Source organism: Pinus tabuliformis, chromosome 1_2 (assembly GCF_031772625.1).
Source record: "Pinus tabuliformis cultivar Carrire ecotype Pingquan chromosome 1_2, CPIR1, whole genome shotgun sequence".
Lineage (NCBI taxonomy): Eukaryota > Viridiplantae > Streptophyta > Pinopsida > Pinales > Pinaceae > Pinus > Pinus tabuliformis.
This window is the reverse complement of record NC_142298.1, coordinates 983,601,222-983,673,310: the sequence shown is the minus strand read 5'-3', so window position 1 is coordinate 983,673,310 and position 72,089 is coordinate 983,601,222. Positions and strand designations below refer to the sequence as shown.

General features: G+C 36.6%; 2 protein-coding genes across 2 annotated transcripts; both read right to left on the bottom strand.

Moving 5' to 3' along the window:
• Positions 1-34,779: 34,779 nt before the first annotated feature.
• On the bottom strand, positions 34,780-35,741 carry LOC149209318 (putative fatty acyl-CoA reductase 4). The gene is made up of 4 exons (XM_089398574.1): positions 35,666-35,741; positions 35,475-35,578; positions 35,184-35,389; positions 34,780-34,891 (listed from the first exon to the last, which is right to left on the bottom strand). Exons 1-4 carry the CDS (start codon positions 35,739-35,741, stop codon positions 34,780-34,782), a joined length of 498 nt encoding a protein of 165 aa, XP_089254700.1.
• Positions 35,742-70,157: 34,416 nt separating this feature from the next.
• On the bottom strand, positions 70,158-70,550 carry LOC149209317 (uncharacterized). The gene has a single exon (XM_089398573.1). The coding sequence runs from the start codon at positions 70,548-70,550 to the stop codon at positions 70,158-70,160; it is 393 nt and encodes a 130-aa protein (XP_089254699.1).
• Between the last annotated feature and the right edge of the window lie 1,539 nt (positions 70,551-72,089).

The window sequence follows — 72,089 nt, the reverse complement described above, 5'->3', positions numbered from 1 at the left end:
CAGATTCTAACAATAAAGGATGGATATTAATGGGCACCTTGTGCCTTCCATCCAGCCAGGGAAAGGCTCTGCCAAAGTACTTTCAATAATGGTCGGCCTGAGGATTACCACTGGAAGATCTCCCCTCAATTTCTCTATGAACATTTCTCCCATAGCTTTGGTAAATGAGTATGTATTTGGCCACCCAAACGTTCTTGCCCTGCTCAGATACCCATCATGAATGCATGAATCTAATAAGTTTTCTTTCACAATGAAATCGATGCAAATTAAATAGACGTCCGAAGGTTACTGACATTTCTAAACCCAATTCCTTGAGACGTTTCACTTTGGCGTCTTTTACGGAATTTGTGCTTGCAGTATGGGTAGTTGACGTGGCATGTAGTGTGAGCTGTGTTCTCTCTAGCAGACCAAATTCTGCTTCAATATCTAAGCTCAGAGGTGGACTGCTTTCGTCCTCAGGTCCTTTACCGTCCATTTAAGTGTTCTCCAGATTCACACGACTTTCTTTCATTCGTCCACTTTGACGCCCCACAACGAAAGCTTTGTGCACTCCATAGATGTTAGTCCAGTAACATTGATGAATGATATTAAGATATATCTTGTTCGTCAGAAATATTCAAGCCTGAGAGTTTTCTTTCTCATTCCAGGGTAAATAGGATTTTTGTCATTATAACAATATATTGCTCAGGTGTAAATGAATATTTAAATTTAAAAAGTTTTTTAACAATTTCGAATTTAGAATAAAAGATACTTCTAATTTTAACTAGATAAATAATATATAAAAAATTATTAATAATAAAATAATATTGAAAATTTAAATATATATATTAATATTATTTTTAATTTATATTAAATATTTTAATGTTAATATTTATTCTATATAAATATTTCAATATTTTTCTATAATGTAAAAAATAATAAAAATTAATTCAAAATAAAAAATTTATGATTATTTAATCATTTTTACCAAAGAGCTGGAGGTATTTGAAATCGTTAAAATTTAAAAATGATTTGGATGGTCAAAGCGAATATGCTACGAATATGCTTCGTCTTAAAATTTGGAGAGAATATGCTTCGGTGAATATGCTACGTCTTAGTAGCATATCTAAGGCGGCGACTCTCGCATGTTATTTTTTAAATTGAAATGGCTGGTAATGTGGCTCTTGACCCGATCCGCTCTGTATTTCTTTGGTCCGTCATTTTCGTCAAACTCAGTAAGCTATCGGAACTCATATTAAATCTATTCTATTCCACTTTTAAACTTATAATTGTAAGCCATTTGTGTGAAAATATTGCATTGCAGGGTTTTACATACAAACAACTCCCTCCAATTGGCATCCAATAGATTGATTTTAGATTTAAAAGGCCTTCCAGGTCAGAATAATGGATTTGATTTGCAATTTTCTTTTGCAAGTAGAGCTTCTTGTACACAGGGAGTTAATTTCGGTTTTAAAAAGTGAGCAGACTCCTCGCTTGACAGGATGGATTACAATTGTGTTGTATGTGAATCTTCCATTACCCTTCTCTTTGATGCTACGAGAAGGGTTTTTTAACTAGGAATCTTTACCGAGAAAGGTAAGAACGCAAACTTGAAGAAAAAAGGTGGCCTCTCCATTAACACGCAAGGAAGAAAGAAGTTGTGCGTTTATTTCACATTCCAGTGCGGGGCTACAAATGTTAACACACCATAATCTCCATAGCGAATCCATTGTAAACAGTTAAAAAAAAAACCCAAATAAATTTTGATGGAACGTAAAATCTCTTAAAGAGAAAGTCCGTCAATGACTGTACCATTACGAATAGTCGAAGAAGAGGGAAAGCGGAGTTCCAAGTTTGGTATGGAGGGAGCATTTTCTCGGCTGAGAAATACCTGGGTGAGAAGGGACTCCATCCAACCCTAAACCAAACCTTATCGCTTGTCAGCTGTCGGATCAAGTTTTGTATAGGTGTAGGGCTTCGATTAAATCTGTATTCATTAGTCAATAGCTGGCAATTTGCTGAAAAGCCAACACAGGTTATTATTCTTTTTTTTTTTTGAATCTAGGATAATCGGTAACTGGTGAGAGTTATCCTGAACAGACCCAGGATCAAATCTGACTGGCTGCCACTATAAACCTAGGCTACGTGCAACAACCTGCAAGCTGCACAATAGCAGGTAACTTATGCCTCAACAAGAGCCGAGACGTCCTCTATGGGGTTGCCTACTCTTCTAGCCAAGACACAACAGGTCAACATATACTCAATAGGATTTGAACCCTCATCTCGTGAGTATCACCTAGCGAAACTCACCGCTAAACCCCATATCACTCTATCATTGACGACATTTAATTCCTCTCGTAAGATAACCCACTTCAATGTAACCATAGGATAACATAGCTATCGCTCGATGGGAGGAAGTCTTCTCGACTAGAAAGATTATGAATAAATTTTAATAATTATTTAAATTATTTAATAATTATCTAATTATTTAAATGGTTTTATAATTATTTAAATTATTTAATGGTTTAAATTGTTTAATCATTATTTAATTGTTAATAGATCAATAATTAAATTAATTTTATTAATTTTTGGCACAAAAATAGTAACACTAGACAAAAAAAACCTTTGTTATAGTCTACCATAACGCTGACATTTTCACCTTAGCTAAACTGAGTAAAGAGTCTCACCCGAGGTATGTTGCGACATAGTTAGATGGGGATTGGAATGCAGTATTAGGAGGAATCACATTAGAGAGACAAGCGTCAAAGAACACTAAATGATACCACACAAAAGCGTGATCGCAACAAGTTATGCATGCTTGTAAAGGAAAGACTACTTAAATACACGCATATATAAAAAACATTAAACAACCACATTAACATTCAAATAATACACAATTGTTCCAATAAGCATTCTTCATCATTAGTCTATGCATCAACATTATCACATCAGGCTCAAGGGCTCTTTTCCAAAGTACACACTCTCAAGACATATTAGTACAAAAGCATATAAAATAACAGACACATAACAACTCTCCTAGCTCCACAACAACATTATAGTATTCTCTCCTTTTTGCCTTCTCACTCATCTTTCATTAGCTTTACGCGTCACCCTGGACTGCCAGTTCTTTCTCAGGCCCTCCGCCTTTTTCCTTGTTTGGTTGTTCCTATTACTCAGCTGTCATTGTTCATTTCCCACTCGGCTGTGGCTGCTCCTTCTTGTCGTTCCTCCGTAACTGCCAATCTTCAGTGAGTTACTTCATCTTTCATGGTTGTCTCTCCTGCATCTTTCCAACGACTTTCTACACCACTTCTCATCAGCCTTCTAGATTATCGCCAAAACTTCTTAGTTCCTTAAAAATGAAGGCCCCAACACGCCCCGGCCACAGTCCATTGACTTGTCCCTGAGTCAATCTTTCATTGGCGTTGCTGGTGGTGCTGGCTCATCTATTGCTAGTGCTTCCGCTGGTGCTTTCTGCATTGCTTCCCTATGGCTGGTTTCTTCAAACGAAGTCCCCAACTAAGGAATAGAGGCGATGGCCACATGTCTAAACTGATTGTATGCATTAAGAGCTTCTTGCCATGTACCTGTGAGTGTAGTTGCCTCGCGGAGGAACTGAGTTGTAGTATCAAACGTAGGTTGGGTCAATCATACCATCACCAAAGAATTCCACTGCGTGTTTATGTCATCATTGAGCTGCTACGGTGTTTCTAAATGTGTTTTTACCAGAGGTCTCGAAGTATTTGCTTGGTTTTCGCCAACTGATCTTCAATCTGTTGATTTTGGGCCTTGACAGTGTTTACCTCTTTTACGATCTTCTTTTGTTGGTTCTTTTCTTTGGTGCTCTTGGAATAATTGAATAGTTGGTTGACCTAGCTGTAGAGGGGGTAGACAGGGTGGTTCTCTTTTGCTAGGCAACCCGACCAGTCGTGAACCTATTGTAGGAGGGTGTGGGCTTCCTCTGCAACATTGATGATGGAGTCTTTGAGGGCGGCTACCTCTTCCATTTTCTGTTCAATCTCAGTTGCATACGTCGTGGTAGGGTCTCGCAATGCACTTTGTGTGACAACAAGGGTCTACTTGAGCTTGCGATTGGCATAAATTAAATCATGGCATGTTGCCTGGATGTGGTCGTAGCATTCAATCGGTGTGCAAGATGAGAAGTCCTCCAGGGTTATAGTCATGACATCAGAGACTAAAGGCCATATACCTTGAAATTTTTATGTGATCTATTCTAGCTAACCCTGAAGATGTTTCTTTTCCTGGCACAATTGATCACATTCTGCCGTAAGTGCAATAATTTGTTGTTGCTGATGTTCATGCTCGGTCGTCAAATCATTGTGCAACGCCTCTGCTTGAGATGCAGCTAGCTGAATGAAATTAAACAATTGGGCTGAGGACCAACCCTAGAGATCATCTTGCCCCATGGTGAAGGGTTCCAAAAATTGACTTTGCAAAGGCTGCCCACGGCGATGGATTTCTCTGAATGCTTATCGAGTGATGTATCCTGTTGTAAAGGTTCAGCTGATGGTAGACTGTTGTGGATGGAAACAAGGAGGGGTGGAATTAAAGGAAAAGGGTGAAACGACAATGATACTGGATGGACAATAGTGGTGAGAGGCTAGGTAATTATCGGTGAAGTGGCCATTAGTGGATTGAGTCCAACAATAAATACAACATGGATGTGGGGGTGACTTTTACACTGGTAACTGCCGTGATGGACTGGATAACAAAGTTGACCTCCATGTCCATTTCCATTCCTAGTAGTGTTCCATAAGGTATGGTAGCTGAAATGGTGGTGGATGTGGAAGTTGTGCACGACGATGAATTGTGCAAAATAGGTGTTGCAAGTGAGGTGGAGGGTGGAATTTCTTTAATAATGGGCGATCTTATTTGTGATTGGTGTTCTTCAAGAGTCAGATGGACAATTTGGCTGGTGGGGCTCATTTTCTACTTTTTAGACCCATCTGGAGGTTTTATAGATCTTAAACCACCGGGCTTTGGTATTGTTGGTTTACACTGGGAATGGGGCCCTACAACCGAAAGTGCAACAACCAGGGGAGTACTAATAACAAACTCGTGTTGCCTTGAACCTTGAAATCTAGCAAAAGTAGGGAACGAACCTATTGAGACTCCGATGTTGGCAATGGCTTCCTTCAGAGAGTGCATTTGTTTCTTGAGTTTCTTGATGATAGATTGCATCTCTTCTTCATCCAACCACTTCCTTGAATCCACAGGTGTCTCTCCAGGTAGTGGCTAGGGCACCATTCCGTCAAAGAAATATATGTGCTTTCCTTCGCGAACCTCCCTTGCAATGCCTGACCACGAGCTGACCTCTATATGGAGCACTTCTACAATGAACATAAATTTTTTAGGTCTCATATGGAATGTGTGAGAATGTACACAGTGCAGCCTCATCCTTGTATTGCCATAACTAATAACAAACCATATTTCTGATGAATAATCATCGAGCAATAGCTTCGGGATCCTTTCTACAACCTTGATGACTTTTAGCATTTTCTTGTACCATACTATGAAGGAAGCCTCATTGATTTCCTTGTTGCTTGTGTCCCTCGAGGTTTGTAAGGGTGTGTACTTGAGGGCCAGAGGCTAGTCTTCTATAATAGGCACTAACTCTTGACCCTCTGGTGGGAACCATTTCCACATAGCCAGAGCAACAAAAATGTATTCATAAATGAAGTGGGTCGCTCTCTTGTAGATGTCCTCACATACCTCAAATAGTTCTTGGACTAGGAAGCTACACGATTTGAGTCGTGCACCCTCTATACAGTACTCTACAATTGAAATCATATCGAGTGTGCACTCATTCTTGGAAAAATGGCACATGATCTTCCGTGCAATGATATATCATGTGAACTTGATATTTGGGGTGTTGATTGACTCTATGAGGGCACCCTTGCCTCCTCTAACAGTTGATACGGCATTTCCAGCTGCTGATAAGCCCATGAGCCTCTCGATGTCAATTGCATGCATTGGATGTTCTTTATAAAACTAGAGCGATCCTCCATGCATTCTGCTGATAACTAGCTTCGTGCAGTGCATGGCGGCCGTAATCGTTCTGATCACGGGAAAACTCCTCAAATTAAGTAATGTTTACTCTTGGATTCCTCTGAAATCATTTGTGACTTTGATGGATATGCTTCCATCATCCTTCGTCACTGGTTCAGTATAGACTTCGCGCTTGAGCATTGGAAATTAGAAAGAGTCCAAGAGGTCGTTATCAACCAACACTGCTTTATCATATTTTCCATAGATTGGTTTTGTCTTCATAATTCTTTCATCAAATTAAAATTTTGGGACAAATATCACAATGTTCCTCATCTTGGAACAACGTTGATAGACACAAGACACAGGGACCTTAGATCTCAACATTGGACAAAAGAAATTGGGAACAAACTGCAAACTTAGCAACTCTACCACCTTGGCTTCAGACTCTAAAGAATTCGACATTTCCATGCAGATTAAGTAGAAAATTTTGACACGACATTTCTGATGATACTTCATAAATAATTACTACAACAAATTTCCCTATGCGTTCTCAATCGTGAACATTTCCATTGGCTAAGCTGGACCTGACTCTGATAATGAAAAGCTGAAAATTATGGTATCATGATGGAAGATGCTTAGGAATTGATTATAGATACAATTGGAAAGATTTAATAGAAATTTTAGTTAACACTAGAAATTATTGCTTAATTATTATGGAAATGACAACTAACGCGTGTGACTCTCCCCTAATCGCAAGTAGTTGTGGTGTGGTGAAAAAACATCCACAACTAGAAGAAACCTACCAGGAGATTTATTCTGGACTAACTAGAACATAAATAATTGACTAACCAAAAGGACTGATGCAATTAATGACTAACCAAACTAACTTAATCTTACCTACTCCTACCTATGGTCTCCTTTTGGAGATGCAATCAATTTTGAGTAACAACTTTTGATCCCTGGAAGGGTTTCAGGCATGCACCATTCACCCATCCTGGTACAAATACACCATCCAGTTGTGCTAGATTAACAACTCTTGACTCCTTGACTTCCCCAACAATGAAAGGCCCCAACCAATGCATCTATAGCTTCCCTAGAAACTTCAAGAATTTTCTATCATATACCATAACTTGTCCTCTTATCATGAATGATTTCCTCTTAATGTGTCTGACATGCCGTGCATTTTTCCTCTTCTTTTCGACCATTTTATGGAAATTTTCCATGAACCTAGCCTCCTCCAGTTCTGAAAGTTCTTCCAACCTCTTCAGAATTGACTCTTCCTCCATAATACGATTGGCATATGCAATGAAAAGGTTGGGAATAGAAAATTCCACAGGTACCGCAGCCTCTCATCCATATACGAGTTGGAAATGCATATGATTATATAAGTGTTTAATAGTTGAGTGATATGCCCATAGAGTTGATGGCACTCACTCGTCCAAATTGTCCCTATTGGTTGAGAATATCTTGGTCAGACCTTTTTCCAAGATCTTTTTGAAAGCTTCCACTTTTCCATTTACTTCAGGCTGTTATGGGCTGCTCTTATGGTGTTGTATCATGATGTTTTGAAGTAATGAGGAAATTGTTTCATTTATGAAACGGGTTCCCTGATCACTAGTGAGACTCCAGTCGCACCAAAATATGGATGTGACATTCTCAAAAATGAATCTAGCGGAAGTATCCATAGTATAGTCCTTAACTAGTGCGGCTTTCGCCGATATTGTAAGGTACTCTATGGTGGTGATGATATATCTGGCATGGGAGTGCTGTGTCAATGGATTGATAGGTCATATAAAGTCAACTGGCCATTTATCAAATATCTCCAGTGTGTGTACTAGTTGTAATGGTATTTCATCTCAGTGTGATGGTCTCCCAACCTTTTGGTAAATGTCACAGCTTCTGGCATAATCCTTCGGATGCCTAAAAATCGTCGGCCACCATAGCCCTATGTGCAGTACTTTCCCTGTGGTAGCCTTTCTGCCAACATGGCCACCGGAAACCCCTGAATGACACTCCCATAATATATCTTATCTCTCGTGGTTGAGGACATATCTATGCAACACTTGATCAAGGTCCAATCTATATAGTTGTCTTGCAATCAATTGATAATCTCCAGCTTAGACCACCATATGCCTCCATTGTGTTGTTGTGTATTCTTCCTGACATTTACCTATAACTAGAAAGGATGTTATATCCTCCAAGTACTCTGGTACTACTTCAATCTGGAATAGATTGGGTTCTGGTAGTTGATCATCAAGGGATCCTCCATTGTCACCTGAATCTAGCTACAGGAGGCGTTCAAGCCCCACATTCAATCGGTCAGGCTTAAAAATTACTTCAAATGTGAATTATTGGAATAACAAAAGGTATCTGCAGATTCTACCTTCAAGTATGGGCTTGTTCACTAATTAAATCAAAGTAGAATGATCAATGGAAAACATAAACGAACCTCCAAGCACGTAACGTCAGAAATTTTGAAGAGAGCATACCATCACAAGAGCCTCACACTCAATTGTGGTATATTTTTTTTTGATGTAGATAAATTTATGCTAGCAAAATAAATGGGGTAATCGAGGTTCCCTTCCCTCGGCTGAGCCAGAACTACTCCCAATGCAATTCCTGAGGCATCAATGTGGACATGGAACTACTTGTTCCAGTCTGGGTAAACTAATATCAATACACTTGGTAGTTTTTATTTTATTATATTAAGTGCAACATCACTTTCTTTCGAGCACGTGAACCATTCCGCCTTCTTTAACAACATCTGCATTGGTGTAGTAATCAGGGAATAGTTGTGGATAAAACTCTTGTAGTAACCGCTATGTCCCAAGGTGGATCTGAGTTGTTTTACACTTATGGGTGGATCCATGTTCACGATTGTCGCAACCTTAGCAGTGTCTAAACACACTCCTTCCTTGCATACTATATGGCCCAAAAGCACACCAAAGGGGACTGCAAATATGCTCTTCTATAATTTAATGAGATTTTCAGCTATCTACATCCATTAAACATGATTCTAAGAAAACTGGGGTGTTTCCCTAGAAAACTATAAGATGTCTAATCATCCATATAAACTTCTAAGAACTTGTGGATATAATCGCTCAAGGCAGCAATCACAAGCCTTAAGAACACCATGGCCACATTCTTGAGTTCGAATGGAATAACATGATATGAATAGGATCCCCATTCCATGGTAAATGTGGTTTTCTTCTTATCCTCCTCCGTGATCCTGACTTGGTGATAACCAGAGAATCTGTCTGTAAAAGAATAGGTTTCATTGCCTTCCACATTTTCAAAAACTTCATCACTGAACGAAGTGGGAAACAGATCATGAACAAAAGAGTTGTTTAGAATGTGGTAGTCCACACAAATGCTTATCTATGTAGCATCCTTCTTATTCTGTATAATGATTAGAATTCCCAACTTTGCTTCATCAATTAGAATATAAGCCCTGCTGCTAACACCTTATCTATCTTTTTTTCACTTTCTTCTCAACTCTTGGGTTTGGTCAGTATGGTCAATGCTTTAATGGCTTTGAATATGGTTTAAGCATGACCTTCATCTCTCGTAAATCACCCTTAATTCCATTTAGTTCCACAACAAACGAGTGCAGCAAATAGTCATATTCTTCCAAGAGATAAAAGATCTCATTTGTAGTCTGCACATCCCAATAATCTCCAATCAAGGCCAACTTCGGATGTTCATTAGTATCAATTTTATGTTTTTGCAACTTCAAGAGGAGTAGGTGTTAAGAATCAATCACAAGTCCATCCTTGATGTCCCATTCCCCTTTAGTTTAATTGAATGCTAGATCTCATAATTCCTCTAGATCATCTTCATCTGGTCCTCTATCCACCTTTCCACAACCTATAGCCTCATGATATTTGGACTCATATATATGCTCTATAGTGCTTTGATAGATGCATCCCTCCATTAGCTAGACCATTTTAAGAAAAATTCGATTGACAACTTGCAATGCCTCAATCAGCCTTTCATCGTTGTCTGAGAAGGAAAATTTGTTGAAAAACCAATCGGCTAGGTGATCACAATCTCCATTTTGTCTCCTTATTTCTTCCTATATGTACCATTCCTTCGGAAGGGTGCCCAGGGTGTGTATAAAACCATGGACCCACAACTCCTTTGGAACTCCTCCCTTATTCCATATGTCCTTACATCCTTGCAAATGTTGTTGAGGGTTAGAGTCCCCCGTGTACTTCACAAAATCCCAAGGGTACTACTCTGTCTATCGACATCTGGCTCCCGTTGTTATTTTGATATTGTCTCATTCTCTAAGATGGTCATGGTGAAATACCCACCACATTATTAGTGTTGCTTGTAATGTGACATTAAGTAGAGCCACTTTGTGTTCTTTAAGAACAATTGCGTAAACTCTGTTGATAAAAGAAATAACTAAATCTATACCATTGAAAATAGGGAATTCTTGTACCCCAATGTCGATCTAGTTGATTTGACAGATTGTGGCACAAGGCCTAGTGTTGCTTTCATATCCACCCTACTGCCAATCATCCCAAGTATATTTAGATCTGTCCTTCGAACTTTGAACACTCTACTAGCTGATGGATGCTTCTACCATTGGGTTCATGTAATCCTCCTTTCTTCCTGCAGTTATTCTATACAGTTGATCCAACAATTCTCATTCTTCCCTATCGTTTGCTAGTTATGTGAACCTTGATCGATGATAAGGGTCTAGGGGTTGGATCACTCTAAGTCTTTCTACTTTAAAAGTCACCAATTCATTCTTTAAATCAATTATGGATTAGTTCTCAAAATCCCAATCTACCCCAAGCAATTTTTGGTAGGGGTCCTTGTCCCCCATGATGTCTATCACTTCAAATTCGGCATAGGTCTTCACCCTAGGTTTATATATTCCCATGTCTTCCAGCCATCCAATAGAAAGGATACAATATTAGTTTTCCATACGCAGCTAGATTGGTGAAAGCATCATCTTAGGCCTTCCCAGGGTTTCCCACGTCTTTCTTGGAAAAATGTTGACATCTGAGCCTAGATCCAACATGGTGTCCTTAATCTGGAAACCCATAATCTGAGCAACAATCCATAACTCCCTTCCCATTCTCTTTTTTTCCCCTACACCCTCTTAGAGTGTCTTCCAGGTAGGCTAGCAAAGATCATTTATACCTCAGCCACCCTATCTGTGATAGCAGCTTTAGGCTTTTCCGCAACTGTCCCTACATATGATCGTCGTTCACGATTTACAGAAATAATTTGAACCATTCTTCTATGGGTGAGGCGTTGGATTATGGTGGGTCCGGGCTCTTAGCTTTAAGGGATCCTAGCTACTCCTCCCGTGTCACTCCACCTATTGTCAATTTGTTGAAAGTCTATGCGGCTTCCTTTTAATACTGCTTCTATTGTTTGAGCTCATATGAGTGCTTTGGGGAAGTCAGTCATATAATCTTAGGTTGTTCTATGGCCCCTATGTTAGCTCCAGTATTTTTTCCTCCACATGTGACTATGTTGATATCTGAGAGGGGGGATGTCTCTGGAAACCTTGGTTCCACACAAATCAAATTTCTCCCCTCTCGCATTTACACTCTTACCATATTGCAATTGTTGGGTCCCTATAATACTAGTGATTACCCCATTACTATTGTAGTTATACCCCTTATTTATATTGTTGTGCCCCTATTACCCCCATATTGTTATTTCTGTGCCCCATAGAATCCCTCTATTGTTATTTTTGCGGCTTTATATTATTATTGTTAGGTCGGCTGGATTATATTGTGACTCCTTAGACTCCTATATATAGAAAGGAGGTTTTGTCATTTGTATCATCCAAGAATTGTTCATTTATGTAATGTAAAGGAGGTTTCCCCCTCGAAGAGGCTGAATTCTAAGGCGTTGATCTATCTTTCCTATCTTTTCTTGAGCTGGTTTCATAACATTTGGTATCAGAGCTTTGGATTCTAGGGTTTCGCTGCTCCAAACGGATCATCGTGGCATTTTCGTTATAACTTTTTTTCTATGACGTTTCAGAAGTCGCAAAAAAAACCCATTTGATAAAAAATCGCGCTGAACCTTGGGTCCGATTTTCAGAGCTTTTCGCGCGATATTTGCGGAGATATGATCTGAGGAAGTTGGTCTTTTTGCAGACTCCTGAATTACATTCAAAACAGGTGACCTGGGGAAAATCGTCATAACTTTCTCTATGGGGATCAGATTGAAATTTCGTAAGAAGGTACAGAAAGAGGACGGACTTTAGTTTGTTTTGTGGGTGTTTCAGATTCAAAGGTTGAAACAGTGACTCGTGGCACGTCGTACAAGTTCGCTCTACTGAACTAGTCTAAAAGCAAGTCACTGTGGGAGATTTCACATAACTCTTCCTTGGAGAATCCAATCTGGCTCAGACTTGTGGCATTGGAAAGAGGACGCAGAAGGCTACTACAGGTAGTAATTTCAGAACTGGATGATCCGAAATTACAGAGATACATCAGATTCAATATCAGGCTTCTATAAAGTGAAAAAAGGTGTGTAGTTTTTTTTTAAATTTTTGTGTAAGCTTGGTTTAACGAAATTCAAAGGGCATAGTAAAGCATTATTATTGGTAACTGATGCCCCGAGGAAAGAAAATGCAAACACCTAGTAAGGAAACTGAAAGCTCTGGCATGACTCATGAAGAAGAGGAAGAAATGCTACATGATATATCAAAATTACAAGAACAAGTGCAACAAATGTCACGCTCACAAAAGCTAACAGAAGCTAAGATAAGTGGCGTGGAATCTAAGATAAAGGGCATGGAAGCCAAGATGGATGATTCGAAGACAGATTTGAAGAGAGACATGACAGATTTGAAGATAGATTTGAAGACAGACATGGAAGAATTGAAGAAGTTTCTACAAGAAAGGGTCATTAATGGTGAAAAGGTAGTAAAGGAAACTCATGATGAGAACAAAAGAAATGTTAATCATGATTCCATAGACGCTAATGTTGGATTGAAGAATCACCATATTCCAAAAATCGATATGAGGAAGTTTGATGGCAAGGATCCCGCTACATGGATATTACAGATGGAGCAATTCTTCGATCTCAATAATGTGCAAAATGCACAAAAGGTACGTATGGCAACTGTATATTTGGAACCAAATCAGTTTGTATGGTATCAATGGCTTTGCTCTCGTAAACAATTTATCACTTGGGCAATTTTTACGGAAGAATTGATAGCACATTATGAAGATACAAAAAGCAACACTTTTTTTAGCCAATTGATAAGTCTCAAACAAAAGGGTTCAGTAATGGAGCACATTGAGGAGTTCCAAAAATTGAACATAAGGGTAAAAGATATTCCAGAGGAGCATAGGATTGATGTGTTCATAGGGTCTTTAAAGGATAATATCCAACATGATGTTAGCCTTTGGGAACCTGATTCATTAGAGAAGGCATTCAGGTTAGCAAGAAAAATGGAAAGCAAAATTATGGCAACCAGGAAGCATACCACTCACAACTATAAAGACGGAAGTGTTGTTGCTCCTAGTCTTCCACAACCTATAAGGTTGACACCACAACAATTGGAAGAAAAAAGAGCAAAAGGGCTTTGTTACAGTTGTGATAGCAAATACACTAAAGGTCATAAGTGTGCTGAGAAGAAATTATTCTACATAGATTGTGAAGAGGAAGAAGAAAAGGAGCAAGAAAGGTCAAAAGAAGAAGATATACTCCAGGAACAAAGCCTAGATGAAGAACAAATAAATCCGACCATATCTTGTAATGCATTGGCGGGAATTACCACTCCTCAAACCATCAAGATAGAAGGACAAATCAAGAAGAAAAAGGTAATAGTGTTGATTGATTCAGGAAGCACCCACAATTTTATTCATTGTAGGGTAGCAAAAGAATTGAATTGCTTCCTATATCCAGCACCAGAGTGTCAAGTGATGATTGCAAATGGAGGAACAATAAATTGCTCTGGAAAGTGCCATAATATCAAGCTATCCATGGGAGAATATGTATTGACTAGCCCAATGCTTTCCATTCCAATGGGAGGTGCGGATGTTGTACTAGGAGTCCAATGGCTACAATCCTTGGGTACAATAGCTTTTAATTTTCAAGAACTTTTCATCAAATTTTCTACGGAAGGAAAGGAAGTTGAATTAAGGGGTATTGCAGGGAAACCAGGAAAGATAATCAGCTCTAATGGCATGACAAAGCTTCTAAAAACGGAGCAAAGAGGTGTCATTGCACAATTATGCTCGCTAGATGTTTCCACATTGGAATCATCTATTTCTCCAGATCTCCAAAAAGTCCTGGACAATAATCCCAAGGTATTTGAGACTCCTAAGGGTCTCCCACCTATGCGTGATCATGATCATGCTATTCATCTGATTCCAGGAAGTGTTCCTCCAAACATCAGGCCGTACAGATATCCCTATGTCCAAAAAAGTGAAATTGAACGTATGGTTGCAGAAATGCTAGAGGCTGGTATAATTCAACCGAGTCAAAGTTCTTTCTCAGCTCCAGTAGTATTGGTGCACAAGAAGGATGGATCATGGCGCATGTGTCCAGATTATAGGGAGCTCAACAAGCTCACTATTAAAGATAAGTTCCCCATTCCTGTTATTGATGAATTACTGGATGAATTGCATGGATCAATTTACTTCACCAAGTTGGATCTTCGTTCGGGATATCATCAAATCAGAATGAAGATTGAAGACATTCCGAAAATGGCATTTAGAACTCATGAGGGTCATTATGAATTTTTGGTCATGCCTTTTGGCCTTACCAATGCACCTTCAACATTTCAAGGTTTGATGAATTCAATTTTCAAACCATTCCTTAGAAAATTTGTGTTAGTATTTTTTGATGATATACTAATCTACAGCAAGTCTTGGAAGGATCATGTTGAACATGTTGACAGGGTGCTACAACTATTGGAGGAGAAACAATTATATGCAAAAAGATCCAAATGTTTCTTTGGAGTCCAGGAGGTGGAATATTTGGGTCATATTGTATCTCATGAAGGAGTTAAGGTAGACCCTAGCAAAATTAAAGCCATTAAGGAATGGAAAATCCCCACATCCATAAAGCATCTGCGAGGATTTCTTGGGTTGACAGGGTATTATCGCAAGTTTGTTAAGAATTATGGGAGAATAGCAGCACCTCTAACAACATTATTGAAGAAAGATTCATTTTCATGGACTCCGGAAGCAACAAAGGCCTTTGAACATCTTAAAGAGGCAATGTGCCAAGCACCGGTCTTAGCTACACCGGACTTCACAAAAACCTTTATTGTGGAATGTGATGCTTCAGGAAATGGAATTGGTGCTGTTCTAATGCAAGATGAAAGACCCATTGCTTTTGAAAGTCGTCCAATCAAGGGAAAGTTTTTAAGCAAAGCTATTTATGAGAAGGAAATGTTGGCAATACTCCATGCACTTAAGAAATGGTGACCCTACCTAATGGGAAGACACTTCAAGGTAAAAACGGATCATGATAGCCTTAAATACTTTTTAGAACAAAGATTATCCTCTGAAGAGCAACAAAAGTGGGTCACAAAGATGTTGGGTTATGACTTTGAAATCATCTACAAAAAAGGGAAGCAAAATGTGGTGGCAGATGCACTCTCAAGAAAGGATGAGGATGTGGAAGCATTGTTGTGTGCCATTTCTATTATCCAAATAGATTGGATAAACGAAGCAAGGGAGGAATGGAAGAATGACGAAAAAGTGTGGGCACTTATTCGAAAGCTACAACAAGATTCTAGTACTTCTGATACATTTAGCTGGCAAAATGATTCGTTATGGTACAAAGATCGCTTATACCTCTGTAAGAATTCCCAGCTAAAACAAAAGATTCTTATGGAATTGCACACTTCTCCCTTAGGAGGGCACTCAGGATTTTTAAAAACTTACCACAGGGTTAAGAAGGAATTTTTTTGGGATGGCCTTAAATCAGATATTCAAAAGTTTGTGGCGGAATGTTTGGTTTGCCAGCAAAATAAAGTTGAAACAATTAAGACACCGGGTCTATTACAACCTTTATCCATTCCAAGCCAACGTTGGGAGGAGGTTTCAATGGATTTTATCACAGGTTTACCCAAGTCTGAGGGAAAGAGTGTCATCATGGTGGTAGTTGACAGACTTACCAAGTATGCACACTTTTGTGCATTATCACATCCATTTAAAGCCAGTACAGTTTCTACTGCATTTATGGAAACAGTTCAAAAGCTACATGGAAACCCAAAGATTATTGTAAGTGACAGAGATCACATTTTCACTGGAAATTTTTGGACAGAATTATTTTCTTGTCTTGGTACTCAGTTAGCTCATAGCTCATCTTATCATCCTCAATCTGATGGGAAAACTGAGATAGTAAACAAATGTTTGGAAGGATATATTCGTTGCTTTGTATCTGATAAACAGACACAATGGGTCAAATGGTTGCCTCTAGCTGAATGGTGGTATAACACTTCCTTCCATACAGCAACAAAAATGACCCCATTTATGGCACTTTATGGGTATCAACCACCATCCATCACATCATATTTAAGAGAAAATTCTAAGGTTCAGGCAGTGGAACATCACATCGAACATCAACAACAAGTCCTCCAACTCTACAAAATAGAATGAAACAACAGGCAGATCAACATCGCAGTGAAAGAAGTTTTGATGTAGGTGATTGGGTATTCCTACGGCTACAACCATATAAGAAAATGTCCCTAAAGCAAGCTAAGAAGGATAATAAATTATCACCAAAGTATTATGGTCCGTACAAGGTGTTGCAAAAGATTGGTACTATGGCATACAAATTGGAGCTTCCTGTAGCTTCTCGATTGCACCCAGTTTTCCATGTTTCATGTTTAAAGAAGGTTATAGGTGACAAGCTCCCAATTCAAACAATATTGCCAGAACTTGACGAGGAAGGAAAAATTATATTGGAACCGGAAGCAGTCACAGAAACAAGAACTCGACAGCTACGAAATCGATCAATTTCAGAGTATCTTATCAAGTGGAAGAACTTATCCGCTGAAGATTCCACATGGGAGGATGAGAATTTTATGCAGAAGTATCCAGAACTACTCAAGCGTTGAGGACAACACTTTTTTGAAGGAGAGGGGCATGTTGGGTCCCTATAATACTAGTGATTACCCCATTACTATTGTAGTTATACCCCTTATTTATATTGTTGTGCCCCTATTACCCCCATATTGTTATTTCTGTGCCCCATAGAATCCCTCTATTGTTATTTTTGTGGCTTTATATTATTATTGTTAGGTCGGCTGGATTATATTGTGACTCCTTAGACTCCTATATATAGAAAGGAGGTTTTGTCATTTGTATCATCCAAGAATTGTTCATTTATGTAATGTAAAGGAGGTTGCCCCCTCGAAGAGGCTGAATTCTAAGGCGTTGATCTATCTTTCCTATCTTTTCTTGAGCTGGTTTCACAACAACAATCAACTCTAGATAATCCTCTATTGCATGTGTGTTGGCCCTGCACTGAGAACACCATGCTTTACTGGGTAGTGGAAAATATCGTGCAACATGCCCTTATTGATCATAGTTATAACATCGAACTGGGCCTCTGCCTCTTTTCCTACCTCCACTTGTTCCTCCCTGTCCTTATCCTTGAGGACTCTCATTGATTCAGAAGGTCGATCAGTCTAACCAGTCAACTATGGCATCTAGTGCCCTACAATGATCAATATGATGAGTTGTTGAAGCACAAAATTCTAAATAGGTGTTGTTTGGAACATTGGAGTATTTTTGTAGTGTTATACAAAGATGAGGGGAGTTCCCATATCCTCTACATATCTTATAGTACTCCATTTGTGTTGAACCTTGTTGATTCAGGAACACATGAAATTGGTTGCGCCCTATGTATAATCCTTGCATCCCTATTTGCACAACTCCTGAAGTGGGTGTAGATATAGGTGGCACCACTAGTGTAGATGTAGTATTTGGGCCTCGCAACCTTGGGCATTCTGTAGCAACATAGCCTTCCAATAAACAATTTTTACACCACACAATTGGTTGCATCGGTGATGCTGCCTGCAGATCCTTCAGCTTTTCTGTCATTTTCTCAATTTGATGTTGTAGACCTAATCTGGACGTATCATGAGGTGTTGCTCCCCCTGACACTGATGTGGATATCCTATCATATCTTCAATACGAGTTTGTTCCTATAGTGCATCTTGCGACGTATCAATTTTCCACTACCTCAATGGCATACAAGTGAGAGGCATTAATTCTTTGCTAAACCAGTATCGTTGATGATTTGGATTGACTAGGTTAGCCTAGTTTTTCAATTTCATCCTTGAATCTCTGCAACAAATCCCATGCGATATCTACTTCCTGCTGCTTTATCTCCCATAGTTTTGATGACCCCTATTGATTGGTCTGAGGGAGCTTATATTCTTGAACAAATTCTCTCTTAACATCATCTACAATTAGACTTTGGTGTAGCTTTAACCACTTTATGAACGATCTCAATTCTCTTTCTCTGAAAGTGGTTTGGAATTCAATTAAATTTACATCATCCAACATCTAGCGAGCCCTCCAAATGGCTTCTCACATATACCAATGATTCTCTACATCATCGTTCCCTTTTGCGAGAGAACTCAAGATACCTTTTGAATGATCACACCATATTTTTATTAAACTTGTGAAAGGAGTACAAATCCCCGTAACCCAGGCTGTAATGACACTTGCACATTCATACCACTATTACTAGTTCCATTTTTACTAGTGCTAGGTTTGTAATTTGCATGCACACTGTGAACTCTTATAGTTTTGATTAACTTGGATAGAAATTTATTAGGATTATGATAGAGCACTGGGAGAAGGTTGGGGAAGATACTATCTGAGCTTCGGGTAGGGAATTTTTTAATTCCTTTGAACACATCATCTTCAACAAATAGTCTCCTTATAAAAAAGTGCCCATTCCATCCAACGTTTCGATTTCTACTGGCACGAGTGGGTCCCTATCACCTTTTGTACCCACAGTTGTTCCAGTCGTCTCTTCTCTTTCTACTGGATGAACTTCCACAGTTTCTTCCTCTTCCATATCTCTTAAAACCGCTCTTGCTTGGTGTAAACTCTTTTGTTGCCTCTTAATTTCCTGTAAAGCCCTCACTTGTCATTTCTCAGCTATTTGCGCTCTCCTTTGCACCCTCAGATCCCTCTCCTTTCGAAAGTCATTAGTGTCCATTCTTGTGACATTTTCATAGTTCCCTGCTTTGTACAATCCCTCCCTTTATGTCTTCCCCTAATACTAGGCACTTAAGCTACCATGTTTTCATTCTGGAACACCAACAAGCTTTCTTCCACCATTAGAACCTTAATCCATAGAGGTATATCGTTCAGTAGCTTCCCTCGCAATTGCAACTTGAAAATAGTTTCAGATTCAGAAAGATATTGGTGACTCTCCACTATGAACTCAATAATGTATCCCTCCAGCGTGGTCTGCACCCAGAAATATGTGTCTTGCATCAGACCTGTGTCAAGCCAATGTAGCTCCATAAGATCTGCTTTAGTCCAAGCATGACGAGATGGGTTTTGTCCACTCATTTTTCCTTTTACTTGAAATCTCTGCAATCAGTTGTAAAGCTCTTATGGAAACTTGCACTAGAAGATATCATATTTATCACTAGCTAGTTTCGAGTATAGGATCTTTTCAAGTTCCTTAGACTTCATCGACGGAGTTGAGCTTGTTGAGAAACGAAGTAGTCTACTTTCTCATGCCACAAGTTTTGCAGCTATTTCTTAAATATCCTTGATACCATATTCCAAACCCCTTTATGAAATTTCAGGATCCCGAAAATAATATCATTTGTTGGCGTGAAAGTAGAAATAGGGTTGAGACCCTTTGTTCAGGCATAAGGGCCAACAACGCTTCATTGTAGTCTAGCACAACACCGTCATTTTCACATTACCCAAAATGGGTGACGAGTCTCACCCAAGGCATGCCATGACCTTAGGTAGATGGGGACCAGAATCTAGTATTGGGAAGAATCACATCATAGAGACAAGATTTAAATAGCTCTAAATCATACCACACAAAAGCATGATTGCAATAATTTATGCATGCTTGTCAAAGAAAGACTACTTAATTATACTCACATATACAAATTTTAAAGAGCTAGATTAACATTCAACTAATACACAATTGTTCCAATAAGAATTTTTCATCATTAGTCTATGCAAAAAAATCATTACATCCTGCACAAGGGCCTCTTTTCCAAAGTACATAATCTCAAGATAGATTGGTACAAAAGCATATAAAATAACAGACATAGAACACCTCTCCTAGCTCCACAACAACATTCTAGTATTATCTCCTTTCTGCCTTCTCACTCATCCTTCCTTATTTTTACGTGCCAACCTAGATTTCTAGTTCTTTTCAGGACCTCCACCTTCTTCCTTGCTCGATTGTTCCTATTACTCAGCTATCATTGTTCTTTTCTTGCTCGACTATGGATGGTACTTCCCATTGTTCCTCTAAAACTTCCAGTCTTTAGTGAGTTCCTTCATCTTTCTTGTTTGTCTCTCCCACATTTTTCCAACGACTTTCTACACCACTTCTTATCGACCTTCTCGATTATCGCCAAAACTTCTTAGTTCCTCAAAAATGAGGGCCCCAACATTAATATTAATTAATAATTATTCATCAACTAAGTTAATAATTAATAGGGTTTATATGCCTTGGGTTTATAATAATTTTCCCTTGGGTTTATAATCCCTTGGGGTTTTAGTATTATAACCTTCGGTTTATTATTCCCTTGGGTTTATAATTCCAATCTCTTGGGTTTATGTTCAACCATGTTCCAATGTTGCATTGTGAGAAACATTGTCTCAATATGAAAATAAATCATGGTTAACCATGGTCAATAACCATGGTGACATTGTGAGAAAGATTGTCTTATGGTCTAATGTCACATTGTGGCAACCATGGTCCAACATCACATTGTGACAAAGATTGTGTCAATATAAAAACAAATCACGGTTAACCATGCTTATTTTAGGGCTTATCATGTTTATATTAGGGTTTATATAGCTTGGGTTTATAATATTAATCACTTAGGTTTTTTAGTATCAATCCATTGGGTTTATAATACCAATCGCTTGGGTTTATTAATCTAAGGCTTCGTATTCCTAAGGTATAATATTATTTGTAGGGTTTATAATATTAAACCATAGCCAACCATAGTTATGTTAGGGTTTTGTTGATGGTCTTGAATGACAGCATCAACATTGGGGGAAATGACCCAGTCGGGACCTTAGAATAGATCCTTTTCTGTTTGGGATGATGGCTCTGACTAGAATTATGGGACCAATTTCCCTTTATATAAAATTATATGAAATAGATTGAATAAAAATATAATGTTCTAATATAACTAAAAACTGAAATAAATATTAATATGTTGTTACCTATACCAAGTATGTTGTCGGTATATGAAATTAATTTATTTCATAATTGTCACAACAATGTAGATCATCCTACAACTATGAGGTTAACATGGAGAAAGATAACTAATTTAATTAAATAGTCAATTAAATTAGTTTGTTAAATCGCCACATATACTGAGATCTCATTATTCGGATATAATTTATAATTTCAATCAAACACATCAATAGTGATAATGAACAATTGATTTAACACATATATTATGAACAAAATTAGAATTCCATTCTACCCTAAGAAAAAGAACAAAAAAAGGATAATGGTACCTGATATATCATTGATCTTGTCATTATAGAAAGGTCATGGTCCAACTTCACATTAAGAAAAATTTTAGTTACAATAGTTCAAGTTAAGCTTTCTTTTTGAAAAATTCAGAGCCCCTTCTCCTCTCTGAGACAAGGGATTTATAGTCTCTTAATAAAATACAAAGATAGAAAATAGAATAACAACCTCAAGAAGTTTCAAACAAAAGTAAATGAAAGGAACCAGAAGGAACATATTTAGAATTAGTTACAACATATTATCTAAGCTTGGGAGGAAGACCGTTCTGCGATTCGCTGTTGCAACTCATAGATATCAATCATATTCTGCAATTCAGATGGATACTTGGGTTTATCCGCATTTGGCTTATGAAGATCACATCTCTTAATATTGGCATCATTTGTGTGCTAGTGTTTGATAAGCATCAGAGCATAATCCACTGACTTTATGGTTTGACTAAAAACTGCCAATGGCTCTTCAAGTGGATTTCGGTCAGTTGATCGATAATCTCGGCCCATTTCTTGGAAGATTCTTGCCACATTTTAGTCAACAATTTGATATTGGGTAATTTCCCTTGGGACAACTCAAGATGAGATTAGCTTGGAACAAATTATAGCTGACTTCTTCAATAATATTAGTTGAAATATCCCGTGCATTATAAATTGTTGCTTCCACTTGCTTAATGTGATTTTCCCTCTCTTTGAAAACAATATCTTTATGGGATTCTTTAATTTTGGGAAGATTGGGTAATCTTTGATTTGCACATTCTTGCAATGTCAAGAAACCAAAAATTTTATCCTCTATATCTTCAAAGTAATTTTTAATATTAGATAGTTGGTCTACCAGGGAGCTAGTTGTCATTTACTAATCATGAATAATTTCCAACTCCTGATAAAAGACAATCTATTATTGGGTTATAAAAGTGTTCAACTCTTTAGCCTCCTTCTTAAATTCAGTCAATTTTGGATTGGCACTCAGATGTTCAATCCTTCTCTGCAGCTCTTGAATTTGTGAATCTCAGGAATGTATATAAACATCATACTAGGACCTCAGAGAGTCGAACCTACTCCGAAGCTCTGTGAAGTACACCTGCCAATGTTCTGTGATCTTTTACTTTTCAGTTTCAATGCTCTGTTCTAACAAAGAAATTATTTTCTCTTTCTCCTTAAGAAATGGTTGCACCTCTATGGATTTGTCAATAGTAGCTGAAGCATAGGCACCTACAGATTGGGTAAGCCTACCTAATCCCTATATAGGAGTTGTTATAGATCCTTTCCATAAGACTTCAAAAGATGCATTGCTAAGAACTAGAGCCTGGGAATGGTCAATTTTTATGTTCTTTCTCTCCCACTTTACCACAACTTTGTGTTGAGTGCTGTAAAATATGTCCAGCGGAGAAATCTCCTCGATTATTAAAAAAACCTAGAAAGAAGGGAATGTCGGTATGATTTCTACATATTTATCATCCAAAGGCTTCTCAGGAACCTTTTTTGTTATCAGAGTCTATTCAAGGTTGTTGAAAGTGTCCTGAACCTTCATTTGTGGAGGAGTCTTAGCAACTTGAGATTCATCAACCTTAGAATTAAGAGCTTCATTGTATTCTTCCCATATTTCTTCTAAACTAGCATTAGGCACAAAATCTTGTACTTGAGAAGAAGAAGAGGCAACTATTTCTCTTGGTTGAGAAGTATCAATGATTCTGTAGAACCAACAATTACGGCATCATTGGGAACAATCTTCTCCTGAGGAATTTGTAATGAAGTTTTGCTAGCCTTGAGGCCCTGTACTGAGTGAATTGCTTCATTTCCTTAGAAGTTAATTGTTTCTCTTCTCTGTGTGCAACCATTGAATAAGAAGAAGCACACTCAAACAAATCATCAAAATTATCGGGCTCATGGGAAAATTGTCTGATACTTGATGCAGCTATAATCTTTTAACCACTTGGTGAGGATCATATTATTTGTTGAGTATAGTAGGAAACCGAGATCCTAAATTCCCTTTATTTCAGTCATTACATGCTTATAGTTATCTAAGGCATATATACCAAACTAGGTTGGAAAGATAGGCCACATATTTTTATTAGATTCCTTCAAAACTTTACAAATACCATTACCCACAGTCTGATGGGTTGTCTCTCTAGTAAGACATTTATGAGGAATGAATAGAGGTAAAACGTTAGGTTTGGCTATACTTCCATAAAATCTAACTGTAGATATCTGAGGAGCCCTTTTATTAAAGATAATATGAAATGTTGATAACATGACCCCATGAAATTTTTTATAGAAATGTGGTTTATATTTGGAATCCCAAATAATATAATGATAAATATCAATAGGGGTTTGATCTTCCAGAGTCCACTTCCAACCCATAGATGAAAAGTCCATGGGAAAACAAAGGTCGCCCATGATATAAGTACTCATATAGAAAGGCGAGATTGTATTCTTAGAAACTTTACGCTTACTTCTAAAAGCCAAGATATGGGTAGCTAAATTATTTGCAAGTATATTAACCCAATAAAAATTATACCCCTTTGAAGCCCCATCTATAATAGGTACCCATTGTTCAAGAAATTTCTATAGATTAGGCTGTGCATAAAGCCTACACATCATAGAAGCTATCTAAGAATAAGGACTAGCAAGAGAGTCTATAGCATACTTACTTCTTTCTTCTCACTTGTGTTTGTTTGGATCCTTTCTCCATGCTTTAATTGGCTATGACGCATGTTCATGCCCTTTAAGAAACGCCTCAATGTATTTCTTATCATATTTTCACTATGGCTCAAGCAGATGGTACATCCTCCATAAGTCCTCACTCGCAAAATATCCGATGACTGTTTGCTTATTTGTAGCAATTCCCCTATTAGAAATACTCATATTATCTATGACCCACCTAACCATATCAGTATAGGGAAGAATTTTAGGTCTGGCTGCAATTCTATGTAAGAAATAATTTTCCACATCGTTGTAGGTTATATTTGAAACTAGAGTAGAATCATCAACAATTACTATCCTCTAAGTAACCCTGTTTCCTTCATCTTCAAAGAGTGTGTGTATCGCTTCCCATGAATATTGTACATTATCTTTAGAACAAACTATAGAATCAGAAAACAACCCCGACATAACAATCTTTTCTTTAATGCTTTCGATTGAAGGAGTGGCAGATTGTTGCTATGCTACAATTTTCTTCTTTCCCTTCCCTTCTTTTGAGATATCTTTTTTTTTACGGTGATCGGAGCTAGCTTGTAGTAGAAAAAAACAGGGATTAGAAAAACAGTTCTCTTAAGAGAGGACTTAGCGCAAACAATGAAATTTCACAATAGCAATCTTTCATATAAATTGGATCTTCATAAAACCGAGGTGGAATGAATGAAAGCAATTAAAATTTTGAAAACAATAAATCTCCACTATCAAACATTAAGTTCACAAGTGTGAAATCATGTGGTGTTTCCAAGTCAATACATCGGAGGAATTATATCAGAGAAATATATCGGAGGACTGCATTAGAAAGTTACGATAATCCAAACTTTCGATGTGAAAATTTTTTGATATAATATGGTCTAGAGGAGTGAGGGATATCAGAGAAATCATATTGGAGGTTTCATATCAGGGATTTTGAGTGAAAGACTTCTGATAAAAAGTTTCGATGGAAATATCAGAGTTATTAGATATCAGTGGTATAAGATATTGAAGGTGCAACATGATAGAACTTATGATATGAGATGTTCTGATAGAATAAATAATAATATTGGGACTGGCAGTTAATTATAATATTCATTTATGTAAAAGTGCGCAAGTATTTTGTAAACATTATCAAAAACCCTTTATACAAATATTTTAATAAAGCAAGCATCAGATAGAAAGACATCAGAGAGGAGATTTATCGTAGAATTCTTAAAAAGGAAGTTACGATATAATAGACTTTTGATTGAAGTCTTCCTGTATAGCTTTGACTTTGAGAGTGAGACCTATCAGAGCTTAAGTTTATCGTAACTTATTTAAGGTGCAGCTTTGGTATATGAAGTTCTAATAAAGTAAATACTTCAACCCTATTAAACTTTACAACTAATTCAAATATGTTCCAACTTTATTAAAATCAAACAATTTTATTAAAAGAAATGAAGGGCACCCATTATTTCTTGATAACTAAGTATAAAAATGGGGTGTTATGAATGCCACAATGAGTTTATAATGTTTATTTCGGGTTTATATATCTTGGGTTTATAATATTAATCCTTGGGATTTAATGTTATTCCCTTGGGTTTTTAGTATTAATCCCTTGGGTTAATTATTCCCTTCAGTTTATAATATCGATCTGTTGGTTATATTAATCTAAGGGTTCATATTCCTAGGGTATAACATTATTCATAGGATTTATAATAATAGTTGTCAGGTTTAATATAAATCCCTTGGGCTTATAATTATCGTCAAGAATGGTCAACAATGGTCCAACATAACATTGTGACAAATATTATCTCAATATGAAAATCAACTATAGAAAACCATTGTCTACCATCATCGACCATGGTCAATCATGGTTAACCATGGTCCAATGTCACATTGTAACAAAGATTGTCTCAATATGAAAATCAACCATGGTCAACCACAGTCCAACATCACATTGTGACAAAGATTGTCGCAATATGAAAAATAATCATGGTCAACCATTGTCCAATGTCATATTGTAACAAAGATTGTCTCAAAATGTAATTCAACCATGGTCAACCATGGTGAACCATTGCCCAACATCATATTGTGACAAAGAATGTCTCAATATGGTAAATCAACCTGGTCAACCATGGTGAGCCATGATCTGCGGTGAACCATGGTCCAACCATCGTTAAACATGTTCAATCATGGTCAACCATGGTCTGATATCACATTGAGGCAAAGATTGACTCAAAATGGAAATCAACCATGGTCAACCATAGTCCAACATCGCATTTTCACAAAGATTGTCTGAATACGAAAATTAATGATGGTCAACCATGGTCGAATGTCACATTGTGACAAAGATTGTGTCAAGATGAAAATAAACCATGGTCACATTATGAAAATGATTGTCTCATGGTCCAACGTCACATTGTGACAACTATGGTCAACCATGGTCAATGATGGTCCAACATCGCATTGTTACAAAGGTCATTTAATTATGAAAATCAACCATGTTTATCTTAGGGTTTATAATATTTATCTCAAGGTTTATATCCCTCGGGTTTATAATATTAATTATTTGAGTTTAATATAATTCCATTTGATTTTTTCATATTAATCCTTTAGGTTTATTAATATAAGGGTTCATATTCCCTTGGTATAATATTATTAATAGGGTTTGTAATATTAATCCTTGGGTTTAATATAAATCCCTCGGGTTTATAATCATCATCAACCATGGTCCAACATCACATTATGACAAAGATTGTCTCAATATGAAAATCGACCATGGACAACCATTGTCAACAATCATCAACCATCGTCAATCGTGGTCTACCATGGTCCAACATCACTTTGTGACAAATATTACCCCTTAATGAAAATAAACCATGGTTAACCATGGTTGATCATGGTCAATGATGGTCCAACGTCGCTTTGTGAGAAACATTGTCTCAATATGAAAATCAACCATGGTATAATGTCGCTTTGTGAGAAAGATTGTGTCAATATGAAAATAAACCATGGTTAACCATGTTTATTTTAGGGTTTATCATGTTTATCTGAGGGTTTATTTACCTTGGGTTTATAATATTAATCCCTTGGGTTTTTAGTATTAATCCCTTGGGTTTATAATATCATTCCTTTGGGTTTATTAATATCATATTCCTAGGGTATAATATTATTCATAGGGTTTATAATATTAATCCATGGTCAACCACATTTATTTTAGGGTTTATAATGTCTATCTTAGGTTTCATATACATTGGATTTATAATATTAATCCATTGGGCTTAATATTATTCCCTTGGCTTTATAATATCGATCTATTGGGTTTATTAACCTAAGGGTTCATATTCCTACGGTATAATATTATTCGTAGGGTTTATAATAATAAACATTGGGTTTAATATAAATCCCTTGGGTTTATAATCATTGGCAAGCTTGGTCAACCATGGTCCAAAGTCACATTGTGAAAAAGATTATCTCAATATGAAAATAAACCATACACAACAATCGTTAACCATTGATGACCATGGTCAATCGTGGCCAGCCATGGTCCAACATCACATTTGACAAGGATTGTCTCAATATGAAAATCAATCATCGTCAACCATGTTCCAACATCACATTCTAAGAAAGGCTATCTCAATATGAAAATAAATCATGGTCAACCTTGCTGAGCCATGGTTTGGCATTGTAACAAAGATTGTCTGAAATCGTAAATCAACCATGGTCGTCTATGGTGAACCATGGTCCAATGTCATCTTCTCACAAATATTGTCTCAATATGTAAATCAACCATGTTTTTTGGTCGACCAAGGTCCAACCATCATCAACCATGTTTAATCATGGTCAACCATGGTCCAATGTCACATTGGGACAAAGATTGTCTCAATATTGAAATCAACCATTGTCCACTGTCACGTTTTCACAAAAATTGTTTGAATATGAAAATCAATCATGGTCAACCATGGTCCAACGTCGCATTGTGACAAAGATTGTGTCACTATGAAAATAAACCATGGTCACATTGTGACAAAGACTGTCTCATGGTCCAACGTCACATTGTGACAAAGATTGTGTCAATATGAAAATGAACCATGGTCATCTGTGATCAATCATGTTTATTTTAGGGTTAATAATATTTATCTTAGGGTTTATATACCTTGGGTTAATAATATTAATCCCTTGTATTTATAATATTAATCCCTTACCTTTAATCTTATAACCTTGGGTTTATGGTTAACCATGGTCCAACATTGTATTGTGAGAAATATTGTCTCAATATGAAAATCAATCATGGTAAGCTATGGGTAATAACCATGATCACATTGTAACAAAGATTGTTTCATGGTCCAATGTCACATTGTGACAACCATGGTCAACGATGATCTACAATGGTCCTACATCACATTGCTACAAAGATTGTGTCAATATGAAAATCAACCATGGTCAAACATTGTAAACCATGTTTATTTTAGGGTTTATAATATTTATCTTAGGGTTTATATACCTTGAGTTTATAATATTAATTCTTTGGGTTTAAATATTATTCCGTTGGGTTTAAAATCTCTCAGGGTTTTAGTATTAATCCCTTGAGTTTATAATATCAATCCCTTAGGTTTATTAATATAAGGGTTCATATTCCTAGGCTATAATATTATTCATAGGGATTATAATATTAATCCTAGGGTTTAATATCAATCCTTTGGGTTTATAATATTAGGGTTCATATACCTTACAGCTTGGGTTTATCTTAGGGTTTATGTACCTTGGGTTTATAATATTAATTCCTTAGGTTTAATATTATTCTCTTGGGTTTATAATCCCTTGGTTTTATTATTCTCTTGGGTTTATAATATCGATCCCTTGGGTTGGGAGAGGCTGGAGCGAGAGAGGTAATCCTTAGCCCTGACAGAGAAATAAGAAAAACATTCGCCTCAGGACTAGGAATATCCACAAATCACTAGGCGGAAGAATATGCATTGTGGAAAGGATTAAGGTTGGTGCTAGCTGTAGGAATTACAAATATAACAATTTTGGGAGACTCCCAGATAACCATCAAAAAGTCTATGAAGTGGCTCAAAATCAAGAACTCATATCTAAATCCAACAATTCAAAGAATAATATTATTATTAGATAAAAAAGAAAATGTAAGCATGGTAGGAATCTCCTATTTTTGGGTTTACATGTCCATTATTCACCTCGCTATGAGGGGAGGGTAGCACAAGATTCGAACCCAAGATCTCCGGTTCGGTGAGACTTCATTCCATGGCCATTGCCACTTAAGCTACACCAGGCGAACATTATTATTAGATAAATTTAATTGCTTAGAACTATATCATACTAAAAGGGAAAATAATGGCTTATCATATGAGCAAGTGAATCACACTATTTTGTTATCACAAGGAGAATTCAAGGTTAGTGCAGGTCCATAATTTGTCATATCCTAGGTCTTGAATATGAGGAAGAGCCTTGAGAGAAGAACTCTGTCTAACAAGGGAATTAAACACCATAATTATGTTATGGTACAATTGTTAACCAAGGGGAGTGCTGGAAATAAGATGGTGCCATTAACTCGTAGCTCGACAATATAAAAAATCATTAGCAGGATGAAGGAAGACTAGGCTCAGGAAGGAAGTAATTTAAGGCATAAAGGATGTGATGAAAGGGTGACCTCTATGCTCAAGGAGGATCGACTCAGTTCTATCATGTGGTCATTTAAGTCAAGGCAAGTAGTAATGAATTCTAGTATGATTTATGGGAAGTAACTAATGTAGTGCATGAATCATGGAAAATCCTTTTGCACCATAAAATTGGAGTTGATCATAACTATAAGAAGATTGCTTTGGAAGGTTTATGCACTATGGTTAGATGCACATTCCCATCAGGTTGAAGTGATAGCTTCATCGTCAGGAAATGGTGGTGGAGATGCATCAGGGAATTCCTTTGAATATTTCAGGCAAGAGATCGATGATATGGTCTCAAGGATAGGAGGAAAAATTACCTTGGAAGCTAGGTCTCATTTCACCCTCGTTGTGAATTAGTTGGAGAGTTTAAAAAAATATGTAGAGAGTGTCTAGGTATCTGTGGAAGTCATAATGATGAGGCTAGGAACTCTAGACAGAAAGGTCAACAATCTCAACGAGAGGGTGGATATTGTTGTGTTGTCTATCTTAAAAGACGTCCTCGGACTTGAGGAGGGTGGTTCCAATGATACATCGTGAATCGATGTGTGAGTCTCCTCTCCAGAGCTCACTATGGAAATGAAGATTCAATAGGAACCTGAGGTCGAGGGTCAGCAAGGGGATGTAGAAGAGGAAGACGTGGAAGATGGAGTGCAACAACCCATAGAGGGAGCTTAATAGAGACAATACATCAGTGGTTTTTTTTTTAGTACTTATGTATGTGTGTGTGTGTGTGTGTGTGTGTGTGTGTGTTATGAACGTATATTAAAGTGAATGGTATTTTTTGGAGAATTTACAAGGAGAACTATGTTGATTATCTAGAGAAGAAGAATGTGAAATCTGTCTATCTCTGGTCAAAGAAATTTTAGAAAAATGAAGAACTTTCATCACTAATATTTGTAATAGTTCTAGCTAGATTATAGATTTATTAATATCAATACAAGCATTTCTTAAAAGAGAAATATCAATCCCTTGGGTATATTAATCTAAGGGTCCATATTCCTAGGGTATAATATTTTTTATAGGGTTTATAATATTAATCCTTGTGTTTAATATAAATTTCTTGGGTTTATAATCATTGTCAACCATGGTCAAGCATGGTCCAACATCATATTATGATAGAGATTGTCCCAATATGAAAATGAACCATGGACAACCATTGTCAACCATCGTTAGCCATCATCAATCATGGTAATCTATAGTCCAATGTCACATTGTGATTGAAAGATTATTTCAATATGAAAATCTACCATGGTCAACCATGGTCCAATGTGCCATTGTGAGAAAGATTGTCTTAATATGAAAATCAATCATGGTCAATCCCACATTAATAAAAATCAATATTAATAATCACTTGGATTTATTAATTAGGGTTGTCTCAATATGGAAATCAATCATCGTCAACCATTGTCCAATGTCGTATTGTGACACAAATTGTATTAACATGAAAATCCACCACGATCAACTGTGGTCAACCATGTTTATTTTTGGGTTTATAATATTTATCTTAGGGTTTATCTACCTTTGGTTTATAATAATGATCCATTGGGTTTGATATTATTCCCTTAGGTTTATAATCCTTTGCGGGTTAAGTATTAAAACCTTGGGTTTATAACATCGATCCCTTGGGTTTATTAATCTAAGGGTTCATATTCCTTGGGTATATAATATTCATATGGTTTAAAATATTAATCCTTGGGTTTAGTATAAATCCCTTGAGTTTATACTCATGGTCAACCATGGTCCAATGTGTCAATATGTAAATCAATCATAGTCCACCATGTTGAACCATGGTCCAACGTCGTATTGTGTCAATATGAAAATCAATCATGGTCAACCATGTTGAACCATGGTCCAACACCATATTATGTCAATATGAAAATGAATCCTGGTCAACCATGTTGAATCATGGTCCAACGTTGTACTACGACAAAGATTGTCTCAATATGTAAACCAACCATGGTCAATGTTGGTCAACGATGTTTATTTTAGCGTTTATAATATTTATCGTACAATTTATATACCTTGGTTTATAATATTTATCTTGGGGTGTATCATAGGATTTTCTCATTCATGGTCAACCATGTTTATTTTAAGGTTTATAATATTTATCTTAGGGTTTATATACTTTGGGTTTATAATATTCATCTCTTGCTTATATTATTATTCCCTTGGGTTTATAATAATTTTGAGTTTTAGTATTAATGCCTTGTGTTTATTATTCCCTTAGGTTTATAATATCGATCCCTTTGGTTTATTAATCTAAGGGTTCATATTCCTAGGATATAATATTATCCATAGGGTTTATAATATTAATCATTGGGTTTAATATAAATCCATTGGGTTTATAATCATTAATGATCAACCATGGTCAATCATGGTCAACCATGGTCACATTGTGACAAAGTTTGTCTCATGCTCCAACATCACATTGTGACAACCCTAGTCAACCATGGTCAATAATGGTCTAACATCACATTGTTACAAATATTGCGACGATATGAAAATAAACCATGGTAAACCATGCTCAACCATTTTTATTTTAGGGTTTATGATATTTATGTCGGGGTTTATATACTTTGGGCTTATATTATTAATTCCTTGGGTTTAATTTTACTCCCTTTGGTTTCTAGTATTAATCCCTTGGGTTTATTGATCCCTTGGGTTTCCAATATCGATCCCTTCAGATTATTTATTAATTAATTATAAGTGAATTAATTAATTATTTAATGAATTAATTATTTATCTAATGAATTAATTAATAATGAATGATATAAAAAAAATTTATTAATTAATAATGTTATTAATTTTTTAATTAACTTTAATAATAATAATAATAATTAATAATAGTAGTAAAATTAATTAATAAAAATTATTGTAATAATAGTTATAACTATACTTTTTAGGCAAATATTAACCACATTTACTAATATGTTTGTGTTAGTATCTACTTTAAATCACCTAAAATACTTTAATGACATATTATATATATATATATATATATATATATATATATATATATATATATATATATATATATCGCCCTAATGACTCTAGCTCTAAAATTAATGAGTCTAGCTATAAAATTAATGGATTTCCTTACTGTTTAACTCCATAATTATTTTCTAGCATTTGCATTTGTTTCTATATGTATTTATAACAATCCATTCATAAATATTATTTGTATTTATAACACTCAATTCATAAATATTGATACAGGAAAAAGTTTTCAACCTCTCTCGGGCACTTTCCCTTCCTTTCATCTTGGATATTTGATTACATTCTTAATTACTGTTAAATGGTATTATTTTCTTTAATATAAAAGTGCGTTCACCTTGGAAACATACTTGGGAATATGGAATTTATATGGGATTGTTGCTCCTGTTAGAACAATATAGCAAAGATTAAATTAATGTCACAGGATGTTAGGTCAGAATGGTGTGCGGTGAAAATATAATTAATAAATATTCGTTACCTAGCATGTAAGCTAAATAACATGAACCCGAACTGTAACAGTAAAGTTTATGATTATTGTAGTATTGGTATCAGCCTTAAATTGGTCTTAAAACATAATAATTTAGATAAGAATGATGCCTTTAGTTATAAAGTGGACTTAAATTGGTCTTAAAACATAATAATTTAGATAAGAATGATGCCTTTAGTTATAAAGTGGACTTAAACATAATTTAGGTAAGAATTATGCCTTTAGTTATAAATTAAAAAAGAAGTAGGGTGGTTTTGGTAAATAGATTACGATAATATCCACACAATACTCATCCAAGGATCTGTTTAAGGATTCTATAGAAACTCTAAATCTCAATGGAAAGAAAATATACTAATTTTATAGTTGATACTAAAGATATTATAGTCAACTTAAATTAATATCAGTTCAAGGAAATATCTATTGTCATATACTGTTGGCATTTCCTATACATGTATTATTATATATATATATATATATATATATATATATATATATATATATATATATATATAATTTTTTAATTTTAAAATAATATATATATATATATATATATATATAAATTATTTTCAAATTAAATTTTTTTATATATATATAGATATAATTAATTTAATATATTCTGAAATTTTCCTAAAAATATATATATATTTAAATAAAAAAACTAAAAAGGAAAATGTATATCATATAATTAACCTAATTGGACTGTGACGAAGACATTGAAATTAAAAATGGGTAAAGAAAATAACACAATAATCATTTATTTTTGTAATAAATGAATATCACAAATATTTTGAAAAATATTAATTTAATAATATTATGGAATACGGATGGGAAATATAATTATCCTATTTTTTGTTGTTGTAATGGGTGGTTATGCTACAAATGTTTTGAAAATAATTACCTTCACAGTATTAATGAATATGGACGGAAAAAAGAATAGCCGTGTATTTTGTAATAAGTTATTATATTACGAATGTTTTGAGAAATCTCAGATTAAGAGTCTGAGAAATATTACATCAACATGCTTATAGATTAAAAGTCTAGAACTACTAGATGAACAGTCTTATAGGTTAAGAGTCTATTGGAAAAATTCGAAAAAGGATAGTGTATTTGACACGAAGTTATTTCTTTTATTTTGTATCTCTTAATTTTATAAAAATAAATTAAATAATTGACATCTAATATACTTTCCAATCTAGCTATGAAATTCACGCAAGTATATCCTTGTTTAACAAATCTCTTTTCCTCATTAAACATTTTTATCTAATACATAGAATCAGAGTTTACCAGTGGAGACGTGCAGGAGGATTTGAAGTTTACGGCATTGTTTTGCGAATTCCACAATATTTTTAGCTCCCTTTGCGTTGACATTGAGAGCAATGTCATATCTGTGCTTTGCCAAAGGTATATCCTTGTTTAACAAATCTCTTTTCCTCATTAAACATTTTTATCTAATACATAGAATCAGAGTTTACCAGTGGAGACGTGCAGGTGGATTTGAAGTTTACGGCATTGTTTTGCGAATTCCACAATATTTTTAGCTCCCTTTGCGTTGACATTGAGAGCAATATCATATCTGTACTTTGCCGAAGGGTTACGCTGATGTTGCCTTACATCCAATTATGAACGCTTTACTGTATCAACGAGTAATCAGCTTGCCAAGGAGAAATATAAACTAACCTGTCATCAAACACGGTGCTTGCTGCAATATTTACAATGGCATCCAGATTATCCCTTAGATCCTTTCTCCTGCTCTCTGTATCGATTCCAAGATTATGATCTGTTGCAATGTCTCCAACCACAGGAACAACTTTCTGGGATATGAAGCTTTCGAAGCTGTCTCCATGTTGCTCCCTCAAAGTTCTGAACAGCTCCAGTTTCAAAACCTGTCATTCATAACGAAGAAATTACATCAATCGTAGGCAGAGCATTAGCCAATTTATGAGTAGGACGAGTACTCAGATTTCTTACTTCACTTTTGAATCGGATTTTGGCAGACTCAGCATCATCCGCCGTTAGCAAAACAAAATTGCGCCCAATCCGGGGCTGCGGGCGTAATATTTTCTCCATGAAAACTGCATAGGTTAACAGCAATTAGCTTCATTATCGCCCGAACCTATATATCATTTAAGAGTAACAGTACTGTCTGAAATATTTAATACTTTTTCCGAGGAAACCAGTCGATCCAGTCACCAATATGTTCTTCTCGCTGAGAATGCCAAGAACATTTGACGCCATCGATCGTATTTCTTCAAATCGCACATAAAAATATCAGAAACTACGTGCTCATCATGTGTAGGCAACGCATTTTTTTCTTTTCACTACTTCCTGTTATGTCTAACGTACACAGATAATTTTGAAGCGACCAGCACGAATGATTGCTGAAGGCAAGAAACAATATGATACTTACTTACACGGATTACATAAAAATATCAGAAACTACGTGCTCATCATGTGTAGACTACGCATTTTTTTTTCTGTTCAGTGCTTCCTATTATGTCTAACGTACACAAATAATGTTGAAGCGACCAGCGCGAATGATTGCTGGAGGAAAGAAACAATATGATACTTACACAAATTACGTTCAAGCAGCCCGCACAATTATTGGACAAGGAAGGAAACAATATGATGCTCACAGGCTGCACTATAGTCGCACAGAATAGGAAGCAGGATGGCATCAGGCCGAGCACATAAGCATATAAGAAATCGCAACAAGCCTCCTCTCAATCTGTCAAAATATAAATGTATTTCATGGCTAAATAACCAACTTTATAAAATTGTATTCAACTTCCCAGTGGGGGTTGAGTGTGGGAGTGAACGTCTAGGATAGTAAGTAGGGGTTGAGTGCATAGCAAGGTTGGAATTTGGATTTCTTTTCCAGGGTTATATAATTTATTTATTTATTTTTTTTCGAGTTTTGTGTATTTATGTTTTTTTAATGAAGAAAAGTTATCTCTAAAATTTTGTCTTTCAAGTTTTGGTAATAATTTAACCTTTCATTTATAAAAATTTTATTAAAAAATTACTCTTCAATAACATAATTATGGTTACATGACTTTTTTTTTCCTTGTTGCACTTCTCTTGCAAAGAGTATAGTAAGACAAATAGTGGTACCCCAAAGCTTCGCATAAAAATTAACCAGATTACACCAACACAAAAACCACATATTACACATCATAGATCCAATAAAACAATCATATTTCCCAATCCAATGTTTGTTCCCTCACCTTCTGATTGCCCAAATAATTATGCCAAACCTTGTCAAAGGACGAGATGCATAGCCTGTTCATAACCGGACATCCTTAAGTATTGCAGATTCCCCGAATATTCCGGGAATCTACAATCGACGTAATCTGAGGGGTTCATAGCTTGTTCTACTGCTACCTCGATGAAAAGGACGAAATCATTTCCTTCTCTAAAAGGATTCAGTGCACCAAAATTCAGACCGTCTTCCCGTTTGTACCCGGAAAAATATATGAGAGGAAATCATTTTCTTCTTTAAAGGATTTAGTGCACCAAGATTTGACAGTGTTTCATTTTGTACAGAGAAAACATATGAGTTACTTAAAAGATAGATATTCTTAATAATGGGAATCGATTGTTGATTCGCAGAATATTCAGCAATCAAATAAATATTATGCAAATCAATAACAAAATCATACCAGTCAAAGCAGAAAGATCGAGAAGGGATCTCCGTTTGCCTCCTGGTTGGGGAGCAACAATCCCTGTTGCTTCTATCAAAGATAACTCCATTAAGTCATCAAACCTATACGCTGCTAATTCCTCTCGGGTTGAAATGCCATATCAAAGGAAAGTGCTCGAATGTGGCCGCTCCATTAGCTACCCCAAACAGAGACCTCCAAAAGCTATTGACAACGTTGCTCATTCCAATAGCATTGACAATAGATTTATCATTTAACACAACATTTAGACAACAATTTTCCAAGAAAAAGGAAAGATCAGCAATTAGAGGGAAAAGAGAACAACCTAAGAATGGCAATAGGAGCTGATGGTGGATACTTACCAAGGATGTCTTTCAACTTCTTAAATGAAATTTCTTTAATGTCAATCAAAGGAGAGATGAGTACTCTGTATACAACCTCAGTTGCTCCAGTGAGAAATTCCCTGGCCAAGAATTATATTTTTCATTCTACAACGGAAGGGGCTATATCTAGGATATTTATGAAATGTAATGATTACCAGATATTTGTATATTTTTGTATATTTATCTTCTGTTTTTATATTTGCTTGCATGGCCTGAGTAGTAGCTAAGCCTTTTTAATAGCGTCTTCACAGCTTCTCTATGGCTATGTAATAAGCTCAGTTCTGTATTTCAGCATGCAATATACACTGAAACTTAGAGTTTCTTCTATTTAATAAACTTACGGGATTCTTCTTTTCTATATTTGAGATTTGTTTACGAGCTGTCATGATTCAGGTCTATAAACATTACATTCATTTGAAGAAATCTAAAACATCTTCTGGATAAGAACTTCAAAGAAGGAAGCTACTTTGAATACATTAAAATTGAAAATTAATTTGCTTGCTTTCACTGTGAACCTGTGATCTTTAAGGAGAAACCTGCGATCTGTGCGTTTGGATATATGTTCACGCGCAAGGATGCTGGTCTCGAAGTTGTCCGCTGGCAAATCTAATTTATATTCTCCATAGATATTCTCCCCCAGAATTGATATTCTCCACGCTTATTCTCCCCCCAAAATGTGGAAGGAGAGATTTGCACCACCTAATCTGAATTAAAATTAATGAAATTATGTCTGAATCATAATTTTAAATTTATATTTATTTAAATTAAATAATTTAAATATATATATTTTTATTATTAATGTACAAACCCCCACACCTATATAATTGGATTTGTGTTTAGTAAGATTTTTTGGATGTGTTTAATCTGGCGGAAAAACTGGTTTTTGATTGTATATGTATGGATTCAGGATTCAGTATCCTAAAAAATCCCTAAAACACATTGATTGTGTAATAGTTACTCATAGAATTTGTGATTTCAATAAATTCCTGTTTGATTTTAGAAAAATTAAATCTGAAAAACCCACCAAAAAATTTCCAAAAAATTACACTAAAAACAACTCCTATATAATTAAAATAATAATAACACATATTTCTCAAATAAATAATTTAATTATGTTAATTTGAATGTAAGTGACCGAATAAAAAGAATCCGAAACAGAGTTAAATCAATATATAATTAAGACAATCAATTTATTATTAAAATATTCAAAAATTGGAAATCTTTTAGAAATAAATAATTAATTATTTCATTTTTAATATAATGAACCAAAGCAAAAGAATCTAGAAATTTAAACAATTTCATTTCCTTTTTTTCCATCGCAATTCAAACAATCGCTCGCCTGACGCTCAACGTGGCTTGAAAATGTCGGTTTCTTTATCTGTTCGTGTCGCTATCATTATGACGCGTACGATTCGAATCTTTTTGAAATTTGTTAAACGTCATCCCCATCAAATAAATGAGAGTTTAGATGGCGGCTGTTACGGAACTTGTGGTTTGACCTTAAATAAATATAATTTTACCCAATAATGAAGCATAGAATTTATTATTTAATAATTTTTAGATATCATCATGATTAGTTATTATACTCTGTCGGTTTATGAAATTTGTCGCACTTGAGTCCACGCAGGCTTGGAATTTCAAATCCCCATATGTCCGTCAAATGAAAATTTGATTAAGTTTTTGCATTTTTCATGCCCTTCATTTTACGTTCTACCCAAATTTGTGGGTGTCAACTACTCTTGCATTTCAACTTTCATTAATCTCCCTAAAAGAGTGCCTTATTTTTTCCCAAATTAGCATATGTGTTTCGATATAGCATACAACCATACTTTTGATATAACACAATATGAGGTTTATTTGTTACAGTTAAACTGCTCTAATGGTAGCCGAGTATGTTTTGATTTCCTAATTATATGGTCTAATGAACTAGTTTTCTTTTTTTTCTAGGACCTAAGTGTCAACACAACATATATTTCGATATGAAATATGATGATTTTTTTTAGAGAAAAAATAATACATGTTGCAATAATTGATAGATATTTTGATTTTGTTTTTAGTAAGATGTATAAAGGAGGGGACTTTTTTATATGTCAATGACTTTTATACAAAAAAATCATCTCCCAAATTCTTTATCAAGTCTTTCTTTACTATTGTGTATATAATGAAATTAGTCGACTAACGTGTTAAGCTCAATGTTTATATGAAATACCTTCACGCTAAACACCAATATTTCTATAAAATACCTTCATGCTAAACAAGCATATTGAAAATATAACGAGCTGCAGAAGCCTAACAAATACTAGACATTTTTCTAATTTGACATTTTCTCAACCATTAATAGAAGAAGAATAATAGGACACCACATAGAAAATGAGCTACACTAAAACATCTCGGTAATAACTCTACCCAGTTGATCTTATTACAAGAAAGAGATCAGATACACCAATCACAATTTTTAAAACCCAATAATCAATTTTATGGGAGAACCAAAAAATAACCATTTTCACCAAAAAAAATTAAGTAACTACAATCAAAATTACATCCTTACCCCATGTTAACTTATAAATTTCACATGTAACATCCACATTGAATATCCTTAATGAAACCACCGTACTTTCCAACCATATATGGTGGTGCACACTTTAAGTGTCCATGTTACACAGCTATTAATTATATTACAATTATTCCATGATTCTATCACACTCCTTTTAATATAAGTGGTATTTGTTATGCAAAGAACTAGATTATCTTTTGGAGTTTCCACCATGCCAGTTGGTATTCGATGCCAATTCAAACGCTTTTCATTCCCTTAATTTCTTTCGCTATTCACACAAATGCTCCACTTGATTATTTTCCATGTTTCCAGGTTCGGTAAATTTCCCCTTGCATTGCATCAATTTCTTCATGTCCTTTACTCCACACTAATAAATAATTTACATTATTCGTAGTAAACAACATCTTAGATGGCAGGAATTTAGAGGCTTTCAGTTCCAATAAGATAAACGACAATTTAAATTATGTGTCTTATATCATAATAAAGATATCTTAGACCAAAGGGATTGATCAAAGGAAATTCAAATTATGAGCTATCTTAGACCAAAGGAATTTATAATAGACTCCCTACATCCCAAGGGTTGCGAAGACAAAGAGATTTCAAGTGATTTCCATTCGACATTTGAAGCATGTTTACTGTGATTTCCATTCAGCGTTTCAGGCATGTTTACTGTTTATTCAAGAAACCTAGTATCGAGCATACTTATGACCGAGGCTCAAAAGGATCCTTTGAAATAGAGTCGCAATGATGAGAATGATAAGAATCGTAAAGAAGAAATACCGTGACTTTCAAAAGATGCGTTACCATTAATGAGCCTGGAAGAATTGTTGCCCTGATTGAGAGAATCAACAGGTGGCTCTACAGGGGTAGGCATGAACTTGTGCTTCCCTGTGATAAAAGCTAATCAATTTGTGCCTCTTTCCAAGGTTGAGGAGGAAATTAGAACCTATAACCTATCAGTTTAAGCCTGTTGTAACTTGCATTCAGTCATCAAGTGCAAGTAACCATCTAGGCGGCAGTTATAACTGGAGGGTAACCATTTAATCCGCAGTTAACACACGCCGCAACCACTCTACCCTAGTTTTGTCAATTGCTACGATTTCCATGTTAATGAATTCGCTTGCTAGAATCCAAGGTGGGAAAGAAGCAAACAAAACTAGATACCAGATACATATTAAACATTAGTAGCCTACCTGGCGTTACCTTTGTTGGTGCTAGGTATTATAGATTTGGACGGTTCCAATCCCAAATTAAACGTCAATATGATGGGATAGTGATATATAAGACACGTCAAGTTTGACATGTAGAAATTTACACCGTAAGTCAAATATGTTTTGAAATAGAAAATACTTCCGGCATGTTGAGTTAACACAGCAGAAAACAAAATACAAATAAGAGACACAACATTTATACCATGGAAACACACATATTTTAACGTGGTTCACCCAACCAATCTGGGCTACATCCACCAAACAGAGGCATCGACAATCTTATTATTCAACAAGAGATTACAAAAATTTAATTCCTCACACATTCTCAGCTTAAACATCCTCTACGGGCTTACATTTTATAGCTGGGAGTAGATAACTGAATCATAAATTCTTTCACAACAAATATAGGAAGCAATAACTCCTCAGGAATAACTGGAGCTAACTTAGCAACAACTCCTATTGTTGTCACATACATGAGATTTTTTCCTAATTCAATTAACAGAAAAATCTCAACAATCTCCACCTTGACAACAATTAGCCTGATACCCTGTTCCTTTATTATTTTATCTTTTCTGCAAGCCAAGAGAAGCCAGACACCAACATAGCTTCTCTAACAAAACTGGTTTCATGAACATGTCTACACAGTTTTCCTTTGTATGCACTTTTTCAAGAGAGACTCCCCTTTCAGTGATAACCTGTCTTACAAAATGGTACTTGATAGGTATATGCTTGGATTTACTATGATAGGCCGGATTCTTAGCCAAATGAATTGCACTTTGGCTATCACAAAATAACTTGGTGTTGTCCTGTAACCTACCAAACTCACCAAACAAACCTTTCAACCAAATCACTTCTTTGCAAGCATGTGAAGCTGCTATGTATTCTGCTTCAGTAGTGGATAAAGCAACAATGTTCTGTAGCTTTGACATCCAACTAATAGCTCCACCTGCAAGAGTAAAGACATACCCTGAAGTTGACCTTCTCTTATCCAAATCACCTGCAAAATCGAAATCAACATATCCGCAAACAAATTCACTACTCCTGTTATAAGTGATACAATAATCACTTGTGCCTCTCAAATACCGAAGCACCCATTTCACTGCTAACCAGTGTTTTTTTCCTGGATTTGCCATATACCTGCTGACAACCCCAACTGCATGTGAAATATCTGGTCGAGTACAAACCATCGCATACATCAAACAACCTACTACATTGGCATATGGAATTCGAGATATATATTCCTTTCCTTCATTTGTATTAGGACATAAACTAGAAGAAAGCTTAAAATGGGAAGCTACAGGGACTGAAACAGGCTTCACATTGTTCATACCAAACCTCAAGAGTATTTTCTCAATATACTTCTGTTGTGATAGCCACAGCTTACCACTGCTCCTGTGTCTGAAAATCTCCATGCCCAAAATTTGTCTTGCTGCTCCTAGATCTTTCATATAAAATGTCCTAGCCATCTGAGCCTTTAACCTGTTGATCTCTACTATGCTTTTGCTTGGTAAAAGCATATTGTCAACATACAACACTAAGATAATGAACATGCCATTACTTAATTTCTTAAAGTAAACACAATGATCATATTCACTTCTTATATAATTTTGACTCATCATGAAAGAATCAAATTTCTTGTACCATTGTCGAGGCGACTGCTTCAGACCATACAATGATTTCTTGAGCCTGCAGACAAATTTCTTGTTGCGATTTTGAACAAACCCTTCCGGTTGTTCCATGTAAATCTCCTCATCTAAATCTCCATGTAAAAATGCAGTTTTAACATCTAGTTGTTGTAATTCTAAATCAAGTAAAGCAACTAATGCTAATACAATTCGAATTGAAACAATTTTTACAACTGGTGAAAATATCTCATGAAAATCAATGCCTTATTTCTGAGAAAAACCTTTTGCGACCAGCCTTGCTTTGTACCTGTCCTCTTTATCATCAACACCCCTTTTCAATTTGTAAACCCATTTACATCCCATAGTTTTTCTGTCTTTAGGAAGTTCTACCAGATCCCATGTGCCATTCTTGACTAATGCCATCATCTCGTCCTTCATAGCTTCTTTCCACTTTTCACTTTTAGAACCTTCTACAGCGTCCTGATAGCACAAAGGTTCATCATCATTAGTGGTTAAAGCAACTGAAGTAACATAATCATCATACCTTTTAGGAGGACGTTTCATTCTTATGGACCTCCTTAAAGATGTTTCTGGTACTTCCACAATTTGCTGATTATTATCTGTAGGAACTTCTTCATGATCTGCATCTGAGACATGTTCATGATCTACATCTGAAACTTGTTCATGATCTGCATCTGAAACTTGTTCATCTTGACTATCATCAGTATTTGAACTGGCTTCAAACTGAATGTGTTGAAGCTTAGATACATTATCCTGTTTCAATTTATCAACTACATCTAGATTTTCAAGTGAAGATTCATTAAATTTAACATCTTTGTTAATGATGATCTTGTGAGTAGTAGGATCCCACAATCTGTATCCCTTAGTCCCATCACCATATCCAACAAAGGTATATCTTTTTGATTTAGGATCTAATTTAGAACGCTGATGTTTCGAAACTAGAGCATATGCATCACAACCAAAAACTTTAAGTTTAGAATAATCACAAGGATGACCTTTCCATACCTCTTGAGGAATTTTGCATCCTATTGCAGTTGATGGTGATCGATTTATCAAATAACAAGCTGTAGAAACCACTTATGTCCACAATTCCTTCTGCAAATTGGCGTTACTAAGCATACTTCTTGCTCTCTCTAAAAGAGTCCTGTTCATGCGTTCAGCAACTCCATTTTGCTGAGTATATACAGTGGTTTTATGTCTTTCGATCCCAGCATCCTTGCAATAATTATCAAATTCCTTTGAAGTAAACTCACCACCATTGTCAGTTCTTAAACATTTAATGGTTCTTCCAGTGATGTTTTCAACTAATTCTCTAAACTGTTTGAAAACTGTGAATACATCAGACTTCTTCTTTAACATGTAGACCCACACTTTTCTAGAGAAATCATCAATAAAAGATACAAAATATGACGACCCTCCATATGACGTTGTAGGAGATGGACCCCAAACATCAGAATGGATATAATCAAGAATTCCCTTACTAGTATGTTTTCCAGTTTTAAACTTCTGCTTGCTTTGTTTCCCAAATAGACAATGTTTGCAGAAATCTAACTTAACAGGCTTTAAATTAGGAAGTAACTTACGATCAGATAAAATCTTTAAACCTCTTTCACTCATATGGCCCAACCTTTGATGCCATAAACGAATAGAATTACTGTCGTTTTCAGATACTGTAGAAACATGATCTGACTCTGTTCTTCCTTCTAACTGAAAAAGTTTTCCAACTTTCTTTGCTTTCATTACTAGTAAAATTCCTTTATAAATTTTCATTACTCCACCTTGAATAAAAGTTTTATATCCATTAGTGTCTAGTACTCCTAGTGAAATGAGGTTTTTTCTTAGTTCAGGTACCTATCTTACATCAGTTAGAATTTTATTTGTCCCATCAAACATTTTAGGCTGTATGCTTCCAATTCCCACAGTGTTACATGTGACATCATTTCCCATGTAAACTACTCCATCATTGATTGATTTATAAGTTTTAAACCATTCTCTATGAATGCACATGTGATTTGATGCACCAGAATCTAACAGCCAACGTTGATCATGATTAGACAAACTAACTGATAACACTTCATCACTCATACCTAAAATGGATGCCGAACCTGTATCTGTCGTGTTTGCTTCTTTCTTCTCTGTCGAAGAGTCTTCTTTGGATGTTTGCTGTCTCTTCCAACAGTCCTTCTTCAAATGTCCCGTTTTGCCACAAAACCAACATTTTACCTTACTCTTCTTCCCTTTCGATTTTGAACGCGAGTTGTTGTGCTTACTGAAGCGTCTTTCTTTAGAACGACCTCTGACCATCATTGCTTTTGATGTAGAGGTTTCTGAATTTGACCTCTTCCTTGTTTCTTCGGACAACAAAGCTCCAACAACATCATCAAATTCAAGGGTTTCTGATGAACTAAGACTTATAGAAGTAACAAAATGATCCCATGACTCGGGCAACGAGCATAATAAAGTTATAGCTTTATCTTCTGATTCAAATTTTACTTCTATACTTTCTAACTGCACTAGGAGAGTATTAAAGGTATTCAAATGATCAGTAATGGATGTACCTTCCTTCATGCGCAAATTGTATAACTGTCACTTCAGAAGAATCCTATTGGTTAAGGATTTTGTCATGTACAGCTTTTCAAGCTTTGTCCACAAACGAGCAGCAGTTTTCTCTGACACGATATTAAACAAAACATCAGCTGCCAAACACAGTCGAATGCCGCTGAGTGCTCTTTGATCCAAGTCACTCCATTCATCATCTATCATGGTGTAAGGCTGTTTGGCTTTTCCCAACAATGCCTTCGCCATGCCTTTTTGCACAAGTAGATCATACATCTTCACTTTCCAGATCTCGAAGTTGTTTTTGCCATTGAACTTCTCGATCTCAAATCGAGCACTTTGAGTTTTTTCCATGTTGTGTCACAAAATCTCCAATTCCAACTTTTAATAAATGAAGTTTTTGTTTAAAAAACTGCTCTTCATCAATAAAATGCCTCTGCCTTATAATATCATGACATATTTAAAAAACAAAAAACAGATATAGATATAATATTATATCTAATACAAAGCCCCATTTGTTTTGTTTTAAACATAAAAACAAAACACATGTCATGATAGCTGTATCACAAAAAACGTTCAAATCGACTTTAATTTAATTGTTGATTTAACGGCGCCCATGTGTAAACGTTTTTGTCTCTGTTTTAAAACAAATCCAATTTAAAAAAAAACATTCAACTCAATTTCAGCATTTTCATACTCAATAAAACAAATACACCGTGCAGCCATTCCAGCGCTGCACCATCTGCGCTCTGCACCATGCATTCATTCCAACGCTGCTGCTTTTCACAGCTCCAACATTTTAATAACTACTGCAAAGCGACCTGTTGTTTTAATTGTTGATTTAATGTACAACAGCACCCATTTGAAATGAAAACGTTTTTGTTTTGAAATTAAAACAGTTCCTCTGCGTTAAGGTTTAGATCGATCTCTTCATTTCATTTTTATACAAATCTACCAAATCAAATGAATTGATTCTTCACACGGAACTTTATGCATACAAACAAACAGCTAACCGTAATAAAATGATTCACACACCTTTCACCATTCCAACAGCATGCACAGCCACAGCCACGCACTGCCAACCTCTGTCCAACCTCCAGTCTGCACTTTAACCACTGCAGATTCACATTTCAACGCTGCAAACCAACCAGCATCATCGTGAAGGGTCCTGCGTGTTGTCTGTACACCAGCTCACAGCGCTCAAACAAGCAGGCCTCAATTCAACAACACATCGATGACACCACGCAGATTGATGACAGATCTGGCCACGCCACAACAGACTATTCACGCAACTCACACAGCCACGCAGATGACTGGAAAACACGTCGACTGTCTTGGTCTCACGACTCTGATACCAATTGTTGAGTTAACACAGCAGAAATCAAAATACAAATAAGACACACAGCATTTATACCATGGAAACACACAGATTTTAACGTGGTTCACCCAACCAATCTGGGCTACATCCACCAAACAGAGGCATCGGCAATCTTATTATTCAACAGGAGATTACAACAATTTAATTCCTCACACACTCTCAGCTTAAACATCCTCTATGGGCTTACATTTTATAGTTGGGAGTAGATAACTGAATCATAAATTCTCTCACAACAAATATAGGAAGCAATAACTCCTCCTCAGGAATAACTGGAGCTAACTTAGCAACAACTCCTATTGTTGTCACATACATGAGATTTTTTCCTAATTCAATTAACAGAAAAATCTCAACACGACAGGAAGTCAAATTCTAGCCCTGGGTCCATGTTGGACGCGCTCTGACCCACAAATTGAATGTATCTTGTCCATTTGTGCCCGTCATCAAGATTTCCACACGAAATACTCTAATCATTCCTGCGAAGCATCCTCTTTATCGAACCAAAATGAAACATTTTACTCAAATATGTTGCATTAATAGTTTAACGAGATGATGTTTTAACTATATTTTTTATTTTTATTTTATTGTAAATCGGTTTGAAAATTGTAAAAATTATAATTTTAAGTTATTAAATTTATATAAGTTAAATTTTTAAAGATTTTTTAACCACATTTATAGTTTTGAAAGAGCTAGTCTATACAACTTAATAGTATTTAAAAAAAATTGTGAAAAAAACTCTAAAAGGTTTCTGAACCCCAACTTTTTCGGTCTTTGGCGTGATACCATCATCAGAGAATCACAATTTTCATTGAGATGTCTATTATAGAGCTATTAATATTTGTATTATGGAAATTTATTTATATGTAGTTTTGTTTTTGATATTTTTCAATAAGGGTTTTTAAATGTTGCTGAGATTTAAAAGGTCATTTATGTTCATGGCTTTTCATTTTTTTTTTTTTATGGCTTTTTTATTTTTATTTTTAAGTAATGGTTTTTATTTTCCATGAGTTTGGCATTTTCAATATAAATATAGTGTGACGAAGAGAATGAGTATTCAATTAGGGCAAATATAGAAGCCATATTTCTTATTATGTTGGTTGTGTGTTCCTTCAACCTAATGCCAATTGATCTTCTTGTTTGTCTAATGTATTATCTCCCACAAGAGCATGGAATTAAATAAACTCTTTTGTGTTACTTTCAGTCAACAGACTCTTTACGAGATCTAATTATTTTACTAATGGTATTAGGAGTGGTGAAAACAATATTGATGTCTTGCTTGTTTAGGACTTTTGAATTTTTTTTGTGGTTCTTTTGATGTAAGGTAGGGTGATTTTAGGGATATTTTTAGGGTTTCTGGGATGATTTTTGTTTATAGCTTGATGTATGGCCTTGTTGATGATGTTTCTATGATATCCATTGTTTTCAAAGAGTTTGCAATGAAGGTGATCAAGTTCTTGATTTCAATGTTCAGGGTATGAAGTTCTAGATGCTCTAGTAGCAAGGGTTTTGATGATGCCGACTTTTTGTTTGGGATGGTGGTGGGAGTCTACATGGAGATATTTATCAGTGTGTGTTTTCTTTCTGAAAACCTGAAACCCTAGCTTTCCATTCTTCTTAGTGAGAAGTATGTCAAGGAAGGGTAATTGGTTGACCTATATCTGCTACGTAGCATAGTCCCTGCCTCTACCACTATAACTATTCAATTGACTAAAGGTTGTACAGAGTGGAGAGAAAACTCCACACAGTGAAAGAAAAAATCTCTCCGCACAAAACTCAGTTTGACGAACTGTCAGCACTGTTGGAAATATCTCATCGAGCTCTATAATGGGTCTTCCTCCATTTTTTATGATTTGACACTTCACTAGGAAGCCATTTTTCCAAGACGGGTCACCTCGTCGCCCTTCAAAATTGAATTTCGTCATAACGTGACACGTGTACTTTCAGGGCCTCCTCCTCTTAATACTTTTCGTACCATGTGTCAATTTTCGTCATGAATAACCATCATTTACTCATGTTTTCATGGTCCCCACTGGGCGTATTCTATGTGGTAGCATCATCGAGTCACCCTTGTTCAAAGCATCCGCAATGAGTCACCCTTGCATCCATCGAGTCTCTTTCACATCCCATTCTATCATGTTACAGTATTCTGTCCATATTTTCATAACTTTCATCCTGTGTTTCCCATGATGGCCTCCAGTCATACTGTCCCCATCCCCTCTGGAGTTGAGTCAGTCACTGCCAGGTCAACCATGCACTTTATGCTCTAACAAGGGATGCCATATGTTTGTCCCTCAGTACCACCTTCCCCATTATCCCTTGTGTTATTCCATCAGTCACATTACTAATTTCCCTGGTGCCTTAGTTGAGCATCCTCATTGCCTCACCTATCACGTGCCCTATTCTGTCGACATCAGCTCATTTATTTGAGAAGAACGACCTAGAGGGCGGTGTATCTAGGTTCCAACTTTCATTCTTGTTCAGCACCTCTGATCGACCAGAGGGGCTCATTATTTCCCTTTGACATGATTGTTTCATGTTCATGACTCATCCACTTGACAGTCCATCGATGCAACAGATTGTCCCGGTGATTCCCGGATGTGTGTGATATGGTTTCAAACCTCATGAGGGGCTAGCCCTTCAGGTAGCCCCCCACATGCCCGGATGCATTCCTATTATGCTAAAACCTCTGATGCAGTTTCACATAGTTGATGGGTTCAGTTCCTGTCGATCACATTGTTCATAGCATGCACGTCACCTTTAGATGATCCATTTAGTTTGCAGAGCCCTCCCCTGTTCAACAGGGCTTCTTCGGTTGTTTTAACATCTCTACCACCCATTTTTTGAGGAAAGGGCCTTTGTATCTCATGTACTAAGATATTATTATATTCAGTCTTGGCTCATGTTTTTCTAGGTGCATTATGTATATGGGACACATTGTATTATTTTCTGGCTTTGGTATGCCAGCATGTCATGTACCATTCAGCATGTACTTTATTGCCCAGTTTTATATTTCTGGGCAAACCATTATTTTTGTACTAAGTTATCTTGGCAGGTATGGGTATGCCTCCCCTGCCTCATTGAGGTCTAATACCACAACATAAAACGATACTTGCATTAGTCTCTCCCCCTCTATCCCTATCCTCTTTCAATTCAACTTTATTGCTCTCTCTCTCTCTCTCTCTCTCTCTCTCTCTCTCTCTCTCTCTCTCTCTTTGTGTGTGTGTGTGTTGTCTAGTGATTGTGTCCTTACAACGTACTTCGGTCATATGTTTTTCTACTAACATTCATACATTCGGGGGCAATTTGTTATCACCAAAAAATTGATCATCTAGCCTAATTTACTAGATGGATCGAAGTACACCATGTAAAGCTAATTTTACCATAGTAAAATTACTTTCATTGTGAGAAATTACTTAATAAACCACCTTTGTTAAGTAATTTATAGTTAAACCCATGGCAAATAGTTAAATAAATCACTATTTATTTGATTTCCTTCTAGGAATAATTAATTAAACCATTGTTCAATTATTATTCCTTGTCATATTTGACCCAATCATAAAAAAGAAACAATAATTAATTAATCACTAATTAATTATTATTCTTTGTCAAATTTGACTATCCCTTAGGAATAATTAAATAAATTCTTATTTTTTTATTATTCCTTAACTAACTCCTTGAAATGACAAATAAATCATTTATTCATTTATTATTTCTAAATAAAAGTTTAAATACTTTTTCCCTCCTAACCAAATATAATAAAATATTACAAGTGGTTATTCCAAGAATGGGATCATAATATTTTATCATTGCTCATTATTCGAGGATAACTCAATATTTTGTTATAAATAGAAGGATTTTCCATTCATTATTCACTTTTGATTATTTTCATTGTTGTAACTCTAATTATTTTCATTGTCGCACACCATATATTTGTTGGGTTTACACATTATAGAGGAGAGAGACTCTCCAGAAGCTGAAGACATTTGAGGATAGCCATGAACCCATCCCATAGGGGGGCACTGGTAACATTTATTTGTTCCCTTCACAGGTGTTACAATAAAAACTATTCTTTGTGTATCTGGTTTCCATTGGATGATTGGAGTTATTACTCTTTCTTTTTGCTGTTTAACTATGATTGTTGCATATATCATAATTTTGGCAGGTGTTTTTTCTATCAGTTGCTGCAGATCTACAACATTTTGCAGCCATTTATATTGTTGAGTTTGTTTTTAATCCACAATATTAAGTGGGTTCTTTTTGTACATCTTTGAGAAGAAAACACTACAACATGATGGGTAATAAACCTGCAAATAAGTGCAATAAAGTGATGAAAATGGGTGTTTAGAATGGTGAAAAATAGGAAAATTTAGTAGCCCAAAACAGTGCACAGAGTTAGTAGAAAGAGAGTGAAGGGTTAGGTAGTTTGATTGTGCAATGTGTATTGGTAAGGAAGAGGTAAGGCATGAATTGCACATTGGGAAAGTTTAGTAGGCAAGGATAGCATGCTTAGGCACTATTCCTGTCCAATGTGCAGTGCTTGAGGGAGAGGATCCATGTACTACACTGTTGATCACTACAAGGGATGAAAGATGGGCCTACTATCCACTTAGGTCATGGAATACACAATAAGTGCAAGGTTGGCCAAGGAATTTCATAGGGAGCAAGTGTAGGAGACAAGAGAGGCAAGTTTGGGCATTGTAACTACACAGTGCGTAGTGGTTGAGAAGGTAGACCTTGGGACTGCATAGTTGAAAAATGAAAGGGTACAGATATGGCCCCACTATCCACTAAGATTGCACAATTTTCAATACAAGTCAGGATGGATCAAGGACTATGTAGTGGGAAAGTGTAAGCAATAAGATTAAAGGTTTTTACTCTAAGGTTTCTTAATGTGCAGTTGAAGGAAGTTCTCCTCAAGATGAGCACAGTGCACGGGTCTAGGACATAATCGTATCATCATTGAGGCTTGGGAGTGCACCATGTAGTCATCAATTAGCTAGAAGTTGAATGTGCTCATGAGTTGCACAACATGTGAGGTTATGGATGACCTCCAAAATTAACTAAGTGTGAGATCAATGAGACAAGATAATAAAAGTATGTAACATATATTGAACATGATAACACACATATATACACCCATGCATGTGAAAATAAGACAGACAATACCCAAAACCAACGAGCATAATGTGAAATGACAGTAAAGCGACACTTATCTCCAAGTGTGACACTTAAGATGTACCTTTATGACACAAGTGTCGATTGCAAGAAAAAGGTGTGCTATGCCATATGAATGTGTGCAACACATGTTCTATTGATAAATAACATCAATTAGTGCAAGAGATTGTGTTGGAGCTGCCTTTAGAAGGTGTGCCATAGTGCTCTTAAGATGTTTGAAAACAAATGAAAGTGATGCATGAAAGAGTGAATGTGACGCATGAAAATACAAAGAAAAAAAGAGTGATGCATGCAAGAATGAACGAAGGAAAAAGTGACACTTGAAAAAATCTATAGAGCAAGAAACAAAAACATGTAAGAGAAAAAGAGAGCAAAAGCAACACTTGCAAAAGTGAAAGCGACAATTGAGAAGCTCACCACAACCATGAGTGAGAGAATTCCCCTGATACTCCAATAGTGCATAGAGCTCAAAATTGAAAGATGAACATAAGGATGAGCTCTGGAATGGAACCTTTATATAAGGGGAGCAAACGTGTAATTAAGGTTAAGATTGGCAACTGCGCTTAGTGCATGTCGGGAAACTAGGAGCCAAAGTCAATTGAATGACTTGAAGAAGTACACTCTCACTATCTACAAAGAGTGCATAATCACTATCTATAGGGGATACCCTTGCACTTTCACTATCAACGAGGATTTTTCAGTCTCTATCTCTAGGAAATGCGCAAGAATTGACATCAAGGATTGTGCAAGCACTATTCACAAGGATTGTCTAATCACCATCTATGGAAATTGCGTAGCCACATTCAGTAGGCACTTTGTAGTCATTTTCATTAGGCATTGTACAATCACTATCATCAATAAATTCTCAATGACTGTCATCAAGGAATTTGTAATGCTTGACTTCCAAGGGTATGCATTAACTATTGGGCTTACTTAAAAGAAGTGTGCTTGCGAAAAATTGAAGAGGTGGGCATGTGAAACCAAGACTTAGAATTCTCAAAGTAAGACTTAAACACTTAATCATCATGACTGAGCACAGTTTTAATTGTTTGAAATGAAATATGGCATGATGATAAGAAGGATCCAAAATTTAGATTTAGGCAAAATTTTGGATGGTGTTTATCGCAGTGACAGAACTTGGAGATTCACTAAAAGAACTATAGCTTCTCTATTTAGGTATAGTTTTATGTACAAGGTATCTGTCTTTTAGGAAGTATTTATTCACCATGTAGATCACCCCAGATTTGCCACTTATGTCTCTAATATCCATTAAGATTGCACAATGGGCAATACGAGGATGGATCAAGGAGTATGCAGTGGGCAAGTGTAAGAAACAAGGTTGAGGGTCTGTACTCTAAGGTTGCTCAATGTATAGTTGATGGAGGTTTTCCTCAAGATGAACAAAGTGCACAGGTCTAGTAGGTAAGGGTCTCATCACTGAGGCTTAGGAGGGTGCCATTTGCTCATTACTTAGCTAAAATTTGAATGTCCTCATGATTTGCACAAGATGTGAGGAGAGGGATGACCTCCAAAATTAACTAAGTGTGAGATTAATGAGACAAGAGAATAAAAGCATGTGAAAAGCCTTGAATATGATCACACACATATATACACCCATGCACATAACAAGAAGACACATAGTACCCAAAACCAACAACCATACATTGAAATCACAATAGAGTGACACTTATCTCCAAGTGCAATACTTAAGATGTACCTTTACGAAAAAAGTGTCGACTACAACCAAATGGTTCTCGATGCCATAAGAATGTGTCCAGCACATGTTCTAATGATAAATAGTACCAAATAGTTAAAGAGAGCGTGCTGGTACTTCATTTAGAAGTTGTTCCATAATGCTCTTAAGATGTGTGAAAATAAGCGAAAGTAACACATGCAAGAGTGAAAAAGACACATACAAACACAAAGAAAACACAAACGACACATGCAAGAATTAAAGCAGGCAAAAGTGATACTTGAAAAGGATAGAGCAAGAAAAATTGCCATAGTAAGAGCAAAAGAAAGCAAAAGTGACACTTGCAAAAGCGAAAGTGATAGTTGAGAAACTCCCCCAAAAGATTTGGCATTTACAACCACAAGTGAGAGAATGCTCATGATACTCCAACAATGCACAAATCTCAAAAGAGAAAGATGAAAATAAGGATGAGCGATGGATTAGACTCTTTATATAGGGGCAACATACATGTAATCAGGTTTATGACTGGCGAGTGTCCTTAGAGCATGTCGGGAAACTAGGAGCCAAGAGTGAATCAATTGACTTGAGCAAATACACTCTCACTATCAACAAAGAGTGTGCGATCACTATCTACAAGAGATTCCCTTACACTGTCATTGTCCATAAGGATTGCACAGTCTCTATCTCTAGGAACTGTGCAAGCACTACCCAAAAGTATTGCACAATCACTATCTCTAGAAATTGTGCAATCACTATCATTAGGCACTACGCAATCACTGTCATTAGGCACTGCACAATGCAATGCTTGGATTCCAAGGGTACATATTGATTGCTAGGCTTGCTTAAAAGAAGTGTGCTTGCGAAGACACCAAGAGTTGGGCATGTGAAAGTAAGTAGTTCTACAATTCTCAAAGGAAGACTTGAACACTTGAATAACATGACTAAGTGCAAGTTTAATGGCTTGAAATCAAATATGGCATGACCATAATAAGGCTCCAAAATTTAAATGTAAGCAAAATTTTGGAGAGTATTTATCGTAATGACAATAAATTCTTTAGATTAAAAGAAAATATTGTTTTTTATAACTTTAGACCACTTGGCCCCTCTTAGCCCCCTCTCATTCCCTTTTAATGGATTCATACCTCTTTATTTGTTACAAAGCCAAACATATAGTTTATTAATAATATAACGTATATTATTTACTTTACAAAATGACGAGTATTACACTTACACTTACATTCAATGAAACTATGAATCTCTTTCTTATTACTACGTTTAAAAATGACCATAACTTTCTTATTATTAATCATTATGGCTACAATGAACTAGTTCTAAAATCGCAGTCCACTTTGAATATTTTAAAATAGCAATCCACTTTGGATATTATGAAATTTGGTCGAATTATAATTAAATTAATAAACATGAACATAGGAAAAACTTTCTATAAAAAAATTCCAATTACACTTTAAAATAATGATGACTTCTATAACATTTCTCATAATCTCTATTATAACTCAAATTTTGAAATACCAAAAACAAATTTTTATTTTAATATCCACACTCTAGTGAATAAATTAAGTAAATTCTAAAATCTATTAAAATTAGTTATAACTAATATATAATTAAAAATCACTTTTCATTTATTAAATCCAAAACCTATAAAATAAAATAAAAAAACATAATAATTACCTTAAAGTATAAAGTAAAAAATAACCTCTAAATAAATCCTATAACAATAACCCATAAAATAGAAAAAACTCATTAATTAATTAATTAATATATATATATATATATATATATATATATATATATATATATATATATATATATATATATATATATATATATATATATATATATCATTGAAAGATAAGCCTATACTACATAATATAACAATCCTTGACATCACATAAACTCCATCCTTATATATGCTAACAAATATTGAATTTTAAGTTCATCAATCATGATACAATTATTAAATTATATAGTAAAATTTGTTTAATAATAATTAATATAATAATTTAAACTCATTTTTAATATTTCTTTATTTTTATTGTTACAATACAATACACACTAGGGAAACATGTTTGTAGCATGGGTTGTTTTTCGGAGCTCTGAGGAACTAGGGTTTTGAACAAGGGGCGACAGGAGCGAGCTGGTAACGATGGAGGGGCTTGGATTAGTGAGCTCCACTCCCTCCTACAGTAACATGGTTTCAAAAATAAGTAAGGAGGCGTGTTTAAACAATTTTCAGATACCAACGAAGGCAGAGACAAAGACAACTGGCACTCACAAGCGGGGAAGAAACAATTCACATGAAGAGGAAGGGACCCATAAGGAAGCTAGGAAGGAAATGAATCCTGGCAACAGAAGTCAGAGAACAGAGAAAATGTCTGCAACGGGACCCTGCAAGCCCAAGGCTAACATTAAACCCTTGGTGGTCTTAAATGATCCTGCACTACAGGTGCACAGGGATCACATGGCTACTTATGCGGTCATTTTTAATTTCATGGGCATATGGCCCACGGAGAAAGAACTGTATACATGGATAAGAAACAACTGAAAACCAAAGGGAGAAATAACTCTTCATCTTGGCTCCAAGGGTTTCTTCACAGTGGTTTTCACTAAGCTAGAGGACAAAGACAGTGTTTTCGAAGGAGGACCTTACTTCTATGCAGCCCCAGGCCTTTATATGTGACCTTGGGTGATGAACTTTGTTTCGGAGTGAGAAACATTCACATCGGTCCCAGTTTGGATTAGATTATACTCCTTACCTTTAGATTATTGGCTGCTGGAATCTTTAAAAGCTATAGGTGACAAATTACGAAATTTTATAAAGATATCAGAGGCAACTCTGCCAAGGAAATATACCTCCTTTGCTCGCATATGTGTAGAGATGGACTTTTCGGGAGCACTCTCGGATGAAGTCATCCTAGAAGTTTATGACGAGGAATGGGTACAGGAAATCGACTATGAACACATCCCATTCAGATGTCGTAAATGTCATGAACCTGGGCACCTCTTCAGAGACTGCCCACTCAACAAAAAGGAGGACTACCCAAAAACTAACAAACGAAAAGACCCCAAAGGTTTTACCAAAGTGGGAGGCAAAGGGAAAGGAGGGGGGAAAGTCCTAAAAGAAACCCAGTGAAAGCAAGATACCAAGTCATAACAGGTTCGAAGTTTTAGAAGAAGAGTGAGGAGAAAATGGAATGCATAAGAAACCAGAGAACTATCACATAGAGAAGGAAAAAGAGGATAACATGGAAATCATACAGGAACACAATGGACTAAAGGAGGACCCACCGAGCACTATGGAACTTGGAAGGGACCATGAGATGACCCCAAGTGAAGGTGGTACGGAGGACCAAGACCTATAGGAGATCCTAGAGAGGGAGAACCTTGAACTAGAAAAGTTTCTAGAGTAGGGAAACAACAAAGGAATTGACTCGCTACCACAAGAGGAGTTTGACAGAGTACAACAGCTATTCCTTCGGAGGTCTCAAACAAAGGTTGTAGGAGTCAAAAGGAACCATGATAGCCAGGAGAACAGAGGGGTTAAATCAATGGAGATAATATCAGGACACTCCACCAAAAACCTAGGCAAGAAAAGAGGAAGAAAGAGACAGAATGAACTACTGACAGAGTGTGGAAAACTCATGATTAATTCAGGTAAGATGAAATATCTCACCAGTTACTCTTTTACAAACCCATCATTATGAAGCTTACAACATGGAACATCAGAGGACTAGGGAGTAAAAGAAAAAAAAGAAATCTCAGTAACAAAATAAAAGAAGAAAAACCAGATATGGTGTTCATACAGGAAACAAAATGCTCAGTGGATAAAATTAGAGAAATGCATAGAAAATGGCTTATTAAGTATGAGTACCTAGAAGTCAAAGCAAATAATTCAGTTGGAGGAATTCTCACTCTATGGAATCCTCATAAATTTGGAATCCTCAGAAATTTGGAATCATGGATGCTGAGGCATCTAGAAACCACCTTTCAATTATTATCCAACCTTTGGGGGACATGGATTGTTACATGATCACAAATGTCTATGGTCCTCAACTTTTGGAAGAAAAAATCAGGCTCCTCACCACTTTGGAAGAGCTGAGAGAGAGACACCCAGCAATGCCCTAGATTCTGGGAGGGACTTTAATAGGATCAAAACTCTTACAGAGAAAAAGGAGGAACCAGAAGACTTGGTAGAGACTCAATAGCCTTCCAGATCTTTCTTAACAATATGAGACTGGTGGATATGGATACAATAAATGGCATCTTCACGTGGAACAACAAGAGAGGAGGAACTTCCCAAGTAGCCTCGAGATTAGATAGATTCATAATCTCAGAGGATCTCCTTCTCACCGGTCGTATCATGACAACTTTCATCCTCCCTTTCGGAGGCTCGGACCACTGGCCCATCCAGCTGGAAGCTTCCTTTATTGGAACCCTGAGGAATAGACCTTTCAGGTTCGAAAATGTCTGGCTTACTCACCTTGATTTTATCACTAACATTGGAAATTGGTGGGCAGAAGAAATGCCCACCCAAGGCACAAAAATGTTCCTTTTGCATTAGAGACTCAAACACATCAAGAGAAAACTCAAAGAATGGAATAAAAATGAGTTTGGAAACATATTCAAAGCCAAAGGAGAAGTGGAAAAAAATTACAGGAAGTTAATCAAATTCTCATCACAGAAGGCTTCACAGAGGAAAGAAAAATGCAAGCGGACTCACTCCAACAAGAATGGGACAACAGATGCCAGCAGGAGGAAATATTCTGGAGACAGAAATCTAGAGTGCAATGGATTAAGGAAGGGGAGAGAAATACTAGGTTCTTTCACAAGTCTACCATGGAACACAGGGCACATAATTGGATCACAAAACTTATAGATCCTCAAGGAAAAGAGAAAAATACTCACAAGGAAATGGAAGCTGTACTGGTTCAACATTTTCAAAGTATAGCAGAGGAGACCATGGCAGATAGATCCCAATTTACTAAGAGTTTTACTCAGCATATTCCAAAGCTGGTAACCAGGGAAGACAATTATAATCTCAACAGGCCAGTGACGGAGGAAGAGGTAAATGAAGTAATCAAAGAGATGCACAATGGGAAAGCTCCAGGCCTAGATGGTTTCAATGTAGACTTCTTCAAAACATGCTGGGAAACTGTCAAACATGACATTCTGGATGTGGTGGAGGACTCGAGAAAATCAAAATCAGTTCTGAGAGCGCTTAATGAATCCTTCATAGCCTTAATCCCCAAACAGGAAAAAGCGATGACTCCAGACAGATACAGACCCATAGCTTTATGCAATGTGGTGTACAAAATCATCTCCAAAGTAATTGCTAGCAGACTCAAACCCCTTCTTCGAACAATTGTGTCAGAGGAGCAGGTGGGATATGTAGAAGGTAGACAAATTCTAAATAATATCTTTCAAGCTCATGAAATGGTGCATTCCCTCAAGACCAATAAGCAAGAAGGTATGATAATATAGCTGGACATAGCGAAAGCTTATGATAAGCTAAGCTGGTCTTATATCAGGGAAGTTCTTAAAGCATATGGCTTTGACCACAACTGGATAAGATGGGTCATGGCTCTTGTTACCACAACCAGTTGTTCAATTCTTCTTAATGGCTCTCCATCCAGAACCTTCAGGCCATCGAGAGGCCTCAGACAAGGAGATCCTCTCTCCCCCTTCCTCTTCATTCTCATGATGGAAGGATTGGGCAAAGCGATCATTTCAGCCAAGGAGGAAGGAAGAATCCAGGGACTCAGACTCACTCAGAATGGGGACACATTGACTCATCAACAATTTGTGGACGACACTATGCTGCAGGGCACACCCACAGTCAAGGAAGCCAAAGCTTTCAAACAAATCATGTATGAGTTCGCAATGGCTGTTGGTACCGAGGTAAGCCTCACAAAATCAAAAGTTTTCTTTTTCAACACTGATATTTCAATTCAAAGAAATCTCTCCAGAATTCTAGGCTTTCAAAGAGATCATCTTCCCTCAAATTATCTGGGAATACCCCTCACTGACAAACCTCTGAGCAAGGAAGTCTGGGAGTCTGTAACTAATAAATTGAAGGACAAAGTCAACAAGTGGACAAGCAGATCCTTGAATTTAGCAGGGAGGCTAGTTCTCACAAAGGTAGTACTACAAACCATTCCAATCTACATGTTATCAGCCCTTCCGGCACCAACAGGAGTCTTACAGCAAATCAGGAATATCTAAAGGGATTTTCTTTGGGGTAAAGGGGAAGAGAAAAAGAAATGGGCTCTGGTAGCTTGGGACAAGCTCTGTAAGCCCAAAACCCATGGTGGTTTGGGTCTCCATGACCTGGATATTCTGAGCAAAGTTTTGTGGGCAAAACTTTGGTGGAGATGGCTAAAGGAAATAAGAAATCCCTAGGCTAAACTCTGGAAACAAAGATATGCAATGGATTGGCAAGAAATGGATCACATTAGAATGACAGGACACATCAGAGGTTCCCATATTTGGAACAAGGCGTGGGAGAATAGAGCCTTGGTTTAGAAACACAGTTTCTGGGAGATCAGAAATGGGAATATTGCTTGGTTCTGGGATGACAACTAACAACAGGAACATAACCTTTGTAGAGAAGGATTGAATATCATCAAAAACGATACCATTAACAAAGGACTGAAAAAAGTAAGTGACTATTGGGATCAGTCAAGGGACACTGGTAAATGGAGAATTTGGAAGGTACCAGATTACAGTGAAGAGACTCCGTTGAAGACCCAAGCTAAAGTTTTGGAAGCTATTATGGAAAAGAGACAAATTTTGACTTCAACCTCGAATGATCTACTAAGATGGGGTAGAAACAACGAGGGCCTCTTCAACCTCAAAGAAGCAAAAAGAATAGCCACGGGACTCAACTACCCAAGCCCTGATAAGACATGGAAATACCTATGGAATAACCCACACTGGACGAAGATCAAACTGTTCAGGTGGCTAGTTCAGCACAAAAAGATTCTAACTTGGGAAAATCTCAGAAAGAGAGGTTTTGCTGGTCCTTCAAGATGCCAACTATGTGGCCTACAAGAAGAAACTATGGATCACCTTCTCAACCTATGCTCTTTCACCTCAACCTTATGGAATTGGGTGGCCTATATCTTCAAGCAGATAGACAAGAACGAAGATGACATCACTGATACTTTAAAGAACTTGAGGAAGGACTTCTCGGATAATGAGACAGTAAACACAGCATGGGTTCTGATTCCAGGATTCTTGATCTGGGATGTTTGGAAAGAACGTAACAATAGGATCTTCAAAGATAAATCTGGCTCAGCACAAAGTATCATAGCACAAATCATAAAACAATTCAAAGAAACTGTCAATTCCCTTTGGGTGCAACCTCTTGAGAAACCCCCAGGTCATCGGGACGCTCACATTCTGGAACTGTTGGGTCTCTAGTCACAGGTCCCTCAGGGCATAAATAAGACAGCGAGGCACATATCAGAAGGAAAGGCTTTCTGGCAACCCCCTCCCCATGGCTTTTTAAAATTCAATATAGATGGAGCCTCAAAAGGTAACCCTGGGGACGCTGGTTATGGAGGAGTCATAAGAGATGATGAGGGCAATATACAAGTCATCTTTCACAGTCATCTGGGGAGGGCCACTAACAATATGGCTAAACTCATGGCCATTGAGCAATGCTTAGAGATTCTGATTGAGTTCAATTTACATAATACAATCATTGAGGCTGACTCGGAACTAATAATTAATTCGGTCAAGCGGCTAGGCATAAGCACTGCACCTGACAAAGTCTCGAGACACTGGAGACTTTTACAGGTCTATTATCGAGTTCAATCGCACTTAAGAATTCTAAGAACTCTTAGTTTCGTGCATATGCGCAGAGATGCCAACACAGTAGTGGATTGGCTTGCTAATGAAGGGGTGAGATGCACAAGAGACAACAAGTGCTGCTTGTGGCAGTCGGTACCCGTAGGACAACTGCGTGAGCGTTGCTACACTCTGGCTCTCACAGACAAGGAGCATTATCAACACAGGAAGGGGAATCCGCTAGTTGACCTTTAATCAATGGATGATAGGGGTTCGATAGAAAGTCAACCTGTGATTTTTCTTATTTAGGTCTCGCAGTGGAATACCATAGATTGCCTTCTCATTGGTTTTGCAGGGAGCTTGGATAGCGAGTGGGTAGTTGGAAAAATTGTGAACAATCTACTCAATGTTGCGAGGCATCAGTTCAAATGGGGGGCTCGGTCGAATGGATGACAATAGGTGCAGCGTATCCGTGGTTTCCATGTTATCGGGCGTCAAAGCGGTTTCCGGGTTATCGGGCATCCTCAAAACCCGAAGTGGTTTATTAGAAATGAGCCCGATGCCACTCAGCGTTCAACACGTGGCTCTTGGAGGAGAGAGAATACTGCCTTCATCAGGCGGGTATTCCTCCTGTGTCTTCTATGCCCAATATTCTCCTCAGCCATTGGATCATGTAGCTGCAGATCAATGGCTTAGGTTCGAGGAGCAGGTTAATGGGTCCGGGTGATCCCAAGCAGACCCAAAATTTTTGTTATGTGGTCTCTATTTCCCCTCTTTGGGTCCGCTTGATGTTTTTTCCGTTCACCTATTGCCGTTATGCTTTGCCCCTCGACCGCTTCATCTCGGATAATTGTTCGGGTGGTGAAGGCAGTGTTTTTTGTTTTTTCTTGGGCCCTAGGCCCGGTTCTCGAGAAGTTGACTCTTTTCCCAAAGCTAGAAGTGATTGCTAAATTTTTTTAGCCCTCTTCCTCTTCGGGTGTGATGTATTATATGTAATATAAATTTTAGTGACAAATTAATAGAAGGACCAACTCTTGCTTTAGCAAAAAAAATACAATACAATACACACCCAAGGACTTTTGAATCCTAAACCATTAAAAAAAATTCAACAAGGCTTCATCTCGAGTTAATTTATACAGTAAACCAATGCGAACATCTCGCTGTCGTTTTCCCCGTTGTTTACCTCAGGATCATAGCATTTTAATCCCATTGATTAGTTCAAAATTATAAAGTAGAGCACTAAAACCAAGCAAAAGGAGACTCCTTTATTCCCCTTCAGATTCAAAGCATCAATTAGAAGTAGTTAACCAGATTTGCATGCTAGCAGCTCCAACTTTTCTCACTTCAGCACGTATTTGACTAGTCCAGGGAAATGAACACTTGAAAAGTAATCCACCCAGTCGATGCATTTGGCGTCGAAGTTGAAGGCTTTTCTGTCATTCTCTGACATCTTTCTCAAGAGGACTTCGGTGTTTGTTACGTCGAACCTGTGAATAGTTAGACGGCCAACTATTTTATTAGAGAAAAATTGCTGAATAATTATGAAGTAAAAAATAAAATTAAGCGCCATACAACCTTCCCTGAAAGAAGACGTGGGGCTCGTACAACTCTGCTAAGTACACGACTTTGTCGTAACTGCGAAGCAATTGTTTGTGACGTTCTGTGAAGCTGGAACACAATATTTTGTTCATTACGCCGAGTACCTGTTTTTCAATTCTTTGCCTCTGGGATGCTCTGAAAACTACATAGATGCCTCGTACACGGCAACAGAGTTAAGGAGTGGATTTGCAACCGATGACGCCGCCTGATAAATAAAGAGACCGTTCTCGTAGGCGTGAGCGGCCATAGCTACAATCATCTCGTTTACAACTATATCCGCTGGAATCTGTTAATCACGACACGTAAAATATCAAATATAAATACTAATCAGTTTGTATATTTAGGCGCAGCAACATGGATGATACAGGGCCATATTCATATATATGTATTTAAATTTTCTAAATCTAGGAAATATCTACAAGATAGTAGATTATATAAAATTCTAGAAAAAAAATATGATGGAAAATGCTGAGTTTCAATCTTGATGGAGAATGCTGAGTTTGTGTGAGGAATTGATGGAGTTTTGGTTTGGAAGAAGCCGGGGAGAAGAAATTGACCACGTCTAAGATGAGGTCGGGCGCAGCTAAGAAGAATGAGATTCGTCCTTTTCCGTAACCTATCATGATAGTGTCCATAGTTCTGCATCATGACATTCCGAAAAAGCACATGATCAACGTGAATAATGATATTAATAACATTGTCCTGAAATATTTATGTGTGCTAGCACATTCTAATAATAAAGGATGGATATTTAAGGGCACCTGGTGCCTTCCATCCAGCCAGGAAGGGCTCTGCCAAAGTACTTTCAATAATGGTAGGCCTGAGGATGACCACTGGAAGATCTCCCCTCAATTTCTGTATTAGCATTTCTCCCATCGCTTTGGTAAATGAGTATGTGTTTGGCCACCCAAACGTTCTTGCCCTGCTCAGATATCCATCATGAATGCATGAATCTAATAAGTTCACCTTCACAATGAAATCGATGCAAATTAAATAGACGTCCCAAGGTTACTTACCTTTCTAAACCCAATTCTTTGAGATGTTTCACTTTGGCGTCTTTTCCAGAACTTGTGCTTGTAGTATGACCAGTTGACGTGGCCTGTAGTGTGATCTGTGTTTTCTCCAGCAGACCAATTTCTGCTTCAATATCGAAGCTCAGAGGTGGACTGCTTTCGTCCTCAGGTCCTTTACCGTCCATTTTAGTGTTCCCGAGCTTCACACGACTCTCTTTTGTTCGTCCACTTTGACGTCCCACAACGAAAGCTTTGTGCACTCCATAGATGTTAGTCCAGTAACATTCGAGAATGATATCAAGATATATCTTAATCGTCAGCAATATTTAAGCCTCAGGGTTTTCTTTCTCATTCCAGGGTAAATAGGAATTTTGTCATTATAACAATATATAGCTTAGGTGTAAAAGGAGTATTTAAGCTAAAACTAATTTAAAAAATAATAAAAACTAACTCAAAATTTATTTTAAAGTAATTCAAAATAAAAATAAAAATTATGATTATTCAATTCATTTTTTTACGAGTGGTCTATATTAATTGAGATCGAGAAATTTCAAATTTTTAAAATTCAAAAATGATTGAGATGATCAAGATTTTGTATCATCGAGATATTTTTCATCTAAATCCATATCTAAAAGCCTCAATTAAGGGTTTGGCTAATAAAATGTCTCATTTTTCAATTACTAGAGTTTACATGGCACATCCTCCTTTGTTAATGCCATTTGTGGTGAAACTTGTTGACTTCCGCTCCCATTATTTTTATGATTATTCAATCATCTTTATCTTAGGAGTGGTTTATATTAATTGAGGATAAGAAATTTCAAATTTTTAAAATTCAAAAATGATTTAGATGATTAAGATTTTATATCATTATAATATTTTTGATGTAAACTTATATCTGAAAGTCTTAATTAGGAGTTTGTTTAACGAAAGGGAGTTGTTTTTAGTGTGATTTTTTGGATTATTTTCGTGCTCGAAATCCAATTGAAGCAATGATAAAATACAACTTATTTAATGGGAGTTGTCTTTAATGCGATTTTTTGAAATTATTTAAACTAGTTTTTTGAGTGTATATATGGATTCAACACCCCCAAAAACCCCTAGGTCACTTGTGTAAAATACAACTCATTTAAAGGGAGTTGTCTTTAGTGTCACTCTTTGAAATTATTTAAACTAGTTTTTTGACTATATATATGGATTCAACACCCTCAAAAACCCCTAGGGCACTTCCATTACGGAAGGATTACCCATCAACCTTGTAATTTCAATAAATTCCTTCTTATTTTAGAGAAATTAGACTAGAAAAAACCCACCAAAAAGTCACACTAAAGACAACTCGGATTTAAAGCAGCAAAGAATGGGAGCGGCAAGTCAACAAGTTGCACCACAAACGGCATTAAGGACGGAGGATGTGGCATGTAAACTCTAGTAACTAAAAAATAAGACCTTACCTTGTTATCTTTAGTGCAATTTTTTGGAAGCTTTTCCAACGGATTTTTCCAGTCTAATTTCTCTAAAATCCAACTGAAATTTATTGAAATTACAAGCTTATCCAGAAAATTACCTCAAAATTTTTAAATTAATTGTATTTTATCATCTTAGATTTCCAAGTTTCATAAACATATTAATTTATTTAAATTACAAGTTTGATCGACAAGACCACCTCAAAATTTTTAAATTAGCTGTATTTTATCATCTTAAATTTCCAGGTTTCATAAACATATTAATAAGGTGGTAATTAATGAGAGAATGTCAATGATGTCTTTAGATTAGTTAACCTTACTTTAATTAACTATTATATTTAAACACGAATTGCTTCGACTCTCCATGCCGGGGGGCTTGGTGCATAAGATCGATCCATCAGAGTAGCATTACAATTCCAATTCGCAGAAGTTTAGATTCGATTAAACATTCATTTGATTAAGGGACTCCATCCAACCCTAAACCTAACGTTATCGATTGTCAGCTGTCGGATCAAGTTTTGTATAGGTGTAGGGCTACGATTAAATCTGTATTCATAAGTCAACAGCTGGCAATTTGCTGAAAAGCCAACACAGATTATTATCGATGACATTTAATTCCTCTCGTACGATAACCCACTTCAATGTAATCATAGAGGATAACATAGCTATCGCTTGATGGGAGGAAGTCTTCTCGACTACAGAGATTATGAATACATTCTAATAATTATTTAACTTATTTAATAATTATCTAATTATTTAATTCAATAATTATTATTTAGATGTACTTATTATTATTATTGAAATCTAAATTTAATTATATAAATTTAAGTATTTTTTTATTTAAATTAAATTAAATTAATTAAATTATTTATTTATTTACTTAATTTAATCATTTAAATAATAATTAATTGAATATAATCATTATTAATTTAATTTAAATAAATTAATAATTAAATGTGTTTGTACCGGAGGTCCCGTAGTATTTGTTTGGTTTTGGATGACTTATCTTCAATTTGCTGAATTTGGGCCTCAAGAGTGTTTACCTTTATTAGGATCTTCTTGTGCTAGTTCTTGTCTTTGGTGCTCCTCGCATCATTGAATAGTTGGTTGACCTGGCTGCATAGGGGGTAGACAAGTTGGTTCTCTTTCGGTAGGCAACCCGGTTAGTCGTGACCCTGTTGCAGGAGGGTGTTGGCTTCCTCTGCAACATTAATGATGGAGTCTTTGAGGGCGGCTACGTCTTCCATTTTCTGTTCGATCTCAGTTGTGTATGTCATCGCACGGTCTGGCAAAGTACTTCGTGTGGCAGCGAGGGCCTACTTGAGCTAGCAGTTGGCATAAATTAAATCATGGCATGCTGCCTGGATGTGATCACAACATTCGACCGATGTGCAAGCTGAGAAGTCCTCTCGGGAATCAGTCACGACATCAGAGACTGAAGGCCACAATACCTTGAATTTTTCTGTGATTTGTTCTAGCTAACCTTGAAGATGTTGCTTTTCCTGGCACAACTAATCACGTTCTATCGTAAGTGCAATAATCTGTTGTTGCTGATGTTCGTGCTCGATGGTCAAATCATTATGCAACGCCTCTGCTCAGCATGGGGCTAGTTGAATGAAATTAAACAATTGGGCTAAGGACCAACACTCAAGATCATCTTGCCCCATGGTGAGGGGTTCTAGAAATTGACTTGTAAAGGCTTCCAACTGACGACGGACTTCTCTGAATGTTCGTGGGGTGATGTATCCTGCTATGAAGGTTTGACCGATGGTAGACTATTGTGGATGGAAACTGGGAGGGGTGGAACTAAAGGAAAAGGGTGAAAGGGCAATGATATTAGATGGACGGTAGTGGTGAGGGGATACGTAATTATTGGTGCAGTGGCCATCTGTGCACTCGACTCCAACAATAAAGACAACATGGATGTGGGGGTGACTTTTACACTAGTAATTGTCGTGATGGATTGGATAACAGAGTCGACAACCATGTCCATTTACATTCCTAGCAGTGCTCCAAAAGGTATGGTATGTGAAATGGTGGCGGATGTGGAAACTATGCGCATTAATGGATTGTGTGAACTAGGTGATGCAACTGAGGTGGTGGGTGAAATTTCTTCAATAATGGGCGATGATGTTTGTGATTGGGGTTCTTCAAGAGTAAGATTGACAATTTGGCTGGTGAGGGTTAGTAATTGTCGTGATGGATTGGATAACAGAGTCGACAACCATGTCCATTTACATTCCTAGCAGTGCTCCAAAAGGTATGGTATGTGAAATGGTGGCGGATGTGGAAACTATGCGCATTAATGGATTGTGTGAACTAGGTGATGCAACTGAGGTGGTGGGTGAAATTTCTTCAATAATGGGCGATGATGTTTGTGATTGGGGTTCTTCAAGAGTAAGATTGACAATTTGGCTGGTGGGGGTTATTTTCTACTTTTTAGACCCAACTGGAGGTTTTGTATCTTTTGAACCACGGGGCTTTGGGATTCTTGGTTTAGACTAGGAATGGGGCCCTACAACTGGATGTGCAACAACTAGAGGAGTACTAACCACACACTCGTGTTTCTTTCAACCTTGAAATCCAACAAAAGCAGGGAACGAACCTGCTGAGACTCCGATGTTGTGGATTGTTTCCTTCAGAGAATGCATTTGTTTCTCGAGCTTCTTGATGATATGTTGCATCTCTTCATTAGCCAACCGCTTCCTTGAATCCACAGGTGTCTCTCCGGGTAGTGGTTAGGGAACCATCCCTTCAAAGAAATATATGTGGTTTCCTTCACAAACCTCCCCCGCAATACTTGACCACAAGCTTACCTTTGTATGGAACGGTTCTACAGCTAGTATAAACTTTTATGGTCTCATATGGAATGTGTGGGAATGTACGTAGTGCAGCCTCATCCAAGTATTGTCGTTGCTAATAACAAACCATATTTTCGACGAATAATCATCGAGCAGCAACTTCAGGATCCTTTCCACAACCTTGACGACTTTTAGCATTTTCTTGTACCATCGTATGAAGGAAGCCCCATTGATTTCCTTACTGCATAGGTCCCTCGAGGTTCGCCAGTGCACGTACCTGAGGGTCAAGGGCTAATATTTTGTGATAGGAACTAAATCGTGACCCTTTGATGGGCATCATTTCCACATATCTAGAGCAACAACAATGTATCCATAAATGAAGTGGGTCACTCTCTTGTAGATGTGCTCACTGGCCTAAAATAGGTCTTGGAGTAGCAAGTTGGACCAGTTGAGTTGTGCACCCTCCAGAGAGTGCTCCGCAACTGAAATCATATCTAGCATGCACTCATTCTTGGAAAAATGGAACATGAGCTTCCCTATAATGATATATCATGCAAACTTGATATTGGGGGTGTTGATTGGCTCTATGAGGGTGCCCTTGCCTCCTCTCTGGGTGTCATACATGCTGTAATTTTCATTTTCGGTCTTCTTCGTCCGCTTGGAGGTTGTCTGGAATACAGTTAATATGACATTTCCAGCTGCTGATAAGCACATGAGCCTCTGGATGTCAATTGCATGTATTCCAGTTCTTTATCAAGTCAGAGCAATCCTCCATGCATTTTGCTGAGAAGTAGCTTCGTACACTACATGGCAGCCGCAATCATTCCGAAAGCGGGAAGAATCCTCAAATTAAGCAATGTTTATTGTTGGATTCCTCTAAAATCATTTTTGACTTTGATGGATATGCTTCCATCACCCTTCATTAGTGGTTCAGTATATAATTCACGCTTGAGGGATGGAAATTATAAAGAGTCCAAGAGGTCGTTATCAACCAACACGGCTTTATCATATTTTCCATAGACTGGTTTTGTCTTCACAATTCTTTCGTCAAATTCAAATTCTGGAAAGAATATCATAGTCCTCATCATCTTGGAATGACGCTGATAGACACAAGACACAAGGGGCTTACATTTGGGCATGGGAGAAAGGAAATTGGGAATAGACTGCAGACTTATCAACTCTACCACCTTTTCTTTACACTCTAAATAATTCGGCATTTCCATCCAGATTAAGCAGAAATTCTCGACACGACATTTCTGACGAGACCTCCTAACTAATTACTATGACAAATTTCCATATGTGTTCTCAATCGTGAACGTTGTCGTCAGCTGAGCTGGACCTGACTCGGATGATGCAAAACTGAAAAAGGAAAGGTGGAGTTGATGGGTAATTATGGTATCATGATGGAAGATGCTTAGGAATTGATTATGAATATAATGGGAAATATTTAATAGAAATTCGAGCTAACACTAGAAATTATTGCTTAATTGTTACGGAAATGACAACCAACACATGTCACTCTCCCCTATCCATAAGCAGTTGTGGTGTGGTGGAAAAACATACACAACTAGAAGAAACCTGGTGGGAGATTTATTCTAGACTAACTAGAATGTAAATAACTTACTAACTAGAGGGACTGGCGCAATTAATGACTGACCAAACTAATTGAATCTTACCTACTCCTACCTACGATGTCCTTTCGGAGATGCAATCAATTTTAAATAACATTGTTTGATCCCTGGAAGGGCTTCAAGCATGCACCATTCACCCATCTTGGTTGCAATACACCATCCAATTGCACTAGCTTAACATCTCCTGACTCCTTGACATCCAAAACAATGAAAGGCCCCAACCAATGCATCTGTTGCTTCCCTGGAAACTTCAATAATTTTCTATCATATAGAAGAACATGTCCTCCTACTGTGAATGATTTCCTCTTAATGTGTCTTTCATGCCATGCCTTTTCCCTCTCCTTTTTGACTATTTGATGGAAAATTTCCATGAACCTAACCTCCTTCAGTTCTGAAACTTCCTCCAACCTCTTCAGAATTGACACTTCCTCCATACGATTGGCCCATTCAATGAAAATGTTGGGAATAGCAAAATCCATGGGTACCACAACCTCTCATCCATATAAGAACTGAAAAGGCGTATGCTTGTGTAAGCATTTAACAGTTGCACGATATACCCATATATTCATTGGCACTTGCTCATCCTAATCGTCCCTATTGGCTGAGCATATCTTGGTCAGACCCTTTTCCAAGATCTTATTGAAGGCTTTCACTCTGCCATTTGCTTGAGGGTGTTATGGGTTGCTCTTATGGTGTTGTATCATGAATTTCTGAAGTAATGCGACAATTGTTTCATTTATGAAATGGGTTCCTTGATCACTAGTGAGACTCCAAGGGCACCAAAATATGGATACGATGTTCTCAAAAATGAACCTAGCCATAGTATCCATAGTACAGTCCTTAATCGGTTCAGCCTTCATCCATCTGGTAAGGTACTCTATGGCGGTGATGATATATTTGGCATGGGAGTGGCATGTCGATGGATTGATAAGTCCTATAAAGTTGACTGCCCATTTCTCAAATATCTCCAATGCATGTATTGGTTGTAATGGAATTTCATCTCAGAGTGATGATCTCCAAACACTTTAGAAAACATCACAGCTTCTAGCATAATCCTTCAGATTCATGAAAATCATCAGCCACCATAACCCTACATGTAATACTTTCCTTGTGGTAGCCTTTTTGCCAACATGGCTTGGGACAACCCCTGAATGACATTCCCATAATATATCTTGTCTCTCGCGGTTGAGCACACATTTGTGCAACACTTGATCAAGACCCAATCTATACAGTTGTCCCGCAATCAATTGATAACCTCCATCTCGGGCGACCATATGCCTCCATTATGTTGTTGTGTACTCTTCCTGACATTTACCTATAGCTAGAAAGTTTTCTATATCCTCCAAGTAATCTGGTACTACTTCAATTTAGAATAGATCGGCTTCTAGTAGCTAATCATCAAGGGATCCTCCACTTTCACCTAACTCTAGCTACGAGAGGTGATCAAGCCCCACATTTAGTTGGCTAGCGTTAACCATTACTTCAAATGTTAATTGTTGGAATAAAAAATCCATCTGCAAATTATACCTTCAAGTACATGTTTGTTCACTAAATAATTCAAAGCAGAATGATTAGTGAAAAATATAAATGAACCTCCGAGGAATTAATGTCAGAACTTTTAAAGCGAGCATACCATCGCAAGAGCCTCGCGGTCAATCCTGGTATATTTTTTATCTGTTGTAGATAACTTTATACTAGAAAAATAAATGGGGTGATCAAGGTTCCCTTCCATTAGCTGAGCCAGAACATCTTTCAAAGCAATGCCTGAGGCATAAAAGTGGACATGGAACTGCTTGTTCCAGCCTGGATAAACTCGAATGAGTGCACTTGGTAGTTTTTATTTTATTATATTAAGTGGAGCATTACTTTCTTCTGACCATGTGAACCATTCATCTTTCTTTAATAGTTTCTCCATTGGTGTAGTAATCAAGGAATAGTTGTCGATAAACCTCCTGTAGTACAACCTATGGCCCAAGGCGGATCTGAGTTGTTTTACACTTGAGGGTGGATCCATGTTC

What these genes read in the sequence shown, in the direction of transcription:
- LOC149209317 (XM_089398573.1), bottom strand. Translation starts at nt 70,550, where the DNA reads ATGGATTTTGCTATTCCCAACATTTTCATTGAATGGGCCAATCGTATG.
- LOC149209318 (XM_089398574.1), bottom strand. Translation starts at nt 35,741, where the DNA reads ATGGCGTCAAATGTTCTTGGCATTCTCAGCGAGAAGAACATATTGGTG. An exon ending in AAATCCGATTCAAAAGTGAA is followed by an intron (nt 35,390 to 35,474) that starts GTAAGAAATCTG and finishes TATGAATGACAG; the next exon opens with GTTTTGAAACTGGAGCTGTT. An exon ending in AGCACCGTGTTTGATGACAG is followed by an intron (nt 34,892 to 35,183) that starts GTTAGTTTATAT and finishes GGCAAAGCACAG; the next exon opens with ATATGACATTGCTCTCAATG.